This window comes from Garra rufa, chromosome 14, assembly GCF_049309525.1.
Source record: "Garra rufa chromosome 14, GarRuf1.0, whole genome shotgun sequence".
NCBI classification, from domain to species: Eukaryota; Metazoa; Chordata; class Actinopteri; order Cypriniformes; family Cyprinidae; genus Garra; species Garra rufa.
In genome coordinates this window covers 17,931,243-18,003,331 of record NC_133374.1, presented here as the reverse complement: position 1 = coordinate 18,003,331, position 72,089 = coordinate 17,931,243, and the positions used below count along the sequence as shown (strand labels likewise).

The following is a 72,089-nucleotide window of genomic DNA, read 5'->3' as shown; positions in this document are numbered from 1 at the left end:
ATATTGTGGAATATAAATCACAACTAAGACATATAAATGTGCATTTATGAGAAACAAGCTCACAATTATCTTTGTTTATGTATTTATTTTATTTATTTATTGCTTTTTTCATTTTCAGTTGTTGTGGTAGCCTGTTTCTGCTTCATAGTAAAAATATAAATAAAAACCAAATTGTGGAGCAAAAATAAGAAATAAACTCACATTGCAAGATATAAAATTATGTTGTGGAATAAAAATTATATTATATTATATTATTTTAACTCTGAGGCAGAAAGTTTTTTTTTTTCAGTTAAATCTGTGTTTTATGTGACATTTACTGGTTCCTGGATCAAGGCAAGCATGTTTCAATGGTCTGGTGCAGAGCTGATTTTTCTAGTAATTTTTACCTCTATTTTTGGGGTGCAGTGGGATTTCAGAAGCTGTTTTTGGTCATTTCTTTACCACAAATTTGGAAGCATATTTGACATTAGTGTCATTTCTCTGTTCCTCTGAAGAACATTCTCTGAGCAGCCGTTGGCAGTCTCTATACAGGCTTCTCCTTCCTGAATGTAATTAGTTTGCTCAAGTCGCAAAGTGAAAGTTTACTCAATGACTGCGTCTCATCTTGTCTCATTTTTGCTGAATTCCCAGCCGTGCTCGGTTCTCTTGGCTCCCGCAGCATCCTCAGCACAGCCGCTGCTTGGGCTGTTCTCAAATCAGATTAACCCGTCTCCCGTCCATTTTCCACCCGGCACAAACACTCGTGTGCAAAAGTCTCGCTTCTGCACTCAGTCAACCCCTCAAAAAAATCAATGAGCTCTTTCATTTATTATTCTCCTCCATCTGGAACTATTTTATCATTGATAGGTACATTGTATGCTTTTGTGAATACACAGTTCTTCCAAAAACAATATTTGTTTATTTGTTTATGCACCTTTTTTGATGAAGAGCCTGCCAGAAGTGGTGATAAATGGAGTATGGGAGTACCGGGGCGTCACAGACTTTTCATGTCATGTATTTGAAGTTTCACATATTAGTGCCAATAGATAAGATTGAACAGAAACTTTCATCTGAACTGATCTCACCATTGTTTGTTAAATTAAGCATCAGCCTGCAGGTGTTTTTGGATAATGGGTGTGTTTGACCATAGGTGGGATGGTGTGACACTATGTTGGGGGGATCGGTGGGCTATAAGGGTCACTGAAAGAGACTGACCCGGCTCTGCAGACTCCTGTCCTCCCGTGTTTGGCTTGGCCCGGTCCAGGGCAGATCGATGATCTGTAAAGTGGATTTGTTATTGCCTTGTTTGCTTTGGCAGGTCTTGAAAGCGTCCGGCTGATTACAGTCCCAGATGTCATTGCGCACATTACCGCTCAGCGTTGCTCCTTCTAAAGGCCGTTTCTTTTTTCTTCTTCTGAGGCTGCCTTGCTTCCGACGTTTTATTTGCATTCATACATGTCTGTGCACACTTGGCTGCTTTCAGAATTTAACCATTCAGGTTTTGTTTAAAAATCTAATTTTAAGTTGCTTAGCATCGATTCCATTGCTAGTCCTTGACCCTTCGTAGCTCAGGGTGAGTTTCTCTATTGTTTGAGTATTTTTAGATTCAGATGCATCATTTTAGATGACGTGCTTTCTTTTCATTTAGTAATGGACTCGTATAATAATATATTTCTGTCTTACATCTTTATGTCTTGTTCTGTAGTAAAAAGACTCACAGGTTCAGCGGACTAAATACAATGCCAACTGTGTCATTTCTAGATGTTTATTTTTTTCAGTCGAAAAGAAATTGAGGTTTTTGTGGAAAACATTCCAGGATTTTTCGCCATATAGTGAACTTCAAAGGGAACCAATAGGTTCAAGTTCCAAATTGCAGTTTCAGTGCAGCTTTGAAGGGCTCTACGTCTTATCTAGTGACATAATCAGCCATTTTCTAAAAAAAAAAAAAAAAGTACCAACCAAGCGAATGTGCAAAGAAAGTCAAACGCCCTTTACAAAAAAAGGTAAAACAACAATGTCAGACAATTTTGAAGTTAGACGAGCTACACAAGAGTGAGTGACCCTTCCAATGTGATTACTTAATGCGTGAAGTCAGAGCTAGTGCAAGATGAGCATTTGTGGTTAAAAAGTATATAAAAATTATTATTATTATTTTTTTTTTAGAAGATGACTGATCGTTTTGCTAGATTAGACACTTATTCCTCAGCTGGCAATGGGTAGAGCCTTTTGAAGCTGCATTGAAACTGCAATTTGGATCTTCAACCCGTTGATCCGTCGAAGTCCACTTTTGAAATACACTATTTTTTCCAGTGGAAAAGATTTAAGGCTTTTGAGGAAAACATTCCAGGATTTTCTCCATATAGCAAACTTCAGTGGGAACCAACAAGTTGAAGGTCCAAGTTGCAGTTTTAGTGCAGCATTCGAGGGCTCTACATGATCCCAGCCATGAAAAAAGGGTCTTATCTAGTGAAGCGATCGGCCATTTTCTTAAAAAAAAAAAAAGTATATACTTTTTAACCACAAATGGTCATCTTGCACTAGCTCGACTTCCTGCATTACGTAGTGACATTGGAAGTACCGACCAAGAGAATGTGCTAGGAAAGTCAAACACCCTTTGCAAAAAAAGGTAAAAAAACGATGTCGAATAATTTTAAAAGTTGAAGGAGCTACACAGACAAAGAATGTGTGACCTTTCCAATGTGATTACTTAATGCATGAAGTCAGAGCTAAAAAAATTTTTCTTTTTTTTTCTTTTTTTATAGATGATGACTGGTCGTTAGATTAGACCCTTATTCCTTGGGTGGGATCGTGTACAGCCCTTTGAAACTACATTGATCTTTAACCCGTTGATCCCACTATTGAAATCCACTATTTTTTCCAGTCTAAAAGATTTAAGAATTTTAAGAAAAACATTCCAGGATTTTCTCCATATAGCGAACTTCAGTGGGAACCAACAGGTTGAAGATCCAAATTACAGATTTAATGCAGCTTCAAGGGCTCTACCTGATCCTGGCCAAAGAAAAAGAGTCTTATGTAGTGAAGCAATCAGGAATTTTCAAAAAAAAAAAAAAAATGTATAGACTTTTTAACCTAGCTCGACTTCCTGCATCACGTAGTGATGTTGGCGAAAGTACCATCCAAGCGAATGTGCAAAGAAAGTCAAACGGTAAAACAACGATCTCGGACAATTTTGAAGTTGAAGGAGCTACACAGATGAAGAATGTGTGACCTTTTTACTTAATGCGTAAAGTCAGAGCTAGTGCAAGATGAGCATTTGCGGTTAAAAAATATATGAAATGTTTTTTTTTATAAGATGACTGGTTGTTTTGCTAGATAAGACTTATCTTTTGCTGGGATTGTGTACAGCCCTTTGAAGCAGCATTGAAACTGCAATTTGGATCTTCAACCCATTAATCACCATTGAAATCCACTATTTTTTCCAGTTGAAAAGAAATGAAGGTTTTTTAAGAAAACATTTTAGGATTTTTCACCATATAGTGGACTTCAATGGGAACCAACAGGTTTAAGGTCCAAATTGCAGTTTCAGTGCAGTATGAAGGGCTCTACACGATCCCAGCCAAAGAACAAGGCTCTTATCTACCAAAATGATGTCATTTTCAAAAAAAAAAAAAAAATGTATATACTTTTTAACCATAAATGCTCATCTTGCACTAGTTTGACTTTCTGCATTATGTAGTGACGTTGGTGGAAGTACCGAAGCGAATGTACAAAGAAGTCAAACGCCCTTTACAAAAAAAAGGTTTTCCCCTATCCTGCCTTTTTGAACTGGAGTACATAGATGAATTGAACTAACCATGTGCGACCTTTCCAATGTGATTACTTAAAGCGTAAAGTCAGAGCTAGTGCAAGACAAGCATTTGTGGTTAACTAGTATACAGATTTTCATTATTTTTTAAGATGACCAATTGTTTCGCCAGATAAGACCGTTGTTCCTTGGCTGTAATCATGTAGAGACCTTTAAAGCTGCATTGAAATTGCAGTTTGGACCTTCAACCCATTGCTTCTCATGGAAGTTCACTATATGAAGAAAAATCCTAAAATGTTTTCCATAAAAACCTTAATTTCTTTTCGACTGAAGAAAGCAATACATGAACATCTTGGATAACGTGGGGGTGAGTGGATTATCAGGACATTTTTATTCTGGAAGTCACTAAAGTCCTTCTTAGTGTTAGGTATTCTAAATAATAGTTGATTTTTCAGATTACTGGTTCAAACTTCCAAATGAAGAGATTTGGGACAAGTTGGTGAAGGTCTATTCGTCCGGTTGGAACAGCGTGATGTAGCCGGGATAAGCAGCTTTTAAAGCTGGAAGGAGAGAATGAGTGAAGTCCCAGGTGGACGGCTGGATTTGGCCACAATCATCATATCAGATGCTCCTCAGTTGTCCGCACCACACCGACTAAACTCACTCACTGATGAGACTTTACTTCTCTCCTCGGTCTCTCCGATAAGATTACTTCCACTTAAGAGGGTTTAGACTTGACGGTGGAGAGGACATATAACAGTGGCTGCATATTCTGCGTAATAGCAGATTAAAGACACATTAGGCGGTGATTTCTCATTATCAAATGGGATTGTGACAGATTGCACCATGTCCCAATGAAAATCCTCTCTGCCTGCTCTCTTTGATGCCAAAGTGGGCCGTGACCTCTCCCTGGACCCTGGGGACGCAGGCTGGCTGCCGGGTCGATTGTTTGGCAGTATGGGTGGTGCTTGTCCTGCATGGCCCTGGAGTCTGGAGATCAGGGCTGTTATTACTGCGAGGAGGCTCTGCTTCACGCTGCCACATCAGAACACGGCGGTCCGGCGCTCGGCTCCGCGAAACCTATAATTGAACTTTCTGCACGGTGCAGGAAGTGTTTGTAAGTGATTATAAGCAATATGTTTCTCTAAATTAGGCCTTTAATTTGCTCCACAGCTTGTTTTTCTGCTTCATTTGCAACAGCTTTTTTTGCAACAAATCTGCAGTTTTTGTTAAAAAATAGTAAGGGTGAAGTTTTGGCCCTTTCTTTGAATAACAATGATAAGAGGGTTCGTATCGTACAGACGTCAAATGAGAGGAAAGTGAGATCACTTTATTCACAACCACTGTTCTAAAAGAAAGATGGAAGTTCAATGAGAAAGAGAATAAGATTGGATTTGATTTATTATATAATTTATCAGGGAATTGGTTGGATTGTGAAAAGTGGTGTTACATGTCAAACCAAGTTCATATTTGCTGAAACAGTTTTTGGCATTTTGAAATATTGTCATGTTTTTGAATAAAATCAAATAAAATATAACAAAATTTGAATTAAATTAAATTCAGAAATATAAATATAAATACAATATTAATAATTATTATTCATTTATATTTTTGTATTTTTTAGATTTAGTCAGATACAACAATTATTATGATTATTATTTTATTAATATATTTTCTGAATAAAATTTATTAAAAATTTTGTATATATTATTTTATAATCAATATATTTTTGAATGAAAAAGATTAAATCTGACTAAATTTGATTGAAATTAAATTCAGAAATATAAATAAATACAAATATAATAATAATATTATTATTCATTTATATTTCTGAATTTATTTATTTTTGTTTAAATTTAGTCAAAAATAAGATTTTTTTATTATTAACTTATTATTATTATTATTATTATAAAATGTATTTTAAATTTAGTAAAAAGATGATTGTTGTTGTTGTTGTTAATTTATAATAAATTTCTTAATACAATTTATTAGTAAAAAAAAAAGATTATTATTATTACTATTATTACTAATAATTTATATAATATTTCTGAATAAAATGTATTTTAAATTTAGTACAAACGATTATTATTAATTTAATATTTCTGAATAAAATGTATTTTATTTTAGTAAAAGAAGATTACTATAATAATCTAAATTATTATTATTATTAATTTAGATTGTTGTTATATTATTACTGTTTATAATACATTTCTGAATACAATTTATTTTACATTTAGTAAATGAAAGATGACGATGATGATGATGATGATGATTAATATTATTAATGTATATTATATTTTTATTCAAATTTAGTACAACTTATTATTATTATTAATTTATATTATATTTTTAACTAAAATTTATTTTAATTTGAGTAAAAATTAGCTTTTGATTATTTTTTTTTATTATTATTTTTTTTTTAACTGTAGGTAGAGTTTAACTTAATTGTAGGTTGTTTACTGTTCTACATTAATGTACATGTGATCATTTCATCATGGCTTATCCAATCAGATTTAAGAGCTAGAGCTACAGTATCTGTTTTTCTGTCTACAGTTCTTCCTAAACATGATCTGATTTAACCTAGTAGTCCACTGCTGGTCTGTCATTGAAGAGGAGAATCCAGGGTCCTCAGACCTGGTGGCCAATCAAGTCATTGTTCCAGTCAGGTGTAACAGTGGTTCCAATCAATCAGATCACTTTCTCCCATAGTGCGGCCTCTGTGGTGCACATCACCCGTCTGATAGATAATGCCATCTGACAAGGCCAGGGCCCTGTGGACGTGTCTGTGCGAGGGGGGAACTCTACGGCGCTAACCTCCCATCTCACAGCCAGCTGAGACCTCTGTCCTCTGCACGTCTTCACTCTCTCTCTCTCACTTTCTCTCGTTTTCTCTCCTCCTCCTCCTCCTCGCCCAGTGGTGGACATGAGACAAATTGTTGTCCGTGCGATCCTAACTTAGTTAGCCGGACAAACGCAGGAATCACCGTCGCCATGTCTGTCTGAGCGTCCCTCCTCATTACAAATGAGATCACAAAGCCCCCTGAGTGCCCTGAGCATGACTTTCCATTTCTGCTCGCATGAGAATATCTAAATAACGTGCTGCTATTTAGTCATCGTGCGTTAAGGCAACAGTAAACAGAATGCAGCGCGAGTTTATGTTTGTGCTGGGTCATTTCCTGGCTGAAAGTGTGAACTATCAAGACCCTCGGAAATGCAAACACTGTAAATAAATGCTGAAGGAGACACACAGAGAGCGATGTGTCTTCAGTTTGGACTTGTTGCATGAATGGGAATGCTTGGCAGTACAACGTATTTGAATGAAGTCAGGTTTATGCCACTTGCATAGCATAAACTGTACTTAAAATGCTAAGCCAGTAATTAATTATTTTCAGTTTATGGCCTATAAGTATGGAAGCCTGTTTCCACCACCGAATAAAAAATTAAAAAAGTAATTGCGACTTTTTATCTCACAATTCAGATTTTTCCTCACAATTGCAAGTTTATTTCTCGCAATTCTGACTTTTTTCTCAATACTGAGGGGAAAATATGACTGATATGTTTTCCGAATTTCCAGTGTATATCTCAAAATTCTGACTTAGTAACTCGCAACTGTGAGATAAAAACTTGCAATTCTGAGGAAAAAAGTCAGAATTGTAAGTTTATATCTCCCAATTTTGACTTAATAACTTTTAAAATTCTAACTTTAATAAATTATTTTTTTCTTTTTTTCACAAATGCAAGTTTATATCGCAATTCTGAAAAAAAAAAAAAAGTCAGAAGAAAACAATTACTTTAAAGTCCTTTTTTCCAGAAAAATGTCAGAACTGTGAGTTTATATCTCACAATTCTAATATTTTTTTCGCAATTGCAAATTTCTGCCGCAATTCTGAGAAAAAAAAAATCAGGACTGTGAGTTTAAATCTCACAATTCTGACTTTTTTCACAAACTCAAGTTTATATCGCAGTTGCAAATTTATGTCGCAATTCTGAGAAAAAAATGCCAGAACAAAACAATTGCAAATATCTCAAAATTCTATTTTTTTTTCGCAATTGGAAATTTCTGTCGCATTTCTGAGAAAAATAAGTCAGAACAAAACAATTGCATTAAAGTCCTTTTTTCCTCAGAATTGCGAGCCAGAAAAAAGTCAGAACTGTGAGTTTATATCTCACAATTCTAATATTTTTTTCGCAACTGCAAATTTCTGTCGCAATTCTGAGAAAAAAATCAGGACTGTGAGTTTAAATCTCACAATTCTGACTTTTTTCACAAATGCAATTTTTTTACCGCAAATTTATGTCGCAACTCTGAGACTTCTTATTAGAATTGTGAGCCAGAAAAAAGTCAGAACTGTGAGTTTATATCTCAGTTCTGACTTAATAACTTGGAATTCTGACTTAATTTCTCAGATTTGCAACTTTTGTTCTCCGAAAAGTTAGTTTAAATCTCCCAATTCTCCCAGAATTAATTTTTTCTCAGAATTGTGAGTCAGTAAATGTCAGAACTGTGAGTTTAAATCTCACAATTCAGATTTTTTTCTTGCAATTGCGAGTTTATATCACACAATTCTGAGAAAAATGTCAGAACTGTGAGTTTACATCTCTCAAATCTGACAATTGAGAGAAAAAAAAGTCAAAATGTGTGATTAAAAAGTCACAATTACATTTATTTTTTTTATTTAGTGGTGGAAATGGGCTTCTATATATAGGCCATGAATGACCAATATTGCAAATTCTGTACTATTTTGTCTAAATAAATTTCAAATAAAAAAAACTAAATAAATCCTTCTGTATGCCACAAGTCAATTTGGGCATTAAAAACTTGAATGCATTCTTGTTTTATGTAGACTATTAATTTTTTTTATGAGCACAAAGTCCTTTGTATTTATATCATGAACATATTTCTGTAGTCAGACCAGATGTAACAAGAATGTTGCTTTTCAGATTTATTGCATGAACCTAATGCATACTGTATTTTGTCCCTGTGTGCATCTTCATTGCTCTGAGGTATTAGAAGTATGTGTGTTTGAGACTGACGGAGAGAGTGAGTACAGGTGTGTGTTTGTGTTATGTGGGGATTAAGGCCATGTCCATCCGTCAACTGCGGGCTGGCAGTCTCAGGCGGTGCGTGGGCTCGGGTTTCCGCCGGCAACAGCGGTCTGATGGATGGGGTCTGCTGGGATGGGCGGTATTGTGATTAATGTGGATACTCACCCCTAGCGCCAGATTTTACGCATCTCTCATAGATCTGAGAAACACGTTCACGTCCACACACACGGTATGCTTTGACGACACTATGTCTGTCTGTCTGTCTATCTGTCAGTCTGTCTGTCAATATATCTATCTATCTGTCTGTCTGTCTGGTTGTCTGTCTTTCTCTATGTCTGTCTATCGTTTGATCATTTGGTAGTTTATTAATTGGTTCTTTTGATAGTTTGTTTAATAGTTTGTTAATGTTGTTTGATATTTTGTTCATTTGATGGTTCGTTCATTTGTTGTTTACTAGTTAGTTTGTTAATTTGTTCATTTTTTGATGTTTCATTTCTTTGATCTATACATCTTTAAACAAAGAGGCTTTTAAAACTGTTTTCTATATTTGTAAACAAAACTGTCAAACCTTTGTCTTTAAGTAGTTTATTCAATTGTCGTTTGATAGTTTGTTTGTTTGTTTTATAGTTTGTTCATTTGTTGTTCAATAGTTCATTGTTCAATAAATAGCTTGTTAATTTCTTTGATATTTTGTTCATTTGATAGTTTGTTTATTTGTTGTTCACTAGTTAGTTTGTTTTGTTTGTTCGATCTGTAAATCTCCCCAAAAAAAACAGCCCTTTGAAACTTGTCTAAATTTTTAAACAAGACTGTCAAATCCTTGTCTTTACAAGTAGTTTATTTATTCATCTTTTAATAGTTAGTTAGTTTGTTTAGTAATTTGTTTGATAGTTTGTTTTTGTTTGTTCAATTGTTTAGTAGGTTGTTAATTTGTGGTTCAATAGTTTGTTCATTGGATATTTTTTTTTTTCATTTGTTGTTCGACAGTTTGTTTGCTTGATAAATCACTTGTTCATTTTTTTGTTCGATAGTTTGTTTATTTGATATTTTGTTCATTTGTTGTTCACTATTTAATTTGTTCATTGGTTTGTTTCATTTGTTCAATCTGTAAATGTTCAAACAAAGAGCCTTATAAAACTAAATTGTCAATTTTTAAACAAGTCTGTCAAACGTTTGATTTTACTAGTAGTTTATTAATTCGTTTGATAGTTTGTTTGTTTGATTTTTTTCATTTGTTGTTTGATAGTTTGTTTGTTCGATAAATAGCTTGCTAATTTGTTGTTCAATATTTTGTTCATTTGTTGTTGACTAGTTAGCTTTGTTCATTGGTTCGTTTGATGTTTCGTTTGTTTGATCTGTAAATGTTCAAACAAAGAGGCCTTTAAAACAAGACTGTCAAACCCTTGACTTCACTAGTAGTTTATTAATTTGTGGTTTGTTCGTTTGGTTTGATAGTTTGTTTATTTATTATTTTGCTTTTTTTCATTTGATGTTTAATAGTTAATATTATTTTTTTTCATTTGTTGTATAATAGTAAAATGTTTTTTGATGAATAGCTTGTTAATTTGTTGTTCAGTATTTTGTTTAATTGATCGTTTGTTCTTTATTTACTAGTTTCTTCATTGGTTTGTTTGCTGTTTTGTTTGATCTATAAATCTTCAAACAAAGAGACTTTTACAACTTTTTTCTACATTTTTAAACAACACTGTCAATCCTTTGTCTTCACAACTTTTTCCAGTATAGTTAGAAATTTGTTATATGATTTAATTTATTTACATTTAAACTATATTTAGTAACATTTATAAACATTCTCAGTTCTATTCTCAATAGTGCACAAAGAAAATGTTGTTTTTATTATCAGCTGAGTTGGAACGATTCGTTCTGCAAGTCTGAACACAGTCTGAGTGACTGATTCTCGGAAATAATCTACAAATATCACAATTTGCCAACCGCGATTACCTGTGAACTTTTGCCATGCTTAGGTTATTGACAAGAGCAGCTTAAATATAAGTAACTGTGTCTGTTGTTGTTTTGAATAAGATTTGATAGTATTTCGAGTGCTGATTGCTGAGTCAAGCCCTGGCGTCATGTTTTGTTCGTGGATCGGTGCGGCCCCGTAGGGTTTGGCTCCGGCGAGCACGGGAGGGGCTCGATACGTTCCAGCCTGTCAGAGAAATGAATGCACTCAAGTAGCTGTGAAACACATTAACTTCTCAGCATAAACAAGACGTCTGCCTCATTAAGTTACAGCGTAATACAATACTCTTCCATATCAATTAGGCGTCCCTGCCACTTTGGCTGGTGGAAAACGGCTTCTCGCTCATTCGCTCTCCATCATTAGGCCATGTTCTGTTTACACGGACTCCATCAGTTTCATTTATTAGAAAATCCTCGGGACACACCTAATATGCGATCGCTGTTTAACCGAGAAGCATATATTACGCTAATGTGCCGAACTCCGGCGTGAGTGGTGAAAGACTCGACCGATCAACGCTCGGATGTGTGTATTGCGTGCGTACATGTGTGAACCCCGTCGAACAGGGCCATGGGAGTGCGCTCTCTCGCCCGAGCTGTCAGAGAGCGGGGCAGTTTGTCAGCAAACACACCCTGCAGGGTCTGCTCTGCGTCAAGCGTATCATTCTCCTTTAATCATAGCGGCGCTCTTTATTATTAGCGCGGTCCCATGGCCCCCAATTCGAAGCGAAGGAACGGGAAAGGAGAAACACACAGTGGTGTTGTCCCAAGCGAGGTTCTGCCCTCGTTTATTTCCCGGACGTCGAGCGAGAAACGCAGAGGCTGCGGCAGCCACGCTGTTTGCTAATGCTGATGTTTGATGTTGAGTTATGGGGTTCTGAGGGCTTCTGAGAGCAACTAATGAGAAGAGTGGCTTGAACTTGGAAATGGAGGTGGACGGGACGAGTTCAGCAGCCCAGCTCCTGCCTGGAATCACTCTTAGGGAGGGTAAAGGGACAAGTGGACCATATATAAACCAGTTTGATACTGATGATGCCCTCACCAATCACAACATCACCCCTATTGCTTTAATCATCAATGCAATGGGTTCTTCTGACGTTAACAAGATACACATAGCACCTGTGCACAGATGTGGGCTTGTGAAAGCTCCTGTATGTTTTTGCAGTCTGATATTCATTTAAAATGAATTGAACATGAACAAACTTCATGATTTTGATTTATTTTAGTGCTTCATGATAGTGCTTTATTTTAGGCCTCCTTTACATCTTTTACTTTTATGTAACTGTATGGTGATTTGCCACCAAATTTAGTAGTTTAGTGGTTTGTTTGGTTTGGTTTGGTTTTAGTCTGAATGTCTATTTTTAAATGAAGTAAGTCACGTCGAAAACATATTTTCCCTGGTAAAGTATGAACACAAGCTCCGGTTGTTTTCATCTCTATGAGCAGCTCCGCTTTTCAAATGTTCAGATGTTTTAATCATCCACGTGAGATGCGCAGAGTAAAGATCTCGGCTACTTTTCATTTATGGCAGAAGACACGCTGAGAGGAATAAGCCAGAATTTACCTCAGAAGAAGAACACAACGCGATGTGCAGCTTTGCAGGTCCTATGGCTGAGAGAGAGCCTACTCGGATAACGCTGTTATTCCCATCACTGCCGAAATCTAATAACAAAAACATTGATATCTTTAGTGAATGTGGTCAAAAACTACTTCAATCCATCTTAAAAGAGTTAGTTCAACCAAAAAGGAAAATTCTGTCATTAATTACTTACCCTCATGTCGTTCCAAACCTGTAAGAATTTTGTTCATCTTCGGAACACAAATTAAGATATTTTAGATGAAATCCAAGAGCTTTCTGACCGTCCATAGACAGCAAGGGTCTTTCCATGTTCAAGGCCTAGCAAGGTACCAAGAACATCGACAAAATAGTCCATGTGACATCAGTGGTTCAATCGTAATTTTATGAAGCTACGAGAATACTTTATTGCGGAAAAAAATTTAATAATTTTATTCAACAATGTTCTACGTCAGCAGCATGTGTTGTTTATATGCGAGGAAAGCACATGCATCATGATATTCTCCAAAATGGCGCTAGGCTGACGCATAGAAAAAGAATTGTTGAATAAAGTTGTTATTTTGGGTTTTTTAGGGTTTTTTTCAGAGAGCTCTTGGATTTCATCAAAAATATCTTAATTTGTGTTCCAAAGACAAACAAAGGTCTTACAGGTTTGGAACGACATGAGGGTGAGTAATTAATGACAGAGTTTAGATTTTGGGGTGAACTCTCCCTTTAATATGTGTTTTCAGTGATGCACTTTACAATCCTATCACCTAAAATGCATATTAAAGCCAGATGTAATGAATGACTTTTTGGCTTTGCTTCTTCTCCATCCCATCTCTCAGCAGTGTTTTGAAACTATATATAATTAAAGAAGGAGAATACAAAGGGCAGAGCATGTGAATACATAAAGACATAGGCTTCTCTTAATCTATTAAAGGTGTTTGGGAGCCCAGGCAGGGCTTTCTAATCCACAAGGGCTCAACGGGTGCATTAGGATCCAGCGCTATGATCATTTCACAACCCTTTGTGTAGACAGCGGGTCATCATAACTCTTAGCGGCATTATCACGGATTTAACCCTGATTTTTGATCCTCCTTCTGCAGGAAGAGCCGTTTCACACCCATGAGGTGCATAAAGGTGTTTTTATGAATAGGAGACACAATGTCTCTGAATACACTTTCACACTGACAATTTGAGGAAGCGCTGCCAATGCCACACACGAAGCGTTGCTCTCTTCGCTATTAAAGGTTTAAGGCTAATTGTCAGACGGCACTCTGTTTTTCTAAGTTTGCCGAACTGGCTTTTGAGCGGGGCGGAGAGAGTGCCGTGGCTGAGTGAGCCGGAATCCATTGTGTGAAAGAGAGCGTAAAAGCCCGGTGAGGGTATTGATGGGATTACTCACACTCTCGCAGCTAAAGAGCGAGAGTGAAAAGAGAGAGCGAGGGAGTAAATGATTTAAAAGGCAGTGTAATGTAATGAGGATGGGGGGCCTTGGAGGTGGGGGGGAAAGACTTCCTTATGGCCATCTATCTGACTGCTAATCCTCAGAGCTTACATCTACATTAACACTCACACATCGGCGCTAAACACTTCTGGCAGCTTTTGGGTCCGTATCGCTCTAGCCGTGGCGCGCTCGTCTGCAGTGCTGTCAGTCTGGCTTTTAGGAGCCGTTGATGCTGTGTGTGTCTGTATACCGGCGGCACTTTAAAGTGGTCTCTGATTAAGAGCCAGTGAAAGCAGGGTACGCACCGAGGAGCTGGAGGGCACGGAAATAAAGCCGGCCTGAGTGCCCAGTGTCGCTCTTATCTGGAGAGTTGGATGGCTTGATCTCTTCAAAGAGGACACTCACTCGAACAAGGCCATAATCAACTGATAATAAAGTTTACTTGACTCGCTACAGGCCTCGACTGTATTCTGGCCGCTCTGCTTTCCCACTATAGTTGCCACCAAAATTGTATTTTATTCAGCTTTTCCTTTTATGTAATTTTGGTGATTTGTATTTTTGTTCAACTTTTAAGTAGCTTTGGTTATTTGCCACCAAATTTAGTAGTTAGTTTTGTTTTTTGCGCTTTTTTTTTTGTTTTGTCTTAGTCAGCTTTTATGTAGGTTTGGCCACCATATTTTATTTTATTATTTTTTATTATTTTTTTTATTTTTTATTTTTTTAATTTAGTAGTTTGTTTTGTTTTGTTTTTTGCTCCTTTTTTTGTTTGTTTTTTGTTTTAGTCAGCTTTAGTCACCTAATCTTATTTTATTAATATTTTATTGTTTTTTATTTTATTTTATTTTTTAGTTTAGTTTAGTTTAGCTTAGTTTAATTGTTTTTTTGTTTTGTTTTTTTATTCAGCTTTTATTATTATAAATTTTTTTGTTTGTTTATTTCATTTTATTTTATTCAGCTTTTACTTTTATTCAGATTTTTCTTTGTGTTTTGATTTTGCTTTGGTGATTTGCCACCAAATTTAGTAGTTAGTTTTGTTTTTTGCGCTTTTTTTTTGTTTTGTCTTAGTCAGCTTTTATGTAGGTTTGGCCACCATATTTTATTTTATTATTTTTTATTTTTTTATTTTTTTATTTTTTTTTATTTTTTTTTTATTTAGTAGTTTGTTTTGTTTTGTTTTTTGCGCTTTTTTTTTTTGTTTGTTTGTTTTGTTTTGTTTTAGTCAGCTTTAGTCACCTAATCTTATTTTATTAATATTTTATTATTTTTTATTTTATTTTATTTTATTTTTTAGTTTAGTTTAGTTTAGTTTAATTGTTTTTTTGTTTTGTTTTTTATTCAGCTTTTATTAATATTAATTTTTTGTTGTTATTTAATTTTATTTTATTCAGCTTTTACTTTTATTCAGATTTTTCTTTGTAGTAGCTTTGGTGATTTGTCACCAAATTTAGTAGTTATTATTTTATTTTATTTTATTCAGCTTTTACTTTTATTAATATTTATTGAGTTTTATTTTAATAGTAGCGTTGGTGATTTGTCACCAAATTTAGTAGTTTATTTAGTAGTTTATTTTATTTTATTCAGCTTTTACTTTTAAACAGCTTTGGTCATTTTTTTAAACTATGTCTTTTGTGATTTGCCACCAGATTAAGTAGTTAGTTTTGTTACTATTTTTTGTAAATATTGGGGGTTTTTATTAGTGAGTGTGTAGATCATGTGGGCACTTCCCATTCCCGATCCACCTCTCTCTCCCTATCACTTTCTGTCCTCCACCTACCCTCTTCTAAATAGAGGTGGCAAAAGGCCAGAAAAAGGTGGAGGTGTTCTCGGCAGGGGCAGTTCAAGCAGATGCCTTCTTGGACAAATGACAGCCTGTGATTTACACACTGTCCATTTTCCACCAGAAGCCTGTTTGTTTTTAGACACAAGTGAGCAACATTACACAAGTCTAACACACTTTCCTTGGGATAATTGCTTGTTAGCTCAATTTCACTTATGGCCCCTTAATAAAACCTAATTGAATTAGCCCCACCTTTGCTGTTCTTTTAGGTGTTTATGCTTCTCCGGTGCCCCTTGTAGCCCAGAAACAGGATAATGCGTGTCCCCCGCATGCCTCAGTAAACCTGCCGTAACCCGAGGCTGTCAAGGTGAATGTTCTCTGAACTAAATAAAGAAAATCTCGAAAAAGAGATAAGTAACTCTGCGTTTGCCAACATCTAGGAGACGACTATCCCACATGGGTTTTATGATGATAAAAAAAGCTTTTTTATCCTCGCTGTTAAATGTTAACATCACATCCTCATACCACAGTGGTTCAGACAGGATTTCCAAGTGAAGAATCAAAAGCGTGAGGAGCACACGACGATCCACGTGTGTCCGCTCAGGCCTTTTGTCTCACCCAGAACCTGCGGCAGGCGTTTTATTATTGAATTGGTGAGGCTGAGCTTTGACTGGTGTGAATAATGCGGAATGTGGGCTGTGGCGGCTGTCAGCCAGTCTGATGAAGAGATCTTCCCTATTGGTGGGGATGAACTTCTGACCCCACATCCTCTATCCCGTTCCTCTTCAGCTGTTGGGCTGCTTTAAAATAACGCTTACTGAGGTACGCGCTCCGACCTCCTAAACTTGTCTAAAACTTTCAAAGATGTGATGACCCTGACTGTGAAAGAACGCACTTTGCTCTGGTCAGGTGTTTATTCTTTCCTTTAAACAGGTTGCTGACCAGTAAGCTAAGCAAGAAAATTAATTTTAATCTCTTATGCTCATAAAAGTTTCATTTATTTGATCAAAAATATGGAAACATTATTTCAATTTAATATAACAGTTTTCTATTTTAATATACTTTACAGTATAATTTATTTCTGTGATGCAATGCTGAATTTTCATCAGCCATTACTCCAGTCTTCTCATTTTAATATGCTGATTTATTATCAGTGTTGGAAACAGTTGCTTCATATTTTTTGGAACCTGGGATACTGTTTTTAGGGTCTTTGGTGAATAAAAAATATAAAAGAACAGCATTTAATCAAAATAGAAATTCGTTGTAACAGTGTACGTCTTTGCTATCACTTTTTTTAATCAATTTAACACATCCTTGCTGAATAAAAGTGTTCATTTCTTTCAAAGAAAGAAAGAAAGAAAAAAATACTGACCCCAAACTTTGAACGCTAGTGTATATTGTTGCAAAAAGATTTCTATTTTTCAAAAAATCCTGTTCTTTTTAAACATTTTATTCAGTAAAGAATCCTGAAAAAAGTATCACAGGTTACAAAAAAATATATAAAAATGTTAAAATATAAAAAAATTCCAACATTTATAATAAATCAGCATATTCGAATAATTTCTGAAGGATCATGTGACACTGAAGACTGCAGTAATGATACTGAAAATTCAGATTTGCATCACAGGAATAAATTCTATTTTAAAGTATATTAAAACAGAAAAAAAACTATTTTAAACAGCAATAATATTTCACACTATTTCAGTTTTCTTAATCAAATAAACACACCCTTGATGAGCAGAAAAGACTTCTTTCAAAAATATTAAAAATCTAATGGATCCTAAACTTTTGAACAGCAGTTTACATTGTTACAACAGATTTCTGTTTTAAATAAATGCTGTTCTTTTTTAAACATTTTATTCATCAAAAATCTTGAAAAACGTATCACAAGTTACAAAAAAAACAAATATTAAGCAGCACAACTGTTTCCAACATTGATAATAAATCAGCATGTTAGAATGATTTGTGAAGGATCATGTGTCACTGAAGACTGAAGTAACAATGCTGAAAATTCAGCATGTATATTAAAATGGAAAACCGCTATTTTAAATAATAATAATATTTCACAGTATTAGTTTTTCTCTGTATTTCTAATAAAATAAACAGCCTTGATGAGCAGAAAAGACGTCTTTAAATACATCAAAAATCTTACTGATCCCAGACTTTTAAACTGCAGTTTTTATTTACTTATTATATGTTGAGCACGAGTGAATAAAATAGATTTTAGGAGAGACATACAGAGCTGTTGTTTGTGGGCGGCAGGTATGGTTGCCACTTCCTCTCATCCTGCAGGAAGTTGCTTTGATGGCCATCATGTTGACTCTGGCGATTTGGGTGCTTTGAGGAGTCAATGGCAGACACAGAACAAACAGCTTTTTATGAAGTGGTATGAAGTTATCTGCTGTCTGTGAGTCTGGCCGGGCTGGTGTTTTACAGCAGATAACGGCAGGCCTCTTGCCTCCCTATCAGCGCTGCGCCACCGGCCGCCCGCGCTCCTCTCTCGCCCGCGCATTAGCGCCTGTCAGAGGCCTCGAGTGTGGCTGAGGGTTTGCAGGGGAGGCCAGACAAGGCCAGATAGCCGTTGGCCTGCAGATCAAAGGGTCTCCCTACAGGCCGTTCAGATAAAGCAGCTGTATTTCATGCGGCAGGTATCTATAATAGAAAGACGCCACTGTCTGAAACGCGGCATCACGGGAGACAGACAAACTGCGCTTCCTTGACACCCCCCTCCTTATGCAATATCTCTTTTATTGGCCTAGGCGCTTATTGCTGGAAAAAATGAGCCCAGTGTTTTTGTTTGAAGTCATATTGGCCCACAGTGGTGTTTTTCAGGGGTCAGTCATTTCCTCTTTGCTATCCCTGTCAGAGGAAGGCAGGGGGGGTCGGCTAGGGCTTGAGCTTCTATGTGTGCCAGATGAAACACAGATAGCTGTTTATGACCTCTGAGTTACACCAGCATAGCCATAGACACTTTTCAGGCTCATTATGTATTATGACTTCTACGAGACGTATAGAATTGCAATGTTTTCAAGATGGTACGGTGTGATTTTTGTGTGTGTGTGTGTGTGTGTGTGTGTGTGTGTGTGTGTGTGTGTGTGATTCAGCTATCATCATCATTAAATTTGATAAGTAGCAGTTTGCAGTGATAAAACTGATGTGTAATGAGCTTTTATGAAGTGTGTATCAAAATCGAGGTTTGAACTGTTGTTCTTCTCTCTTGTTTTTTTCTCTGGCAGGCATGTTTGACCGCAGCGTCACCCTGCTGGAGGTGTGTGGCAGCTGGCCTGAGAGTTTCGGACTGCGTCACATGTCCTCTGTGGAAGCCACGGAAGAGGGCCTGAAGGAGAGGCTGGCAGACGCAATGTCAGAGTCGCCCAGCAGAGACATTGTGGGCTCTGGGACAGGTGAGCGCTAACACTCTCACTTAATGGTGTTATGCACAACACATAGGCGATGGATGTCAGATAACACACCATTAAAAGCAACAGTTAATGCCACAAATTTAAAAGGATGGTTCTCTCAGAAAATTGTGTTTTCACTCTTATGCTGTTCCAAATTTGTATGAATTCCTTTCTACAGTGAAACAAAAAAGTAATGTTTTAAATATTTTGGTCAACAGTGGACCAGAGCTACATTGGACCTCACTGTATACAGTTGTGGTCAAAAGTTTACATCCCCCTTTTAAAATCATTAAAAATGCAATTATTTTTCTAAAACGAGAGGGATCATACAAAACGCATGTTATTGTTTATTTAGTACTGACCTGAATAATATATTTCACATAAAAGATGTTTACATATAGTCCACAAGAGAAAATAATAGTTTTTTATAAAAACGACCCGGTTCAAAAGTTTACATCCTGATTCTTAATACTCTGTTGTTACCTTAATGATTCTTTGGTTTTTCAGCATTTTTGTGTATTTGAACCTTTTCCAACAATGACTTTATGATTTTGAGATCCATCTTGTCACACTGAGGACAACTGAGGGACTCATGTGCAACTATTACAGAAGGTTTAAATGCTCACTGATGCTCCAGAAGAAGAAAAAACATGCATTAGGAGCAAGGGGCCGTAAACTTTTGGTGCCCTTTGGAGACTACAGAACAGACTTGCATGTTTCCCAGATGACAAAATAAGTCAAATTTACCCTGATCTTTAAATTCAAAAAGTTTTCACCCCCTGGCTCTTAATGCATTGTGTTTCCCAGGGTTCCCGCGGGGTCTTAAAAAGTCTAAAATTTAAAAATCAAAATTTTAGGCCTTAAAAAGTCTTAAATTCGCTGTTCTAGGTCTTAAATAATTTTACACAGGTCTTATTTTCCCGATGTCCATGTAACACTACCTCTAATGCTCATTTAAATTCTGTTTTTGTTGTTTCTGTGGTGTTGTAGTTCTTTATTTCACTATTCCAAATATAATTTGCTGTATTTAAACTAGAAATGAGACCAGCATGCAATAGCCAATCAGCTTTCTGTTATTGGCGCGAGTCTCTCTCGGATTGTACCGCAGAAGTAAAATGGATTTAACTTTTTAGCTATGGGGAAGTGCAAGTTTAGCGATACTTGGCTTGAAAAAACTGAATAAAGGGCTTGGCTAAGGCCAGTTGCTAACAACTGTAGATTTTTTTCTCCCTCTGTGGAAGTTACTGCGTCTTCAGACAGAATCGCGGTATTTATATAACATTTCTAATTTATATATTTATAAATCAATAAATGTATTTAAAACATTAATCTCACTTTTAATTTTGCAGTGTAAATTATGTAATCTCACTGCTAACAGCCATTTAGAATTTATTGATAAATTCCTAAAATAAATTTCAAAGGTAATGCATACATTTCAAAAGTAAAAAAAAAAGGCCTTTATAAAGGTAAATCAAATAGCGCAGATTTAAGATGTAAAAGCTAATAGAGCACTGATGAAAATATTGCTTCAGAATTTTTTTTTTACATCAGATATTTCTAGTGGTACTTTTATTTTGTGTGAAATAGTATCTGCTGATATGAAAAGTTCACTGTATAATTTAATTTATGACAGCCATGAAATTTTGTTTACTTTTTACATTAAACACATTAAATATTACATATATGCATGTAATATAATATCTATTTCCATTACAGGTTTAGGTCTTAAATTTCATATAAGGTGGTATTAAAAAGGTCTAAAAAGTCTTAAATTTCACTTGTTCATATCTGCAGGAACCCTGGTTTCCTTCTGAGTCCCTAAATGAGTAATCGATGAATGTTCGGCTAGCAACATGTAGTCTGACACAACACGACAAAATTGTAGCATAATCTGACACAGTGACTGTCATAACTGACAAAAACAATTGTTTAGTTTGAACTGGGTTTAAACCTACTTTCCGTGAGCCTACTCTGCTCTGATTGGTCAGATGGCCAATCTGTGACCTGTCATCACCAATACGCCCATTGTCATAGTTTTGTATTTTGAATGCTCAGTAGAAAATATAAACATGTATTATTTATCATACATACAGGTTGTGATTTAGTAGAGCTAGTTGGTCTAAACAAACTGGGTACTGAACCAACTTTTAAGAGTGTTTTGTAAATCCTGCATTGAATTCCCTGAGATTAGAGATGTAGTCTCATGTTTACATTTACATGTTTGTTAGAGGGGTCAAGTTGTTCGCAGCCGGCCAACATAGAACATAGGAAGTGGGATTCAAATTACTAATGACTTGTTTAGGCTGTACAGTGTCAGTTCTTTATTTTGGGAGACAATAACTTTATTTATCGTGCCACATTCGGCTTTACAACTTTGCAGATCATTTACATTAGGTAATATGTACCAGTAAATAAGGTACAAAGATGTATCTTTTAGCTTTCGTACCTTAGGGTACAACCAAAGAGACAGCTTTGTACCTTTTTTCAGAGTGTATACAAAAAAAGAAAAACACAGATGTTATTTTTTCTTTTTTGTTAAAGACCTGCCAACAGAACTTCAGCCAAGTTTGTTCTTCTCATTAGTTGCTCGTTAAGCTCCAAAGCAAACGAACTCCCTCAGAAGTTAATATGGTAAACCTTATTTTGTTCGATTTGTTCTTGCTAATTCCTCCAGTGACTAGGGGAATCAGTTATGTCTCCTCAATCCTGTTTGAATTACACGGAGATAAGAATACGTCCTGGCGTATTTACGTGATTTCTCATACAGATCTTGGAAAAGACACATTTCAGAGGTTTTACAATAACAAATTAGGTCATTCGCATCGAGGCGGCCGAGCGCAGCGAAATGAGGGGGGAAATTGCCACTCTTGACAATCCAAATGTTTAACTCATTTAGGAAGCTGCTGCTCTCCGGCCCTCCCCCTCGTCTGAACAAGACTTTCTTTGATATCTGGAGAAGATGGAGGTTGGATCCTGGACGCCGCTGCTTGGAGCAGCGAGGTCACAAGGGCCTAATGCATTTAGCATCGACTGGCCCTCTCTCGTAGCGCGTCTATTAGGCACTAATTTGATTTGTACCTATTCATTTGCAGTCCCTGCAGCAGCACCGAGTTGGCCCTCTCCATAATTGGTTCTGTCTCTATTTTTGCATCATTAGATTAAGCCCGACTCCCGGACACTTGTAGTCTGCGCTTGTCCGTCCATTTATACAGCCTAATGTAACACAAAATTCATTACTGATCACATTACTCTCAACTTTTGGCCCCACGGGCTGGCGGATGAATGTAACGTTAAGCATCTCCTGAAGCAGGAAACCCAGAGTACGGACGAAAAATGGATTGCGGCGAGAGGCTCTAAATAAACAACACGGTGGCTGGGGACAGGGTGCTGGAGCCTCTGATGAGCGCTAGCCATCCGTTATGTCAGTCTGTGTCTTTTTCACCCAGACGTTCGACTGCAGTTAAGAACTGGTGCCAGACTTTAAGAGTTCAGGCCATTCCCATTTGGATCTTTGTCGAAGGTACCGACTAATGTGGCAGTAAGTGCTGAGAGTAACGGCCGAATATTGGTAATTACCCTATAGTCATCCAAAGTACCCTCTTCATTTGTCGACATGGGTCGTGTCTGGGTTGTGTCTAGACGGTATCTGCTGTTCTGTGAACCCCTGTTGTTGGTGGAACCCGTGATTCTAAATTTTAGGATTAAAACTTTTCATTTAGGATTTAATGCATCCTAGCTAAATAAAATTCAATTCTTAAAAATAAAAAAATGTATAATAAAAATCGTACTAACCCCAAACCTTTGAACAATAATGTATGGAAGCCCGTTTCCACCACTGAATAAAATGTTTTCAAAGGTAATTGCTACTTTTTATCTCGTAGTTCTGACTTTTTTTTTCTCAGGATTGCGTGATACAAACTCGCGATTCTAACTTTGACTCAAAATTGCTAGATATAAACTCACAATTCTGACCTTTTTTCTCAGAATCGAGCGATATTAACTCACAATTCTGACTTTTTCTTAAAATTGCTAGATATAAACTCGCAATTCTGACTTTTTCTCAGAATCGAGTGATATAAACTTGAAATTCAGACTTTTTTTCTCATCATTGTGAGATGAGCAATTGCGAAAAAAAGTCAGAATTTTGCAATTGCAAATTTATATCTCACAATTTTTACTTTTTTCTTCCGATTTTGATTTTATATCCCGCAATTCTGACTTTATAACTCAAGATTGTGAGTTTCTAGCAGTCTGACTTCATAACTTGCAATTGCGAGTTTATATCTCACAATTCTGAGAAAAAAGTCAGAATTGTAAGATAAAAACTCGCAATTGCAAGAAAAAAGTCAGAATTTTGAGTTTATATCCTGCAATTTGGACATTATAACTCGCAGTTGCGAGTTTATATCATGCAATTCTGAGAAAAAAAATTAAGAATTGTGGATTTATGTCTCACAATTTTGACTTAATTTCTCAGAATTATAATTGTCTCTTAAGTCTGACTTTATAACTCACAACTGTGAGTTTATATCACAATTCTGAGAAAAAAGTTACAGTTGCGAGAGGTAAACTTGCGATTGCAAAAAAATTTATTCAGTGGCAGAAACAGTCTTCTGTCGTAATGTGTATTTATAACAGATAATACTGTGTGAATTAGGTAAATTATTTATCTTCCCACAATAACACCTTTGATCTCTACACTCCATGGACCCCAATTTCAGCCCCTTTTCCAGTGTGTAAGTGCCATCATTTTATTCTTAGACTTTTCACAGATCAAGTTTTGCCATCTAGACACGACTTTACGACTGTCGTGGGATTTATCTGATCGGTTGTAAAGCAGCGTGGGATTGTGTCGTTGAGCTGTGGGTGAGCCAGTGCATCTGCTTATGTAATACCTGGCCAGCTTTCTTTGTAGCTGTGGGACGCCCCGTTTAATAAGGCAGGTTCAGTCGGGAGCTTCTTTGAAGGGTCCAAAGCAGATGGTTCGACACTTAGCATCTCCTCACGCACAGGCGCTTCTTCAGAAGAGGATTGTAGTGTCAGGGGACATCTCAGACTCTTCTTCTTCTACATTATCAGTCGCTAACTACTTCTCCATGTTTCTTTCCATCTATCTCCTTTCTCCAGTCCTCAGGTTTTGTTTTCTTGCTTAGTTTAACATCAATGAAATTGAGACCTGGGAAGCAGGTGATGGGGAGCGACTGCAAGACTCCCAATTTGCCGTAACGCAAGGAATGTAAAAGAAAACTCTTGAAATGCAGTCATCTTAAAATTAGATTTCGGCCAGCGGCATAATGTTGCAAATTGGATTTTTGTCATTGGTGCTAACCCAAAGTAAATTCCATTTAAGCAGGGGGAAGAGGACAGGGCTCAACCCTGTCAAGCGCCGTGTCCCTCCCCACACCACCGCTGCCAGTGTTTACTGAGGTTACACACAGGGATTATGTCTCTGTCATTCCTCATTACTGCAGCCGCCCCAAAAAACACATTTATATCTATTTCCCCATTAAGCCTATGGTACTGAGAGCACACTCTCAAATCCCCACCCCCTTCAGCCTTACAGAGCTCTCAGAAAGTAGAAGTGATGTAGACATGACTCTTAAAAATTTGATAATGCTAATACACTGTCTGCCTTTAAACAAAATGCTGCAGTGATATGATTTTTCTCACGTTTGATTTATTTTATTGAATCAGTTCATTTGGTTCAGTTCAAACTGATTAAGAAAATCAGATAATGTTAGTAGTGATGTAGTCATAACTGCATTAATATAGCGATTTGAATTCATGCTTGTATGTTTTTTATAGTTGATAAGCACAGTACTCTGATTATGGAAAGGTTTTATAGTAATCGTGTATGGCGGTGTGAAAGTTGAAAGGACTCTCCTTTGTTGTCTACTGAACCAAATATATGTGTTCTTTTAAAATTATCAAGGCCGATGGGTTTTTGTGCACTTGAAGAAGAGCCTACACTGTCAGAGCCGGACATGCTACAATAGCTTCATTGTGAAGAGGATGTTAGTGACAGCTCTCAAGCACCCTCTCTTTCTTTCTTCCTCTCCTTCCTCTTCATCCTTGAGCATTCAGTTCGACCCTTGGGGCAGAGCTTTACTGTGACAGCAACACATGTACATACACACATACACAAGTCAATGTCGTTATTTGAACTACTTTAATTTATGAATATCTAGTTGCTTGTTAAACTACAGTTTCAAAACACTGAAGCTTCATTACAGAAACATTCACATGGCTGGCCCTTAAACAGTCATGCATGAAAGCTAGTAAAAGAAAGAACACATGTATGTGAGCATAGTTTTCCCGTCATAAGTGCACACTCGCATGCTGTGACCACCGCTGAGCTGACTGAACTGTGACCGGCTGAACTTATGATGATTAGAGCTTTTGTCACGAAACTAGGAACAATGCACTTACATCCGCCAGTAACACTCGTCTGTACATACTTCTCCGATGGCTAGACACTCCAGGGCGCCAAAAATCTGTCTTCCTCTCGATTGGCTGTTAGCACTCATGAAAGAAGCAGGATGTTTGTTTTCCACCCTCTCCAAAGCCATCAAAACATTCATCACTCGATATTTTAGCCTTTGCACACTAGTTGTCACAGTTTTAGTTCATAAAATTGTCAGGTCCTGTTTGAACAGTTTTTTTAATTATTTAATTTGGGAGTTAATTGTCTGACCAGGGATTGGTTATTAGTCGGCTCTCATGGAATCTGCGTCGAGAACTCCACAAAAAGTTCCTCTGGTTTTCCTAGAATTAAAATGACGTTATTCTGAAGGTTCCACAAGTTAAGTGTTTGTTTGTTTGTTTATTTAATATTTTGGTTAATTTGATTATCCTTTAGCTATTAATAACAATGGTAGAATAAAAAACTCCTGATAATTTACTCACCCCCATGTCATCCAAGATGTTCATTGAATTTTCTTTAGTCAGAAAGAAAATAAGGAAAAAAATAATTTTTCTCCATATAGCCAACAGGCTCTACACAATCTCAGCCAAGGAATAAGTGTCTTATCTAGTGAAACGATTGTTCGTTTTCTAAAAAACAATACAAATGTATATACTTTTTTCCCACAAATGCTCATCTTGCTCAATTCCACACTGGTGGCTGTTGCATCCCAAAGCACACTAAACTCAAAGTAATTGCAATGAACAACTTTACTGCATTCATTCACTGTGAATGAAGACATTCTGAGGCATGGAAAACACTGGATTCGACAAATTTGTGTGTTTCAATTGGAAACCTTACAGTGAAAACAGACTTGATGAAGGGATTAAGCCATATTGTGTTTTCGGTTTTAGTTTGTTTGAAAGATACTGTGCCAAATCATAAAGGCCCAAAACACAATTTGAAAGACCGTTTATGTTAAAATAAGAAGTTTAAATATGTTTTAAAAACTACACTTTTTGCCCTGAAGACCTATCGTTTCATATCGTCATGTGACCGCAATAATATCAATACAGTTTTGCCATCGCCATATTGATGATAATATTACAACTCTAGTAATGCGTGAAGTCACAGACATACATTGCAAAGCTAGTGTAAGATGAGCATTTGTGGTTAAAAAGTATATAGATTTTTTTGTTTTGTTTTTAAGAAAACAACCAATTGTTTTCCTAGATAAGACCCTTGTTCCTTAGCTGGGATCGTGTAGATCCCTTTGAAGCGGCATTGAAAATTGCAGTTTTGGATTCAACCCGTTGAAGTCCACTATATGGAGAAAAATCTTGGAATGTTTTCCTCCAAAACCTTCATTTCTTTTCACCTGATGAAAGAAAGACATGAGGTTGAGTGAATTATCAGGAAATTTGTTTTCTGGAAGTGAACTAATGTTGATTTCATGTATGCTAACAAATAAATGAGGCTTGATTGAAAATTAGGCATGAAAATGAATCAAACAGGCCTTGAGTTGGTAACTATTCCAGGTATCACTGGCGTAGCCGATTATCCCAGCGTGCAACAGGGTAGATCCTGTTCTGGGCATACTGAAAACCCTTCATTGTTTGCTTACCTGGTTAATGACAGTAATATTCCCTGTTTGAATTGGACCAACTCGCAAGTATTCTTTCGCCAAATCGCAAGCTATTATCAAAAAGAGTGTTCCATGTCTTAATGTCACGGCTCATTTTAATGTGGTGCGATAGCCATCGCTAAAGCAACAAGACATAGCTGAAAGCACAGCAGCCCAGTTACTCGCCGTGCAAAGGCCGTTAGCTCATGCTAATCAATCATCCGCCACCTATACGCAACACACGGACGATGGATTGCATAAACAAACCCAGCTCTAATCTGGGTCTGCTCAATCTCCTGCCAAACCCAAGTTCCTCAGTGGAAGTGTGCTGGACCATGAAGTTGCGCTGCAAGTCTGAAGCATTGGTAAACGTGTTTAGCTGCTATGAGTTTGGTAAGTGTAAATACATCCATATGCCATTTAAATCTTCCTCTGTAAGCCAAATCTCTTCCAGCACATAGTGACCCTGCATTTGTAGGCAACAGGACAGGCGTGCTCATAGGGATATTAGGTCCATTTCTGCATGCCGTGTTGATCTGACCTCCGTGGAGCTGTTGCTGAGGAGATGGCCTGCAGCTCTCAGTGAGTTTACTGTGCCATTGACCCTGATGTTGAGCTCAGCTATAGCTGACATCATTACTTAAACTCTTAAAAATAAAGGTTCCAAATGGGTGTTTTTGCAGTGATGCCATAGAAGAACCATTTTTGGTTCCAGAAAGAACCTTTTAGTGAACAGTAAGACTATAAAGAACCTTTTCTGCATTTAAAAGATTCTATGGATGTTCAAGGTTCAACCCAAACCATCATCTTTATGTTTAGGAGTGTACATTGTCTGAGACCAGGAAATACAAAAACAAAGCTCTGTGGTTGTTCTGATTGTGAGATAGGTTATTATTTCTTCCCCTCAGCACTCAACCATTCATCCCATGATCAGTCTCTTTAGTACAGCCAAAGCTTTGAGAGTAATGTGCAATGACAAGGTGAGACGATGAAGAAGAATTCTTGCATCGTCAGTGATACATTAATCCTGGATATCATTTAAGCATTTGTCCCCTGCTTGTTTTCCTCGTTTCCTATTTGAAGATGTTCCATGATAATAAGAATGTTTCTTGAGCAGCCAATAGGCATATTAGAATAATTTCTGAAGTATCATGTCACATTGAATTTTGGCGTAATGGCCAGTTTAATTTTCTTTTTTTATATTTGATTGAAAAAAATGCAGCTTTGGTGAACATGAGAGGGGAAAAAAATTATTGGCCCCCGAACATTGAATGGTATGGAATCTCATTTCTGCCACTGAATAAAAAAATAAAAAAGTAATTGTGACTTTTTATCTCACAATTCTGACATCTTTCCTGCAATTTTAATATTACATCTTGCAATTCAGACTTTTTTTTCTCAGAATTACGTGATACAAACTCACAACTTTTTTCTAAAAATTGTGAGATATACCCTTGCAATTTCAAGTTAACAAGTCAGAATTGCAAAATATTCTCAATTCTGAGATATCAAGTCAGAATTGTGAGATATAAACTTGCTTTTCTGACTTTTTCTCAAGATCGCGAGATACAAACTCACAATTCAGATTTTCCTCAGAATTGCAAGTTTGTATCTTGCAATTGTGACATTTTCTAGGAATTGCATGATACAAACTTGCGATTCTGACTTTTTTCTTAGAACTGTGATATATAAACTCGCAATTTTGAGTTATGAAGTCAGAATTGCAAGATATCAAATTCTGAGAAATCAAGTCAGAAGAAGAATTCTTGCATCATAAGTGATGCATTGGTCCTGAATATCATTTTAGTATTTATCCCCTGCTTTTTTTCCCCCTCGTTGTTCTTCTAGCCTACAAACTGGTTGCTAAAACAGTCAAGAAAAGGACGGAAGCTGGGATTGAGGCTAGAAACCGAAGCTTGCAGTAAATGGGCTTTTTGTGGGATTTTTTGAGACTGCACTTAACAGCTCGCTCAAGGGAGCGACAGTCAGAAAATAGCGGCTCGGAGAGAAAGAAGGGAGAAAGAAAGTGAGACAGCTGAGGGGGTGGAAGGAGCACTTTTAAAAGATGTTCCAGGATGTCTAGACATGGTGTTGGTGAAACATGACGAAAGCGCCAGGCATTTGAGAGCGCCACAAATGGAAGCAAGAGGCAGGTGTCGGTGAGACATGCTACGTGTCAAGCCGTGATTCCACAACTGATCCAGACGCGTAGGGCATTTACTGTGTTTAGCCTCTCGAGAGTATAAAGAAGAGTTCATTATTCAATACCACACTTACCTTGCTCTTTCCTACTTCTCCAAACTCTTCCTCCCTCTCCTTTCACATCTACACATGTGCTGTATATATATCAGTAAAAGAGGTTGCATGAATTAGTGATAGAGGACATAATGGAGGGTTTCTTGAAGGCGCATCTGAAAGGCGTTACAGCGCTAACGGTCCGCACCGATATGAGATCACTGACCTGACTGCAGCACTTTCCAGGAAAGTGAAAAGAGGAGAGAAGACGTGAATACTGTGTGACTGTCGCTGCCTTCGCCGCTGCCTCTCTTTCGGTTCTCTAATGGCCTCACACTTAGGAAAGCACTCACGCACGCCTCTCTCTGCGTTGTGAATAAACATTTCTCTCTTTCTTCCTCTAGAGGCGTTCCGGCACTTTCAGGTGATCGTGTGCTCAAAGAGGACAGCATCATTTAGTGCTATTATTTAATTGCTAAGTGATGATCTGACTAATGCAAAGCAAAATGGCAATTATGCAAAGCAGAACACACATTGCTGTTTATTTTCTAATGTGGCTTGTAGATGAAAGCTCAGTTTGAACGCGATGTTGTCCGGTTTGGTGTTGGCGAACAAGTGCGAGCTTGAGCTCCAGGGCGAGTGAGTGAGCAATGGTGCTTTTCAGTGAAAGACCAGCTGAGTGCAGGATTCCTCCTTGGGCTACGGGGCTTTAATGAACCTCACTCCATCAGAACGACTTTTGTGTGTGTGTGTGTGTGTGTGTGTGTGTGTGTGTGTGTGTGTGTGTGTGTGTGTGTGTGTGTGTGTGTGTGCGCGCATCTCGGGATGCTTGGCATGGCGTACGGCTCGGCGGCCGTCACATTGACCGTGGCCATCAATCAAAGAGACATAAAGCAATATGGACAGCAATTAAATCAACTAATTGAATCAAAACTCAAATTAAGCCACCAGGCTGAGTGGTTTGTAATTGTAAATGGCATGAGCCTTCCATCCCACCGGCTTAAATTTGAGACCTGCGCCTTGAGCAACTATTTAACCAATTACTCTGCTCGCAGTAATAGACCTTCTTAATGCTGGCAGAATCTGAGTGATTTTGTTTGACTTGGGTTTTTATTCAGAGGCTGTGGTCTAGTTGTAGCCTGTGCGATAAATACGAAATCAGTCTTGTTTGTTTATCTTAATGGATTTGGCAACGTTTAGTCCATTTAGCACATTTGGAAAGTTTGCTATCACTGTATACTATTCAGAAACAGTTTAAATAAACCAATTGAATTACAAAAAGAAATCATTTGAGAGCCATTAGTGGTGTTGCTAAGGCAAGCATTGCTATAAAGTGTAATGGTGCCCGCCGCAAGGATGTATTAATTTGATCAAAAGTTAATATGTTTATGTTGTTACAAAATATTTCTGTTTCGAACAATTGCTGTTCTTTAAAATAAAAAAAAAGAAAGACAGTATCACAGTTTCCACAAAAGAAATTTTAAGCTGCACAGCTTTTTTTAATGATAACAATAAGAATATTTCTTGAGCAGCAAATCGGTATATAAGAATGATTTCTGATTTATCATGTCACATTGAATTTTGGCATAATGGCCAGTTTAATTTTTTTTTTTATATTTGAAATTTTTTAAAAATGCAGCCTTGGTGAGCATAATTTTCAACCCCAAACATTAATTGGTATGGAAGCCTGTTTCGGCCACTGAATAAAAAATATAAAAAGTATTTTTTTTATCTTACAATTCAGACTTTTTTCTTGGAATTGGGTGGTATAAACTCGCAATTTTGAGTCAAAAAGAGATATAACTCATAAATCTGACTTTTCTCAGAATTGAGAAATTTTAAATCTTACATTTTATATCTCACAATTCAGACTTTTTTTCTGGGAATTGTGAGATATAAACTCACAATTTCGAGTTATAAAGTCAGAATTTGCAAGATATGAAGTCAAAATTCTAGTCAACTAGAATTGCTAGATGTAAGCTTGTAGTTCTGACTCGTTTTTTTCTCAGAATTGTGAGTTTATATCTCACAATTTGTCTTGCAATTTTGACTTTTTTTATTGGAATTGCATGATACAAATTTTCAATTCTGACTTTTTTTTCTTAGAATTGCATGGTACAAACGTGCAATTCTGACTTTTCTCAGAATTGTGAGTTAGGTTTGTGAGATATAAACTCAGTTTTGACTTTTTTCTCAGAATTGCAAGAAACAAACTAACAATTCTGACTTTTCTCAGAATTGTAAGTTTATATCTCCTTTTTTTGGAGTTTTGGAATTTTTTCTCAGAATTGCATGATACAAACGTGCAATTCTGACTTTTTTTCTCAGAATTGTGAGATATAAACTTGCATTTTCGAGTTTAAAGTCAGTATTGGGAGATATAAACTTGCAGTTTTACTTTTTTCTCAAACTTGTGAGAAACAAACTAACAACTGAGTTTTTCTGTTTTTTTTTTTTTCAGACTTGTGAGTTTATATCTCCTTTTCTTGGAAATTAGATTTTTTTTCTCAGAAATGCATGATACAAACGTGCAATTCTGACTTCTCAGAATTGTGAAATATAAACTTGCATTTTCGAGTTATAAAGTCAGTATTGCGAGATATAAACTTGCAGTTTTTACTTTTTTCTCAAAATTGTGAGAAACAAACTAACAACTGAGTTTTTTTACTTTTTTCTGACAGTTCTGAGAATATATCAGTCTTTTTTTCCCCTTAGAATTGGACTTCATAACTTTATAGCAACTGCGAGTTTATATCTGAAAATTCTGAGAAAAAAAAAAATTGCAAGATACAAACTAGCATTTGCGATATTAAAGGCTAAATTGCGAATGTATAACTCAGTAACAACAATTTAGAAAAAAAAGTCAGAAATGCGAGGAAAAAAAGTCAGAAATGCGAGATACAAACTAGCATTTGTGAGATAAAAAGTCAGAATTGTGAATTTATGATTCAAAATTCTGAGGAAAAAAGTCAGAATTGCGAGATACAAACTAGTATTTGCGAGAAAAAGTCAGATTTGTTAATTTATATCTTACAATTCTGAGAAAAATACTCAGAAATGTGAGAAAACAAGTCAAAATTGCAAAAAAAAGGTTGAATTGTGAGAAAAGTTACAATTGCTGAATACAAACTAGAATTTGTAAGAAGTTTATACTGCAATTCTGACTTTTCTCACAATTGCAAGTTTATATTCTGACTTTATAACTCATTTTAAATCGAGATTGATTGCAAAATTGATTTAATGTTATATAATATTTTAAAAGCTGAAAGCTGTAAAATATTCAGATATATACAGATAATTAAGTAGTCAACATGATTTGTAAAAAAGTGTAAATAATACAGACTGATGGCTTTAATAGAAGTATATACTGTTGATTTTCAACCCTAAAGCTCAGTTTAGATCTGTATTTAAAAATTTAAATTATCACCCAAAAAATCACAATACAAATAAAATACAATAAAAACAGTCCAATCACTTTAGCAACTACATAGCAATGCCCTGCCATCCACCCAGAACACTCCAGCAAGGGCTGTTTTCTCTAGCAAATGTAAAAATCTAGTTCATATTCTGCTTTTGTAGAACAGCACGAGCTGCTCATGTATCGGATACGGCGGACATTCGCATCATGTTTCCTCTCACATTTCCTAGAAAGTTTTTTCTTGCTCTTCCGACTCATTCATCACCTTGGTGTTATTTCAGTGAAAGTAAGGAAAAGAAAAAGTCTAAAAGAAAATTAATCATTTAAGCCCATAAGCATATGTGTGGAAAGTCATTCACACCTCTGTGGTAATGCTACACTAGAGCCTCGTTGAGTTCGGACGCTACATGCAGGAACATGAATATGCTTTCATTTCGACACGCACTCAACTCACTGTGCTCTAGTTAGAAACACGGCAGCAACATGAAACGTGGTCTTCGTAAGTGCGATTCATTTTTTAGCAGTGTAAGTTTTAGCATTCAGAACTCAATCCTACTTTTTAGCACTTACTAAAGAAAGCTGTTTGCTTCCTGGTTGCTAAGCAGTTGCTAGCATGGTCAATAGTAATGAAAAGCACTTTCTGTGAAATGATCATGATGTGAAAGACTCTGTTTGGTCTGTCTTATGTTTGTACCCTCCAGGCCGTCTGCATGCAGTGAGAGGATGTCTGGTCCCTCACACGCATCACCGTGGCCTCCACCAATAGCGTGGCTCTGTTTCTAATGAGTAAATGAGAAATGTGCCCTTGCTGGAGGATGGTATGTGCCAGGGCAGCAAAGGTTACAGTAGGTTTTCATTATGTGTAATTGAAAGCACAATGAAGGCTGGCCACCTTTACCTGCACTGCTCTTGAAAGCTCATTCTGTAATGACCATGAAATATGGACTAACACATGTGGGCAGGGCTTATTGAATGTAGTTTTTGCCTTCCGTCCTTTCTGATTGGTTCTTGTCAGTCTGGCAGTGACTTTGCTTCTTAACTGGAAAAGGGTCTCTCTCTTTCTCTCACATACACACACAACTATTAATAGCCCAGACAGAATGAGTAAACTGGATACAGGATGAGGCCCTGTCACAATAATAGTGACCCATACACATTCACAATGCCCCTCAGCTGGGGTGTTGCTAATGCCCACTTTTTAAGTGGATGATTCCTTTAATGCCAGCTTTTCATTTGAGGGATAATCTCAGAGGGGCTGGATAACTATCTACAGTGCATGGGAGATTGTGTGTGAACCAGAATGTGTCTGTATGCGTGTAGTGTTTTTGTTAAGAGCACAATTAAGTCTGTTTCCGCTTGTTCTCAGTGAGGAATCCTAGAAATGCGGGAGTACAAACATTTCCAGTATGTTGACTAGAGATTAGAATTAGTAGTTGTAGTACTAGTTGTTTTAATTATAACAAAATTTTTGATTATTATTATTATTATTATAGTAATTCAGATCATTATTATTATTTTTATTATTATTATTTTATTAGTAGTATTATTCATTTTATTTTATTGTTTATTATTATTATTATAGTAATTTAGATCATTATTATTATTTTTATTGTTGTTGTTAATATTATTCATTTAATTGTATTGTTTATTGTTATTATTATTAGTAGTAGTAGTAGTATTTTATTATTACTTTTATTATTATTATTATTAAACAGTATACCTCACAATTTTTTTTCAGCTTGTGCTCAATGAGGAATCCTAAAAATGTCAGAGTGGGATAGTAGTAGTAGTAGTAGTAATTATAATTATTCAGATTATTATTATATTATTATTATTTTAATAATAGTAATTCAGATCATTATTATTAATTGTATTATTTTTTTATTGTTGTTGTTTGATTTGATTTTGTTGATAATTTATATTATTAATATTATTATTATTAAACGGTGTACCACACAATCCCCCCCCCCCCCCCCACACCTATGCTTAATGAGGAATCCTAAAATGGAGTGGAATAATAATAATAATAATAATAATAATTCAGATGAGGATGATGATTATTATGTTAATAATAGTAATTCAGATCATTAATAATAATAATAATAATTATTATTATTATTATTATTATTATTATTATTAGTAGTAGTAGTAGTAGTAGTAGTATTTTTATTGTTAATATTATTCATTTGATTTTGTTTATTTTTATTATTATTATTATTAAACACAGTGTGCCTCGAAGATTTTTTCCCCTGCTTGTGCTCAATAAGGAATCCAAAAAATGTCGGAGTAGGATGATATATAATAATAATAATAATAATAATAATTCTGATTATTATTATGTTAATAATAGTAATTTGGATAATTAATAATAATAATAATAATTCAGATTTTCAGATTTTTCCCTCCCGCTAGTGCTCAATAAAGAAATCCTAAAAATGTAGTAGGATAATAATAATAATAATAATAATAATAATAATAATAATAATAATAATAAATCTGATTATTATTATTATTATTATTATTATTATTATTATTATTTTAATAATAGTTATTTAGATTATTAATAATAATAATCATAATAATAATTTAGATTATTATTTTTTATTATTTTAATAATAGTAATTCAGATCATTATTATAAATTCTATTGTTTTTTTATTGTTGTTGTTAATATTATTCATTTAATTGTATTGTTTATTATTATTATTAGTAGTAGTAGTAGTAGTATTTTATTATTACTTTTATTATTATTATTATTAAACAGTATACCTCACAATTTTTTTTCAGCTTGTGCTCAATGAAGAATCCTAAAAATGTCAGAGTGGGATAGTAGTAGTAGTAGTAGTAATTATAATTATTCAGATTATTATTATATTATTATTATTTTAATAATAGTAATTCAGATCATTATTATTAATTGTATTATTTTTTTATTGTTGTTGTTTGATTTGATTTTGTTGATAATTTATATTATTAATATTATTATTATTAAACGGTGTACCACACAATTCCCCCCCCCCCCCCCCCCCACACCTATGCTCAATGAGGAATCCTAAAATGGAGTGGAATAATAATAATAATAATAATAATAATTCAGATGAGGATGATGATTATTATGTTAATAATAGTAATTCAGATCATTAATAATAATAATAATAATTATTATTATTATTATTAGTAGTAGTAGTAGTAGTAGTAGTAGTAGTAGTAGTATTTTTATTGTTAATATTATTCATTTGATTTTGTTTATTTTTATTATTATTATTATTAAACACAGTGTGCCTCGAAGATTTTTTCCCCTGCTTGTGCTCAATAGACCTTTTTCACAGAAACCGGAAATACGCAATCGCAGGGTATGCGGACTTCCTGTGTAATGTCAACACAGCAGAAAGCCGGGTAATTTAAAATTAAAATGGAGAGCGTCTACACAACTTCCCTCGCTGGTTTGCCAAAGATAACTTTTGCCGACCTCATAAGAGTCGTGTAAGAAAACTCCGTCACAAAGAGGAACAAATTGGATAAAGGATATACATTTTTCCACTAAGAGTTTATCCGCGTTTATACACGCTTAACGTGGCTTAACGTACGTAAAAAACGACCAGGAAACCCCAAATTTCTGTCATACCTTACTTGGAACAAACACTAACTACTGTCAAAAGAACGAGCCCTTATTCCACAGATAAAGTGCATAATATCACGTTTTTCTCCCCCATAGAAGCCCATTATAAGGAAACGGCTTGGTTTAACTTACCTTAACAGCGACCAAGGAAGAGCAAACTTCTGTTAAATTTCACTTATAATAAACACTTTCTGTTCTCAAAAGAATGAGCTCTCATTCAGCATATAAAGTGACCCCCCCCCCCCCATAGAAGTCCATTATACAAAAAAAAAGCTTAACGTGGCTTAAAATTTTACTTATAATAAACACTTTCTTCTGTCAAAAGAATGAGCTCTTATTGAGCATATAAAGTGAATAATATCACGCTTTTCTCCCTATAGAACTCCATTAAGGAAAAAGCTTAACATGGTTTGTTATAATGGACTTTTATGGGGCGATCACTTTATATGCTGAATTAGAGCTCGTTCTTTTGACAGCAGCAAGTATTCATTATAAGTGAAATTTAACATAAGTTTGGTTTTCCCTGGTCGCTGTTAATGTACGTAAACCACGTTAAGCTGTTTCCTTATAATGGGCTTCAATGGGGGAGAAAACGCTTAACGTGATATTATTCACTTTATCTGTGGAATAAGGGCTTGTTCTTTTGATAGTAGTTAATGTTTGTTCCACGTAAGGTTTGACAGAAACTTGGGGTTTCCTGATCGTTTTTTACATACATTAAGCCACGTTAAGCGTTTTTCACGTTGTTTAACTGGTTACCGGCATACCGGGGCGGAAATAGGTTTACACGGCAATTACGTATTTCCGGCGCAAAATACGGAAGTTGTGAGAAAGGTCTATAAGGAATCCAAAAAATGTCGGAGTAGGATGATATATAATAATAATAATAATAATAATAATTCTGATTATTATTATGTTAATAATAGTAATTCGGATAATTAATAATAATAATAATAATTCAGATTTTCAGATTTTTCCCTCCCGCTAGTGCTCAATAAAGAAATCCTAAAAATGTAGTAGGATAATAATAATAATAATAATAATAATAATTAATCTGATTATTATTATTATTATTATTATTATTATTATTATTATTATTTTAATAATAGTTATTTAGATTATTAATAATAATAATCATAATAATAATTTAGATTATTATTTTTTATTATTTTAATAATAGTAATTCAGATCATTATTATAAATTCTATTGTTTTTTTATTGTTGTTGTTAATATTATTCATTTGATTTTATTGTTTATTTGTATTATTGTTTTTATTTTTATTTTTTATTAAACTCTGTGTACCTCACAGATTTTTTTCCCACTTGTTCTCAATGAGGAATCCTAAAAATGACAGAGTGGGATAATAATAATATTAATAATAATAATAATTTAATAATAATAATAAAATTCAGATCATTGTTATTTTTTATTGTTTTTGTTAATATTATTCATCTGATTTTGTTGTTTACTTTTTAATATTTTTAATTTAATAATTAAAAATATTATATATATTATATAATTATTATTAATTTTATTATTATTATTTTATTATTTTTATTGTTGTTGTTAATATTCATTTAATTTTATTTCTTCTTATTATTATTATTATTAAACACAGAGTACCTCACCAATTTTTTTTTCTCTAGCCAAATCGTTTACAATGTTTTATACATTAGCATTTCAACTTGATATATTTTTGTTTGATATATATTTTTGCACCTGGATACATTTTCTTTGACACAAAATGTATTTTATGTGGATCTCTCAGTCATTTACAATGTCTGTAGTATATTTAAATGAACAATGGGTATTCTTTAACTGTGCGTCCATATATCTTTGTCAATTTATCAGTAAAAGTCCCACTGGATTATGCAAAACAGTTCATTATCCACTACTTTTTTTAAAGATTTATTTTTGCCATGTTTGCCTTTACTATGCCAGGACAGTAGCTAGACAGGAAGCCAAGTTGGGGAGAGAGAGAGAAGGGGACGGGGTTGTAAAAGGTCCATGAGCCAGGACTCGAACTTGGGACGCCCAAATCGAAAAAGTTATCAAACTTTGACAGCTCAAGATCATGTTAAAACTACAGATAATACAGAGCCAAAATGAAAAGTGCGTTATGGTTGTTGAAGTTTTTGCCAAAAGCAAACGGCACACGCTTTTCTCAAGTCACGTCGCATGGATTTCAAACTTTTTTTGTTTGTTTCTACTGCATAGACAGCCAAGTTTTATTAAAAGCCCATCTTGTCAGGCAGAGACACATGACCTGGAGAGAAGAATGACGAGAGAGTGCTAATCAGCTCCAGCTGCATCCATGCTACGATTAAAGCGCAAACAAGAAACTCAACTCTTAAAGAGTGTATATCAGAGTAAGTTACGCCCTCTGTCCCGTTTACCCCCCTCTCTCCCCCATAATGAGGGCACAAATTGGGTCCACTCTCTCATTGGCATTTACACTGGTACAGCAGTCTGATGAAGGGCTCTTTATGTGCTTTGATCCTGTTTGGTTTCCTTCTAATGATGAGTTGACTCCCCCTCGGTGGCCGCATGTTCTGTCACTCCGTCGTGTTCTTCAGCGAGTGAGTCTAATGTGTAAGCACGCACTGGTTACCCACAGCAAACAGCGTTCTAGGATCTAGAAATGTCTGTGCCACGCTGGACTGGTGTTTACTGCCGAAAACCAGCCTGTTTGATAATTTTCTGTTGGAGCCTGCTTTCTGGGGACCAGGCACTCGCGGTGCAGCCGCAGGGGCCCCACAACAATCAGACGAGCCTGCAGTGATGCAGAGAGAGCGAACAGAAACAGAAATCAATTCACTGTGTGTGTAATGTGTGTATAGTCAAGAAAAAAGCTTTAGAAAGAGATTTTATGTAGCTTGTAAGTTTAATTTAAAGGAGATGGCTGCTGGTAGAGAAAATTAATTGTATGTTTATATTTTGCAATTCATCTAATAATATTTGTAGTGTATGGAAGCCTGTTTCCTCCACAGAATATATATGTATACAGTGTATATATATTGCGACTTTTCGTCTAAAAATTCTGAGAACTGTGAGATTTAAACTCAGAAAAGCCTTTTATGACTTTTTTTCTCAGAATTGCATGATTTTATCTTGCTTTCCTGAGTTTAAATCTTACAGTTCTCAGAACTTGTGAGGTATAAACCCAGAATTATGAGGAAAAAAGTCTGAATTTTAGGTCACAATCAACTTGTTTGTTTCTTATTCTGTGGCGGAAACAAGCTTCCATTGTAATGTTTGCATGTATGAAGCCTATTTTTTTCTACTGCTTATATTTAATAATTACAGGTTATAATCTAAATCTAGACAAATATTCTTATACTTTGGTTAGCATCCATCAATAAAATCCAAATCAATTCTAAATATGAAAGAAAATAATTGTTTTTATTAATTCATGAATTTTATATGCTATCATTCATGAATTCTATATTTTTTTGTAACTTAAATACTTTATAAATGTTTTGTAATTCATATAATTACATGAGCGTTTTTTCTATATATGAAATATTTTATAAATAACTGGTAGTTCCTATACTTAAATTATTTAATTTATTGGATTTTACTGTAAGTAAAATAAATAAATAAATTATATTATTAGCTACAATTCATTATGGATTTTATGAATTAAACACTTTAAAAATTAGTGGTAGTTTATATAATTATATGGTTAAATTAAATGATAAATATAATACAGATAGTATTACATAATAATTGTAATTATGTATAATATGTATATTTTTGAAGTGTTTGCCTTATTGTATTTTACTATATATTAAATATTTGACGAATAAATGGTAATTCATATAATTGAAATATATATATATATATATATATATATATATATATATATATATGTATTTTACTGTAAATTAAATTATTAATTCATTCATTTTATAAGCTTTATTCATTTTAATGAGATACCATTCAATAATTAGATTTTATTCTAAATTAAATACTTAAAAAAATAATGGTAATATGGTAATTCAAATAGTTATATATTTAAGTTAATTGATTACATTTTACTGTAAATACAATACAAATATATAGTATTATATAATAATTATTACTATATAAGTATATTATTAAAGTGTTTACCTTATTGGATTTTACAATAGATTAAATATTCTACAAATAGATAATAGTTCATATAATTAAAGAATTTAATTTATTGGATTTTACTGTAAATAATTAGATTTTACTATATATTGCATATTTTACAAGTAAATGCTATAGTTCACAGAATTAAAGAATTAATTTTATTAGATTTTACTTTAGTAATGAATTAATATTTACGAGTTTTATGAGGTTAAATTAATTGATAACATTTTACTCGAAATACAAATGTACAAGTATAGTATTATATAGTAATAATAATAATTACGTATATGATATATGATTATGTATATGATTGTACTTTGAAATTAGACTTAAAATAATTGTTTATTTTATTACTATTATTTTTCATTTTTTTTATTAAGATATGTTATCATACTTCATTCAGCCTGTATACATATAAACATTTTGTTCACTTTGTATTTATTTATTTATATTTAATGATAAATGGGGTGGAAAAATTGTATACAATAAGTTTATTATTGAAGTGTTTATCTTATTGGATTCTACTACATGAATGGTAGTTCCTATAATAAACGGATTTATTTGATTGGATTTTACTGAAAATAAATACTTTACAAATTAATTGCACTTCATATAATTATATTATATTAAAAAGCAAATTTGTGATGTAAAATTGCTTGTACTGTAATATAAAATTCTGCTCACACTGTCCACCCCTCGAGTGTGACATCATTATTTACTCTGCGCCTCGGGCCAAGAGCACAGTTTCCAGCGGAAACACATCACTGCTGGCGCTCTCCCTTCCACGCAGATTCACAAACAAACACACGCCACCTGCGCTCCACAACAGTGCATTTCTTTAGTCCAGGTGTGGGCCCTGGCCATCTGCGCCCTGCCTTTAATTACAACACCACTGCATGGCATCATTTAACGCTGTTTATTTGCGGATGCCCACGTGCGAGTGGCTTTTGGCTCTGCCACACTGTGTGCCTGTGCTATCTGCTGGGCGCACGAGGAAAAGCAGAGTCACCGTCTCTTCCCTGGCACGCTTCTGTCGCTTTGAGCCAGCAGAACAGGATCTACGAGCACCTGTCACAGGGGTATGTGCGGCAAAGCAAACAAACAGCTCCTCTCGTCCCCCAACAGCGCAAATCATCAGGGGGAATGTGGCCACCCAGTCCCTGCTATCATTTTAGCACCGGACGGTGTGTGAGTTTGAGATCTTCTGTATACACACCACATAATAACTGAAAAATTATGGATATGACCATTCTGCATCTGATGTATGTTTAAAACACTGCATATATCTCAGCGCTTATGAGTCCCTGCTGTCCGTGACTGTGTATACAGTAGACAAAGTTTAACAACATGTAACATCCACAACATATACAATACAAATCATGCTGAGAATAACACACTCTGCAAGGTGCCAAAACACAAACTTTGGCCATTATGTCCGCACATACTTTATGTACTTGGGGAAAAACTATTTTACATATTTTTCCTTCTCATTTTTTGGCTCTATTTTCCACTGGATCCTTCACTTTAGTCATCTAATAAAAGAGGGGTTTTTGACAAGAAAGCATAACACATGGTTTTATTTCTCCCTAAATTGATAGCATTGTGTCTGTCCGTTTTAAAACAGATTGTTTTAAACAGCGTGTAACTTTTAGGGAGGTTGACATTTCAACAGGAATTTTTTAGGCCACACAGTTATCTAAACTTCAAATCGTATTAAAGATATTTTAAACAACATGGAAACATTTTTGAGGTGTATTCGTAATATGTAACTCCAATAATGATCCAACAATTGCTTCAGCCAAAGACAATTTATGTTTGTGAATATTCATTGACCGCTTTTTCTTATGTTTTTAAAAGAGGTATCTTATTCTCACCAAGCCTTTTTTTTTTTTTTACTGAATTTGCAGAATTACTCCAGTCTTAAAGGAATAGTTCACCCAAAAATGTACATTTTGTCATGATTTACTCACCCTCATGTCGTTCCAAACCCGTATGAGTTTCTTTCTTATGTTGAATGTAAGGAATATATTTTGAAGAATGTTGGTAGTCAAGCAGTTGATGGTCCCAATTGACTTCCATAGTATTTCTTTCCCTACTATGGAAGTCAAATAAGAAAAGTTGAAATAGTTCACCCAAAAATGTACATTTTGTCTTAATTTACTCACCCTCATGTCGTTCCAAACCTGTATGAGTTTCTTTCTTATGTTGAACATAAAAGAAGACATTTTGAAAAATCCTGGTAATCAAATAGTTGATGGCCTATGATAGTATTGCTTTCCCTACTATGGAAGTCAATAGTGACCAACAACTGTTTGATTCTTTACAATTCTTTAAAATATCTTCTTTTGTGTTCATCATGAAAATAGAAACCTACAGGTTTGGAACGACATCAAGGTGAGAAAAACATGACAAAATTTGGGTGAATACCTTTAAGTGTCCTATGTTTCTTCAGAAATCATTGTAATATGTTGATTTTTGTTGCTCAAAAACATTATTATCAATGTTGAAAAGAGTTTGTAGTGCTTACTATTTTTGTGCAAATTTTTTTGTGACACCTAAAGGTAGAGTTCACCCAAAAATGAGCATTGTCATCATTTACTCACCCTCATATCATTCCACATCTGTATGTTTCTTTCTTATGTTGAAAAAAAAAGAAGATATTTTAAGAATTCTGAAAATCAAACAGTTGTTGGTCACTATTGACTTCCATAATGGGGAAAGAAATACTATTGAAGTCCATCAACTGTTTGATTACTAGGATTTTTCCAAATATCTTCTTTTATGTTCAACGTAAGAAAGAAACTCATACAGGTTTGGAACAACGTGAGGGAGAGTAAATGATGATTAATTTTTACATTTTTGGGTGAACTATTTCTTTAAGTGTCACACATCCTTCAGAAATCATTCTAATATGCTGATTTGGTGCTCAGAACCATTTCTTATTATTGTCAATGTTGAAAACAGTTGCGCTGCTTACTATTTTTGTGGAAACTGCTACATTTTTCGTGGCTCTTGAACAGAAATGATGAATAGAAAGTTCAAAAGAATGACAATTATTTTTCAAACCAATCTTTTACAATATAAAAAATGTCTTTACTGTCACCTTTGATCTATTTAATACATCTTAATCAAAATTATACACACACTGCCATTGGAAAGTTTGGGATCAGTAAAGGTTTTAATGTTTTCTAAAGTCTTATATGCTCATCAAAGCTGCATTTATTTGATCAAAATTGCAGAAAAAAAACTGTAGGATGCATTCCTATGATGCAAAGCTGAATTTCCAGCATCAGTCTTCAGTGTCACATGATCCTTTAGAAATCATTCTAATATGCTGATTATTATCAATGTTGGAAACAAGCACAGCTGTTTCCAACATTGATAATAATCATCATATTAGAATGATTTCTGAATGTTTTTTTGTTGTTGTTTTGCAACCTGTGATATTTTTTCAGGATTCTTTAATGAATAAAAAGTTAAAGAATGGCATTAAAAATATATATAAAAAAATTAACAATATAAGTCTTTACTATCACTTTATCAGTTTAACACATCCTTGCTGAATAAAGGTATTTTTTAACAAAAAATGATTGACCTACTGATTTAACAAAATACTAACCTCAAATTTTTTTAATGGTTGTGTATATTATTACAAAGGATTTCTATTTTGAATAAATGTTCTTAATGACTTTTTATTTGTCGAAAAAAGTACCCTGAAAAAAGTATTGCAGGTTCCAAAAGAATTTTAAGCAGCTGATGTTTTCAACATTGATAATAAATCAGCATATTAGAATGATTTCTGAAGGATCATGTGACACTGAAGACTGGAGTAATGATGCCGAAAATTCAGCTTTGATCACAGCAATAAATTATATTTTAAAGTGTATTAAAATAGAACACCTTTATTTTTAAATTGTAATAATATTTCACAATATTACATTTTTTCTGTATTTTTGATCAAATAAATGGAGCCTTAATAAGCATAAAAGAAAAAAATCTTACTGATCCCAAACTTTGCAAAACCTTTTCAAAAAAATACTCTTGCTGACATCAAACTATCATATGTCTTTCTATTTTATAATTTACTTTACATTTCCATCTTATTATTCACTTCACTTCACTTATTATTCAAGTCCCATTATTTTGCTAAAGCATTGTTTGGAAATTCAGACAATTATGAATCATCTTAAATTGCAAACACTTGTTTCAGAATTAAAAGAATTAAACTACAAATAACGTGTGTGATCTTGAGATTAAGACGTTTTACGGTAATAGTGAATCATTTAAAATCTCTCCTGACTTCAAACGCTGCAGTGATCTTGAACAGCGCCAGTCTTGTTTAATATTGTTTTTTGCTTCATCTCTCTCTCTGTCTGTGTGTTTTGAATGCAGCAGAGCTCCAGAGGGAGGGAAGCATCGAGACGCTCAGCAATAGTTCTGGCTCCACCAGCGGCAGCATTCCCCGAAACTTCGAAGGCTACCGGTCCCCTCTCCCCACAAATGAGAGCCAGCCCCTCAGCCTCTACCCCACCGCATTCCCCTAAAACAACCATCCCGTCCACATCTCAGACCCCAAGGAAACCTCTCTGTCGCCTTCGGACAATCTTGACAATGCAACCACAACGCATCAACACAACTTCATCCTGCTGCGCTTTATTTTTTCTCTGTTCTTTAAAATGTGGATTTTCTTTAATCAGACCTGGCATGCAGGAAAACCCTGTTCAATCAGGCCCAGCCGTTAACATCCTTTGTCATTTACTTCCCTTATAGATTAATAGAAAGTGAGAGAGAGTGCATGTATATTAAGCTTGACGGGTCGGATGTACAGTAAAAGGGGTCCGTTGGAGTTGCCACTTTTTTCAAAGACGTGTCATATTACCAATATCATTATCAATCGAACTTCCAGTGCGTATCTTTATTGAACGCGTATGCGTGTGAGAGTGAGAGTGTGTGTTCATCAAATACATGTCCTGATTACCTCTCAGTAGTTTAGGTTTGAGCTTATGATTTTTTTTTCGATCAACACATCAGTAGACAAACAGTGTTTGATATATTTGAGTAGACATGTACTGTAGTTCACATTTTCATTGATTTGACTTTTATAGGTAATCAAACATCATGCTTATGTTTACAATTTAATCTTGTTACGTTGTAGTGTTTATTATTCCGCACATTTTTATTTCTGTATATTTGATTTGATGTTTTGATTGTTTTTAACAAGAGTCCGTTTCTTGGAGTTAGTTTTATTTGGTTTATAAATTCAGTGGGTTCAAGTGATTTAAATTCCTTTCGATTTATGGGTAAATATGAAATGTATTGATTCTTTCAAAAGGGAGTTTTGTGTTTAATGTTTCCAATGCTTTATAGGATGCGTGTGAGACTGATATTTACCAAATTTCATTCAGCTCGAACGATTTAGATGATTTAGACACTACCAGAATGTTAAAAAAGTAGTTCCATTATGATCAGCATTATCGTCAATATATCATTTTGTATTAGCTTGTTTATTTAACTCTTTAAAATAGCTTTGAGGAATGTCTTTTAACTTGTTTTACTGGATTTAACGTTTCACACATACACACAAAGAGTTATTGATAAAAACCAATTAGACAAGAAATATGAATGCACAGTCCTTGTCAAAAACCTTAAAAATTCCAACATCTGTGCATGTTGAAAGCCTTAGAAGCTGGAGAGGAAACATGAAGTTTGTTCACATTTATATTAACGGCATTCAAGTTGGCATGACTTTACGTCTGAATGCAGTGCACATGCTTTGTATGGACTATATTTTTTCTAATAATACTTACGCAATGTCATCTTGAAATAGGAATTTCTGCAAGTGAGTTTAATGAGTCTTCTATACATCGGCGTGTTTGCTTAATACAGCATATGCATTCAGAGTCTGACTTAGTTTGTTGTTTTCCCTTGTTAACTTACCTTGCTCTCTCCTGAATATATTTGTTATACAAAAAAAAATAATAAATGCGACTAGATAAACATCTGAGCCTGTGGCTGCAAATCTCAATCACTGTCTTTGTTTAGGCAACTGTTTTTTATCATTGTGAATCTTCCACAGGCTTCAGGACAGGCTGAGATTTCTTCCGTCGCTGCTTTAATTATGTGCGTGTAAGCTTTGTTTCATATTATAATGAAAGGTTTATTTATGATTATAAAGGAGCAGCTGAATTTTCCAGCACTAGCTGTCTGTTGTAAAACATGTTGAGTAATTATATCTGATAGGAAACGATATTGTGTATATCAAGTCATTTTCTTAGTAAAACATTATTATGCAACTTGCAAACTTTATGCAGTAGATGGAGAAAAACACTAAAGCAAGCCATTGTTGTGTCAACAGTGATTTTTATTGTGCTGAGTCTAACAAGCTAAAATGTGTTGCATGCATAGAAACAAAAAGCATCTACACACACAATCAGTCAAACAGTGTCTCGAAGGCGACGTGAAGCAGTCATCTGGCCGGTGTGGAAGACAGTGGCAGAGCTCGCACTCTCCGTCTGAAAAGGTTAGGCCTCGTTTCTCTCTGTCTCCCTCCAGACCGCCAGTGCCACCTTATCACTGGAGCGACAGCCTATAAATACCAACAGAAGATAGCAGGCATTTCAGTGAGGAGTGTCAGAGGTTTCCTCCTATTTACGGGGTCAGAGGGCTGCTGTGCAAATTTGTACATTTAGTTAAAGAAGCATTAATCTATAAACAGTCTGCCGTTTAGTCACGGTGGCACTGATACACAATCTAGCATGAGTCAATCTGTCAAGGCTTGTTGGCAATCCGTGTAAGATTTTGTGGCTGTTTGTTCCAAAACACTCCTCGAATCCTCCACACTCCATGTATCCCAATGGGAATGGGCTCCATTCAGTAACAGGCTGTTTTCTGGCACGGCTGCTGGTCTCTCCCCCCCCCTTTCGGAGGTCATGCATCCCTTAACTACTAACTGAACTAATGGCTACTCCTCTTGAACCATGAAGAGAAAACATTAGATGAAAAGGAAACGTAGAATAAACCACCTTAAATTAAAGTATTTTAGAGTATGTTTCACTGTTTTGTTGTTGATATTTGTCTAAATACGTTAAATAAAAATTCAGAAACTTGTTTTTCGATCTGCAAGAGATGTCTTTTGGCTCCATGTAGCCCCATTTTCTAGATGTGGAAATAAAAACCTGTTTAGATTTCATTCACAATATGCATGTTTTTAAAGTTTAGTGGACAATATAAGGATATCAACCTTAAACATTAATATACATCATTCAGGTAAGTGTCTCCTCTTTTGATCACTATATGTGACCCTGGACCGCAAGTAGCATGGGTATATTTGTAGCAATAGCCACGTTGTATGGGTCAAAATTATAGATATTTCTTTTATGCCAAAAATCATTAGGATATTAAGTAAAGATTGTGTTTCGTTAAGATGATTTGTAAATTTCCTACCGTAAATATATAAAAACTTAATTTTTGATTAATAGTATGCATTGCTATGAACTTAGGCAATTTTCTCAAATTTTTAGAAAGTAAATTAAAAAGATTTACCCTTATGATTGGTTTTGTGGTCCAAGACCACATATTTTGTTAGGATTTTTAGTAAGTCAGCTCTGTTATATGATTTTGTACAAAAACAAAACCGTTTATGAGTTAATTGATCTTAAACATATTGTAGTGTCATGCACTTAAACACAAGGCTTGTAATATTAAATTAAATCGTAAAACTGTCAACCCTGTTACCTTTTTTTGAAAAGGCTATATCTATATCCCAACATGTTATTGTTATTTACACTAGTCAACATTTGAAGTGGATCAAAACCTTTTATCAAAGTTGTCCTAAAACCAAAACAATAGTTCTTGTCTTAGGACAACTTTGATTAACTTTTTGATCCACTTTAAACGACTACTGTACATTGCACAATTCCACTCATTATATTTTAAAGACATTTTTCGTCTAAAATACGTTTAAGAAATTTACTTTCCAAACGCTTTTGTGAAAATGAAAAAAGCGCCATTTTGTGTAATAACCAAATTATTCGCGCGGTTCGAGTGAGGTAGGCTAAAGTGTTCTCCACATAACTGATTTGCTGTATTCTACATAGGCCTATTTACGACATATTATTTACATACAAGAAACAGAAACACGAATGTTTTTGTGAACATGAAATGGCGCCATTTTGTGTAAGCTTAGCCAAATTATTCGCGCGGATCGAGTGAGGTTTCTCTACATAATTTATTTGCTGTATTCTACATAGGCCTTTTTACGACATATTATTTATATTACCAGAAACATAAAAACACACAACTGAAAAAGAGCAATTTTGTGTAAGGTAATAACCAAATTATTGGCGCGGTTCGAGTGAGGTTGTTCTCCACATAATTTATTTGCTGTATTCCACATAAGCCTATTTACGACATACTTACATGAAAAACATGTTTACAACATGGTTGATTGGAGGTTAGCTGGTGCCTTTCAATAAACCGTAGATAGCACGACTAATCGCTTCGTGTTGTAATATGTTAGGCTACTTGTCAATCAGACAAGGCGTGTAAAGCACTCATCTCCACTACTGTTTGAGAGACAGAGGAACTGAATAATATCTGACAGCTCCTGGGGGATTAAAGGGGTCAGTGTTGACATGAATGTGTGACACACACTATTTTTCAATTAGCTGCTGAATAGCCTCGATTAGATCAACTTATCTTCAGGATCCCCACACCTGGACGCGCATCTCATCAGCGTCCTGATCGAAACGATGGGCGTCTGTTTGCTACTCACAGACTCATCGCTAACAGATACAGTGAGAACAATCTTCCTTTATCTTGAAGTCATTCTCACTGAATAGCGCTGGATTGATTGTGAAAGAGTGGTTGTTTTATATTACTAATGTTGCTACGTAGAGTTTTTCCCCTCATCCCTTATTTCTTACTCTATTACAAAGTCAACTCTATTTGAAACGTTCAGGTGCAACCTGTGAAAAAGCATTATTCAGTAAGTATATCTAAAGTCATTAATTATTAAGTCGGAAACACATTGGGTGCATGCAAATCATGTGTAATATAGAAAATGTCATGAACACTACACGACAAATTTCTGATTGAAAGTGATATAATTACTTAAATACATTATGTATTTTACAAATGTTCGTTGAAAAATAATTACCTAGATGTGCAGAGTAATAAAATCTACAGCTTTCGTATTGCTGTTTTAAAACAACAAGATAAATGCACATGTGCCACGAAAAGAAAGAGGTGAAAAGAATAGAAAAAGCTATTTAACGAATGATACATCTAATTGTATTCCTTTTGCGCTATTATTATTTAAAAAAAAAACATATAGCCTATTATTAAAACTCCTTAGCCTACTGTGTATGGAACTGTATACTACTCAAAGTAAAAATTTTGCACAATACATTAGAAAACTGAAGTTCAATTGCTATTTTTTTTTTTTTTTAAATTGTAGTGAATTACTTCATTGCACTTTTTCGACCATTTTGAAATATATTACTGATTTTACTAATCCGGTAAAAAGACGTTGAAACAAGTTAAATTAATGGAAACAAGGATGTGTTAGCATAATGACCTAAAACATTAGATCTGAAGATAATATACAGTTTTTATCAACCACAAATAACTTTAAAATTTACAAAGGAATAAAGCACTTGTTGCATAGCCTATAAACGGAGCATGAGGCTTAATCGCTGAAGGGGAAATGATGGGCTCAGTCAGCATCACACATCACAAAAGCTCAGGGGACCGAGAAAGTCCGGTGTGTGTGTGTGTGTGTGTGTGTGTGTGTGTGTGTGTGTGTGTGTGTGTGTGTGTGTGTGTGTGTGTGTGTGTGTGTGTGTGTGTGTGTGTGTGTGTCATCATAAAGGAAACAAATAAATCACTTATTACTAATACAGTGTGATATTATAACCTTGCTCTTCACACCTTTACATATCAGCTTCATGGCTAATATATGTTCAATGTGTTAGTTCTTGTTTTTATAACAGGTACACAGCTATATGGCTGTATCAACAGGTTATTGCTATACGACTAACGCATGAAACAAAGCTTGTTATTTTCATATCAGTTCGTACGGATGTATTGTTTGCAAAACACTTGTGTAATACTTAGCATTATTCAGTATAAAATAACCGAGCTAAGCGTTCAATGTGTTAAACTCATTCTTTAAAAGAATTATATTAAATTAAAATAAAAGACCAGGGTTTCCATACTAGACCACATTTATGGTTTGCTTTAGTCTCTGATAATGCACTGACCGGGCTGCAGAAGCAGGTAAACGTATTCCCTGAGGTCATTAGAGCGCCCCCACCTGTTACCTGAAAAAGGTGTAGCTTCTAATAATCATCATAAAGCCGTGCTTCGCCCAAATCAATTTAAGCGTCTTTTAAATGGCTTCTAAAAGTTTAGAATTATTAAAGCATTATGCGGAAAATACTGAAGGATTTAAAGGATACTGAATATTTACTAAAACACTGCATCAATGACTTACCATTCCCACCAAGAAAACTAAAAATAAGATATAATATCTAAATTGTTTTCAGCGGTGTTTAAGCCGGTGCATAATGAACTTGAATCTTCCTTTTTCCCCTAAATGCCTAAAACCAGGGAAGGTGTCAGGATCTCTACACTTTATTATATTCTTATAATATATAACTAACCTTATAAAGATAACATTTCGAGTCTCGCTTTAGGCCATCTGTCTTGTAAAAATACTACAACATAATTATATAAATATGTTTTTCAAACTTTTTGCAGTATTAGACTGAATTTGACTGTTTCAAAAAATTCAAACCAAATTATGATCCGTAATATCTAGTATGATGGTTTGGGCCATATTTTATTGAAAATATTCTTAGAAATAGTAGGTTAAAATTTAAAACCTACATTCTCATTCACAGAATTCATGTTTTGTTATAAATCTATTGAAATCAACAGGTTTGTATGAGCATTAGGGTGGAGTTAGCAATAGCATCACCTCGGACTATTGTGTCGCTAATATAGTGAAAGTGTTTTATAGTTTCAAGGCATGGGCTTTTAGATTTGTGGAGTATACTATTGCCAATATACTTTTGGGCAAAATGAGAGTGGGAGAGAAGAAGCAGAGCACCATAGCTGTCTATAAAATAGTTGTTTCGCATCCATCAGGTACAGTATGTCCAGAGGAGGTTTTGCTGACTCGGTTGGGTGATACAAAATGGGCTATGCGAAAAGCAAATTGTACGATTTGGCAAAATAAGCACAAGCAGATCAAATACACTGTCCTAATGAAAAAGAGGAGACATGGGGAAATTTATACAGGGTGTATGTGGATGGGTAGTAAGAATGGAGGAGAGAGAGCTGGACGGAAAGGAGGAGGAGAGAGGGGGCTGCTAGCCGGTGGAGGCGCTGGGTATACATGTGACAAGGGGAAATATGAGGGACTTTGACAGGTCTTAAACGGTCTGGCGCCAAGGCCTCAGTCTACTGGCTAAATATAGCAGGAGAGATGATGCAGAGAGATGATGAAAAGATGAAAAGAAGGAGCAACAATGTAAAAGCAGAAAAAAGAGCGTCGGTCATTTAATGATCAGCCCTAGAGGATCATCTGGTTTCATATATGTGAAAGGTATTGCAAAGGTTTGCGTTATCTTTTTGCAGGAACATATTAATTTCCTTAGAACCTGGAAACACAATTAGACACATTGTCTTACAGCGGACACCGTCTCAAGGACACAAAAGCTGACAGAAGCAGATCATGCATAAAAGTTTGGCACCGGGCTATTTTTAACTAATGAAAACGTCCTCTGGTCGAAGCTGATGCACGAAGACACTTCTCTACACCTTTTGACAAACCTTTACCCACGATTTTTCATCATTACAATCATTCGGAATACAAGTGGTCATTGGTTTTTCGACGCCTCGTTGTTTTGGCAGTAAACAGTGGCAGTGCAGTGAAAAGTTTTCCAGCATGAACGCTTTTTAAATCATGTGTGATAAGAGCTCAGCGCATGATTACATTCTTGTCGGTTTAGATGTGTACAGCAGGAAAAATAAATCTGGCGTAATTGCAGAGACTCTGTTGATGTGATTACTTCCTTAAGTATATACATAGAAAACCATTACCATTCCCATGTGTGGTTAATCTCTTCCCAATCCAAATCACTCTCTGTCGAAGTTTAAGACCAGAGATTAAACAAAAACTATTGATTAGTCCTTTTTTAGCTGGCTGCAGGTAACACTTCACATACAAAGAATAGTTTTTTTTTTTTTTTAATAAATAATCTTTAATATTTACATCCAATGCACTAGATAGGCCTATTGAAGTGCAAACGGTATTTTAAGAAGAAGAAAAAAAGTTTAATCACTAAACCAGGAAGTACATTGATTATAAATCGGCAGTTTCTCCTCTAGAATGTGATTTTATGTTAATATATTACAGGCTTTTTTGATTTGTCAAAATGACATACGTATAATTAATTAGATTGTATTTCAATTTAACATTTAATATTCTAAATGACTTTAAAACTCAACATAGGGTTTATTTTACACTCATCATTTGAAATAATGTATTTTAACACGGCTCTTAATTTTAGCCTTAAATAATGTAGATTTTATATCAGGAGACACTACTTAGTTTCTCGTTTGACATTTCGTTTTGCTATATTTACACATTCTTCATCATTCAAGCAGAAAACGCTTTATTTCAAAATCTACATGTATTTAGCTATATTGTCGTACCAAAAATTGTGAACAGGTTTCGGTCCTAATATTGATTTATTATCATTCTGTGTTATGTTTATTTGGTTTATTTTCACGACTTTTAAAAGAAAATCGTATCCTACTTAAACAATGAACATACCTGTCTGATAAAGGCGTTCATATTCCATATTTTAGTGTCAGTCTTAATAAATCCCGCTTTAGATCTGTGTCTGTTCACTCCTGGCTTCGGCAACAAGTGTCTGCCTACTTTGTGTTTTCTCTGTTTACGATGCAGCTTTAGCTATTCTTATGTGTTTTTATGGTGTGAATGTGTTATTTAACTTCAAAATAGACTGTCATGAATTTGCTAAACATGTTATCCTTGATTAATATTTAATGTTCAATTAGAAAACGCGCAATAAAATATGTTTTACAAAGATCGTTTAGCAATTTTAATGACATTAAGACGTGAGCGACAATCCGTAATGCTGTGTAATGAAACCTATGATCTTTAAACCATTTTATGTCCAATTCAGTAAATATCACATATCGTGCAACTAAATACAAAAAGGCTATATTAAACGTCGTCGCCTCCGTTTTAAAGAACAGCTGCAAACGAATCAAGTTTCTGGCTGACAAAAAAAATACACTCTGATTTTACTTAGTAACTTTTCAGTATTTCATAAGCAATATTTAATCACTATAGCAGGTCCTCTCTGGCATAGTAAGGGTTAAACATACAGCCTGTCATCATGTTCTGCTGATTTGTATCGAAGTGTAAAAGTGACAACATTCCGCAACCGGTTGAATCCGTCCGCACAAAAACGTAGATTGGACATTGATGCGTTTTGGAAATATTGGAACTATTCAGTGCGACATCTGATCGAAACGTATACGTGGAAATGCTAACTTATAAAGACCACAAGTCATTTGGAGACAAAGAAAGCAAGCGCAAGCCAAAACTTTGGCGTAAATGCTAAAGGGATTGGAGTGCACTGTTAGAGGATTTTGGAGTAAATATGAACTGACAAGAGACTGTTCTTACTGCGGTACGTCAGCCGACTGGCGCCAAGCGGCTATCTAACAAACCCAATCCAAGTAAATCTAGAGTCCACGAGTGGATTTCTTAAAGGTATAGACTACACTTATGGCTCGTCCCACTACTAAAACTACAGGTCGAAAGTAGATGGTGAACATTTATAGTGGCCTGGCACTTAAACCTAAAAGCATCGAGATGTATGTTCTTTTCGAGAATATAGAGGAGCGTATGCTTTTATCCGCTCACCTGCATATTCAGCGTTAGGATCAATAAAATACATGTAAATGCATAAATGTAATACCTTTACATTTCATAAACTGTTGTCTATGTATATTACGTCATATATGGAGTATACTAAAAGTAATATTAAAATTTACAACCGCAGATGCCTGTTAAGAGTTAAGAGTAATGCAGCACTCACCAAAATTATCTTTATATTGGTCTTTAGATTCCATCAACTCTCTTCCTCTTTCTTCAGTATAGCGCGTGGCTGTGCGCTTTGAATGACCCGGGGCAGAATTTAAAGTACCAATGTCCGATTATAGGCTGCTGTTCCTCACATGAAGTCAGACGCGACACAAGCACGAAGCACGGAAATAGTTATTCACACATTGAAACGTTGAATTCAATACATACGCACAACAAGGTCCTTTGGCTATGAGTGTGCAGTGCTATATTATGAACACAACACTCGTACGCGTCACTTTGAGAAGATAAACGCAATTTGGTGTGTTCCTGATATGTTTATTGACTATTGCGAATAGTTATCCTCAATTTATAGCGTAATGTTTTAAAATGTGCTACCAATGAAAAGCATATAATATTTTGCGCTAGTTAATCATAACAATTTGCACCTTTTGTCTATTTATACGTCAGCTATCTTAATTCCTAGTTTTCAGTGTATCGGAGAGTATGTTTGTTCCTCGAACAAGGAGGCATCGTAATTGTAAAGCGCAAGCCGACCGAGGTGCAGTCACCACCGGCTAAGCACTGAGGGCTGACCCGGTGCTTGGCTTGGAGACGGGGGTGGGATTTCCCGATCTTTTCTGTCATTGGTTAATATTTTATTCTGTTGACATGTTTTCTTACTGCTAATGCTTCCGACACCTTCTTGTCCACCCCCTCTCCTTGAGCCTGGCCGGAGCTGTCAAAACCACGCCTATGGAGGCCCACAATTGGTCCAGAAAGCGTAAAATCAGCAATCAAGGGGGCTTGGTTCATTAGTGCTGGGATCAGAGCAGGAAGGACATGTGAGATAGTTACAGTTGTACAGTGGACAGGGCAAGATCTAACCATTTCAACTCCGTGTCTGCGTAGAATGACTGCGCTTGAATGGACATCCGCATCGAAAGAATAATCTTTTTATGAGAGCAACTGCTGGAGAACAGGAATCCCCAATTCTGCCTTCAAAGCGTCGTTGCGCTCACTTTGACTGATATTATTACGGGGACTTCGTGGAAACTAGCAGCTACGGGAGTTAAAGTGGAAGATCCTTCCCACTGTCTTTGCTCGCCTTTTCGCCTTCACCCGATTCACTTGCCAAAATTGCCTTGCTGCGCTTTTCCTTCTCGTAGTGAGACAATCTATCGTCTGGATACGCGCTGCTTTTGCCAGAGAACACCACTGAATATATTTTTTCACTACGATTGTTGGATGCACCGATGAGAGATCCAGTTTTTACAGGGACTGCGATGGCTTACCACCCTTTCCACGCTCACCGGCCGACCGACTTTCCCATGTCAGCTTTTCTCGCGGCCGCGCAACCCTCCTTCTTCCCGGCGCTGACCTTGCCTCCCGGGGCTCTCACAAAGCCGATCCCGGACCATACCCTCGCCGGAGCCGCGGAGGCTGGGCTCCATCCGGCTCTGAGTCACCATCATCAGGCAGCTCATCTTCGCAGTCTTAAGAGCCTGGAGCCAGAGGAAGAGGTTGAAGACGATCCAAAAGTCACACTGGAAGCGAAGGATCTATGGGACCAGTTCCACAAATTAGGAACAGAAATGGTTATTACGAAATCTGGCAGGTGAGTTGCTCACAGTTGCTCTATTTTTAGTCTTTTGTCTCAGTGTTTATACGAGGGAATGTTATGATGCACTCAGCGTTTCACATGATATGTTCCACAATATATTTGCCGTCTGCTGCACGGATTAAAAAGGCTGTTTTGTCGATGTAGTTTACCAGGCCCAGTAAATTCATTACTAAATATCTGTCTTTTGCACATCGCTGTCGTAAGTCATTTCCCCTTTATTTCCCTATTAATGTCTTGCGCCCTGAACTGCCTGACCTAATTATTATGTCAAAGGGACTGTAGAAATGATTGTCTTACTGTCAGAACATGTGTCTGAACGATTCGTCTGCTCATTTGACTTAGGAAAACGAAATGGGGAAAGTACAAGCGATGCGTATTTTGTGGCTAGCAAAAGGAAAGTAGCTGAGGCTTTCTGTTGCTTATATCAATATCAACAAATATTGACTTTCAAGGCACGGTGTGGCACAGTTAAACCGTGCTTTCGTAAAGAGAAATGCTTCTCTTGGTCTGCGTATGTACTGAGGTGACAATAAACTATTTTATGTAAATAGCCTGCCACTTTCATGGAAGATTTAAGTCTTGCGGAGAGCTAAATTATCTGCAGCCAAGTGAAATGTTAATATTTGTTGTACATGTTTTTTTTAAAGCGGTTGTTTTATTTAATAAATCTAGATAAGGTAAACATAGCGCTGAAAACGTTTATTTGGTTTTATATTGGTATTATTTGGTTGTGTTGTTAAAACGTTAAGCTTGCATCTGCCCACATTTGCAAAGAAAAAAAGCTTTTCATTTATAGACATATTTCCTTTTTCTACAGGAGAATGTTTCCACCTTTTAAAGTCCGCATCAATGGACTTGATAAAAAAGCCAAGTATATTCTATTAATGGATATTGTGGCTGCCGACGACTGCCGCTACAAGTTCCACAACTCTCGCTGGATGGTAGCGGGGAAGGCCGACCCGGAGATGCCAAAGCGAATGTATATACATCCGGATAGCCCAGCTACTGGGGAACAATGGATGGCTAAGCCTGTTGCTTTTCATAAACTGAAGTTAACCAACAACATTTCGGACAAACATGGATTTGTAAGTAACCCATTCTTATTTAAATAACCCGTTTTTGTGTCGCATGTAGGCCTGTAGTAGTAATTGTGTATTGCTGTGTAATATATAAATATAAATTTACTGCCATCTGTGGGCTGTAATGCTGACGCTCGCTATGATTGGACATGCTTACAATTTCGCTGTTTATTCCTGGGCGAAAATAATTATAGATGTTCTAAAATATATATTTTAACTTGATTTCGTCGGTCCATGTACAATTCTTTATTGTCGCTACATTCATTTCTTTCTTTGTTTCGGCAAGCTTATAAAACAGATATGGGGAATTAAGTGAATAATGATGACATTGACAGCTTGGTTATGTAAATACTTCATCCTGAGTTTTTTTTCTTGGCCACTATTACTTCTATTGTTTATGATAGGCGCAGAGCGCTATAACTTTTATGAGGGGGTGGAAGTGACAAAAATGAGGTCAAAGGATCCGGAGAGATCTTGAATCACGCTACAGTAAATGAATTTACAAATAGGAATAGTGAAAGTGTAATTTGGGCTGTTTTGAGAAGCGCAGCAACAAAATGCATAGGTAGAGCGACCTGTGCAGTCTATGATAGTTCACTGAACAATGTTGAGACGGATACAGCGATGCTGACCAATACTCTATGTGAGCATGCAGTCAAATATAGTGTGTGACCTGCTCCCTTACGCGACTTGCAAACAAATCGACTGGAAACAAATGAAACATTTACATGCATGGCACAACCATTTGATATTTGTACAGTCAAATAGAAAAAAAAAAATACATATATATTTGTGTTCATCACATTTTGTTAATTTACTGTACAATTAAGAAACTTTTGTTTTTTATTTATTTCAGATTTATTTGTGTTATAATCATAACGACACAAAATAACACAAAATGTTGCATGTCCGCTTGACTGTTTTCTGTTTGCCTGCCACTGGCACAGGCCTGTTGTTTTGTGGTTTAACTCAAGAACAATAATTCCACTATTTCTATATATTTTATGCGGTATTTATTGTCTAAAACAATTTTAAAGACCAGTGACTTAAATGGATAATTATTTTGACAAGCCCTAATGTTTTCCATTCCTCTTCCTCTCCTTCTCATTAGACCATCCTGAATTCAATGCATAAATACCAGCCCAGGTTCCATATTGTGAGAGCCAACGATATTCTGAAGCTTCCGTACAGCACTTTCAGGACATATGTTTTTCCTGAGACCGATTTTATTGCTGTCACAGCTTATCAAAACGACAAGGTATGTACCCATATTTTGATCTGTGCTATAGTGAAATGTGCACGATATAATGTAGAACTATACTACACGTTCGCATTTTTGCTTTTGTTCTGCGATGCGTTTTGCACGTTCTGCATTTGATTGGATTTATAGCTTATGCTCACTTAACAAGATGAGTAGTATTTATAGAAGTACTATTTTGAATATGTGGATGCAAAAGTATATATCTAAAACATTTAAAATTCCTCGTGTCCAGTGCCACTTCCAGCTACTGCTCATGTTAATTGTAGTCTGTGTCCGAGGGGCCTAGTGAGCTTGTCGGTATCGTAAAGTTTATGACATAGAGTCACAATCGATTAGCAGGCACTTAAGCTCGTCGGTTTGTCCGGGAGCTACACACTCTGAGGCTCAGCAATCAAAGCGTGTCAGTTGCTAAACGCAAAAAGCAGAGAGGCCATCTAGCTTAGCAATCTATGAACTTTAAGGCCTTGGTTTCTTCTGAATTTATAGCCTACAGCGTCCAAATCACTTGGGCACAACGAAAATCGTTCTGTTACATCGCTCTGTATTTTCATGGAACTTGTAAAAACTGGCAATGATTCAAACCACACTATTAATTATTGATAGCAGGTCGGCGTCACTCATCTTGTTCGCCTCTCTTGTTCTCTCCGTTGTGCTGTAGAGAATACCAATTTGACAAATGGAAAATGTTTACTCGTGGAATTTTCTCAGGGGGGTCGTGATTTGATCTTTTTCATTAAACATTTTTAATAATTAAATTATCACTCTAAAGTAATCTGTGTAGCGTGGTTAACGGTGTTGGGATAATAACTGGTGATCACACTACATGTACAGGCTTTGCTTTTTTATGCATTTAAAAGTATTTTACTTGTAGATTGTGAATTTCTGCAGCACAATACTAATAACAACAATACCACGATTAATAATATTTTAATACTAATACACTGCTGCTGTGTAATTGTATTAATAGTGTTACAAACCAACAAATATATGAATAATATACGCATCCATTTTTGTTTTGCATTCAGATAACACAGCTGAAGATTGACAATAACCCCTTTGCCAAAGGCTTCAGAGACACAGGGAATGGAAGAAGGGAAAAAAGGTAGGTTTTAAAACCTTGATAGTTTACAACAATGTAAAATGGCCGAGGAACCGGATTTAAAGCCTAGCAATTGTTTATATTTCAAGGGTTTTATTGATATATTTTTGAATATTTATATATATTGCAGTTTAGTGTGGGTCAACTTAGGTCATATTTATTTTTCTCACTATTTAAATTTATGTTAAAGGAAACAGTTGACCCTTCCATCATTACGCATGTATGAGGATCAATGTAAAGTGGACCGTGATGGCGCGGACTCTGATGCTTCCTCAAGCGAACCTACAACCGGCAGAGATGCTGGTCATTCACCTGGACCGGTTTCCAGCCCACTTAGATTTAACCGGAGCAGCAGAGGTAGGTCTAAATCTATGAATAAATTATATTGCTATGCTTCACGATCACTGAGAGGAAACATGCCTAAGTGTCATATCATTTACAAGCCGGTGTATTATGCCTTTAGCGTTTTCAAGACTACTTTAATAATTGACAAAGTCATTTTAATAAGGCATTTATCATGGAACAAATGTGCTGATAAAATTATAGCCCATTTCGTTAGATTCACATTACGCCTGAATGTAGAGAACTAAACTTTACATTCAAAACTAGTCCGTTTTTTAAATAAGATAATTGTCTATATTTCATCGCATTTAGTCTCATAGTTAGCCTACTACATATTATTTTAGCAAGTATTATAAAGTGTACAAGAATATCATTAGTCTGTCAAGCGGTATGAAATTTACGACTGGAATTAGGCGAATCTAAAACGTTTTTTTTTTTAATTATATATATATATATAAATAAAAGTAGGCTATTTTTTTATTTAGTTTTGAACGTGGATAAAAAAGTATATATTTTTTTCCATTACAGACGAGAAAACATGCACTGACAGTGAGCACGAATTGGACCACCAAGATGAGCGGTGTGGTGGCTCCAGCAGTCCTGGACCAGAGCCTCCATCTCCATACAGGTCGAGATGTGAGGAACGTGGGCGGGAGAGGCCTGCTCTGGAGAAGAAAGACGATTACCCGGACTCTCGAAAATCAAGCGATTCTATATTAAGCATAAGAAACTTGGAGAAAGACAAACAAGAGAACAGGCCGAGGAAAGACACAGACTTGTCAAAGAAGGACACAGAAAACGGTGGTCTTAGCGCCAGTAAAGACAGCTTCTCTCCTCTAATGGTACAGACAGAGAGTCCTTCACATTTTGGGGCAGGGCACCTTCAGAGCTTGGCGCTTTCCGGCCTACACAGTCAACAGTTCTTTAACCCACTAAACACCGGACAACCTCTATTATTCCACCCCGGACAATTTGCAATGGCACCTGGAGCGTTTTCAGCCATGGGTATGGGACATCTATTGGCTTCAGTATCAGGAGCTGGTGGCCTGGAGAACGGAAGCCTGTCGGTCCAGGGAACTGGGAGCACACCGAGTCCTTTTCCCTTTCATCTGTCTCAACACATGCTTGCCTCTCAGGTAAGGGAACTCTCGCCATTAAAAATTAAATAGCCTATGTCATCATACTGGTTACGGAAGCATTTGAATGAAAACAGTTTTTGCGACATTTTGCTGTGATGCTTTTGATTTTGCTTGCATGTGGTTGTTAATTTTTTTTTTTTTTTTTTTGCGTTATGTACAGAGAAATATACAAACCGAATACACAAATTCAGCCACTGAATACGTCAGATACAGATTTTTTAAATATCTCAAAATGTTCTAGCAAATGCGTAGGCTATTGTTTCTTCAAAAATGATTCGTGACGTAGATTTATTAGCACTTATTTTCGTTACATCTTTGTGATTTTCAGTTGCCTAAAATGTCACAATAAGCAATAATTTCTTGTTAAGTTTATTTCTATGCGCCATAAAAGTCAATAAATACGTCTGCCATTGAAATCAGATGGACTGCGAACAGGTGGCACTAGTTAATCTGTGCAAATACTGGTTCACTGAAAATTCACCATGTAGCAGATCCTAACCTTTCAAACTGTTGCATGTTCGGTGTGCTAAAAGACGCTAACGAATGTCTCTTATTCCAGGGCATTCCGATGCCAACCTTTGGTGGACTTTTCCCGTACCCCTACACCTACATGGCCGCAGCAGCTGCAGCGGCCTCCGCCCTTCCCGCGAACAGCAACACGGCCTCCTCGCTCTCCAGGAACCCGTTCTTGAGCAGCTCCACTCGCCCTCGACTGCGATTCAACCCCTACCAGCTCCCCGTGTCGATCCCTCAAAGCACAAACCTGCTCACCACCGGATTGCCAAGCGGCCTAAACCCCTCATCCGAATCGTCTAAATGCGGTAGCAGGGAATCGAGTCCTGTGCCTGATCACAAATCGGGGGCGAGTCAGAGAAACGGCTCACCTAAAACAACAATGAAGGAATCCATCAACGAACTTCAGAACATTCAGAGACTAGTGAGCGGCCTAGAAAGTCAGCGGGAGACTTCCTCACCTAGGGATTCGCCCAAGTGATCAAGCATCCCCAAACCTATCCAGGGCATGACTTGAATTGCCAGAGGATTTTATTAAGTGGTTCTCTGCGAGAAATTTCATTACGTACTGTTTTTGCGCATGGATGTCTGGAGTGGAAAAAAGCAAACAGCAGTCAACAAGTACAAAATTAATACAAGAAAAACGTTGGACTTGGTGCTCTTGGTGGTGGAGATCTGCGTAGGAAGTGCTGCGAAGACAATCTATGGTGTAGCCTAATTGACTCTTTATAGAACATGCTGACAAGACCACACCAATCTATTAAAAAAAGAAAGAAAAAAGGAATTTACAAATAAAGTACATTTACTTTTGCGTAACGTCATAGGATCACTGCTGGTTGCAATATCTGATTGGTGATTCACATAAAACCTGTAGAATGAAAACATCCAAGCTACATCCAAAAAGGAAAAGAAGAAAAAAGAAAATTAAAAGGATATTTCAAAAGGGATTGAAATGACAGTTGGACCGTTAGTTAAATCCGACAGACAGTTATACCTGAACTATTTAATGTAATTATTAATAAAAGAAACCTAATTCTGTAAATAAGCTACAAGGACCTAAGAATATGCAAATTGGTATTAATTTATTCAAACCTGTACATTTGCGTGTACATAATATTTAGAGTTTAACTCGTTGCATTTTTTTTTTTTTCCTTTTTTTTTTTCATTTTTCACTATGGTTGTTGTAAATGAAAGCTATAGCGTTTGTTGTTTGGAGACAGAAGGTGTTCCTATCTGTGATGCGTTGCTGTTTAATCTGCCTGTGACACGTAATGAAAGCGTGTGCCATCATTGCATTGTAGCAGTCGCTGTAAAAAACACTTATCACGCTGCGGGACTCACAAGGTATGAGAAGCCTCAGGTTAATGTACTCCAACAGAAGAGACCAACATTCCTCTTCTTGAGCTGAGTTTATATAAAGAAATATATGAACGTGTCCCGTTGTGCTGGCTGTCCGGATTTTTCTGTTGTTGTTGTTGTTGTAGGATTCTTTCACAATTTCAATAAAAAAAATCAACGTGTTTAAATATTTTCACATTTATGAACTACGTTACCTCAATGATAAGCTGCACTCTTAATAAATGTATTAGGTAGGCCTAACAGGTCACTGAATTTTTTTGGGAACAACGAAAACATAAAAATACAATAAAATAAAATTTCTACGAAAAAACCCCCCAATGTATTTGGATAACTGCAACATACAAGCAGAAAAAAGTGTTAGCCAGATTGTTTTAAATTGCGACAATATAGGGTTAGCCACACCCTCACTATTTGTGATTACTGCTCACATGTAATAATAATAAACGTCATGCTTTGTAAGAAATAATATGTAGAAAATAATACATAGAAATAACCATTTCATCAAGCCTAGCCAAAGCAAACGCTACTGCGCCCTCTGTCGTAGACTCATGTTCAGGATTATTTTACCCCTCATCAACATCAGTGTGATTTTAAGATACTGACCGCTACAACCGTAATTGTTTTATTAGGGCTTTATAGGCATCTGCAAACAATTTTGGTTTAGGTTTTTGTTTATTGTTATTATTATTATTATTACAATTAATTGTTTTTAACGTGAAAAAGAGTATTGTATAACAATACACATACAGACCTAAAATAAAACAATATTAACATCAATCGCAACCTAATGCTCTATATTGTAGGCTATAATAATAATAAACTAAAAGTACATTTTAAGACCAAATGTTTCTAAACCAAAGCTTAACGAGAGCCGCACAATTTTTGTTGACAAAACGCAAACGCAATTCTTCGTAACTTATTAATGCTCATAACAAAACAAAAATATAACAGTGTTAGCGTTTGTTTTCTGTTAGATGATGACCCATAAAAAGTGTTGAAGCGGCTTACTGGTTACCTCCTGAACGAATGCGACTTTTTTTTTTTTTTTTTTTTTTTTTTTTTACCGCCATAACTTAATACGTATAATTTAGTTTATATAGGATACTCTAACTAATCATAATAGCTAATACTAATAAATATAATAAATATACTACATCATGGTACAAAGACCAGAGGTCTAAATTTGAATCCTTTATCGTTTCCAGTGTTTCCTGTGGAGTACAATGTAGCATTTTGTGTTGTTTTAAGCCTATTTATAGTCGTAGAACTCCAATGTACGAGTATTTATAGACGAAGCTTGACTCGGAAGCAGAACTACCCTCGACTCTCCCCACCTCCTTTCCTTCATTCTCTTTCAACGACCCAGATATGTTGAGCGCTATTTGGCACCGACCATTAATGATTTGAACGCGCCAAGAACGTCGTTTAGGCTGTCCAGCCGTAATGAGTTGATAAGCGGCACAGCAGAGTAGAAATATTGGGGGAAACTACTCTCATGTTATAGTGAAAGGGTTAAGTGCTGCGGATAGGAGGTTAGGGAGGATGAGAGTTTGGACGCCCAGCCACTTTGGCAGCAGACAGCCCTTTGTCCAGCAACCGGCGCCTGTCGCCTGCCTGCCGGCCATGCAGCTTCCCTACACCCGCGTACAAAGGGACAGATCCCGAGAGTTACAGCTCCTAATTAGAGATCCCCCCTTGTTTCTCTTCTTTTCTTTCTCGCGCTATAACTACAAGCCCTCGTTTTCATTAAGGGGCCATTGTTAAACGCTGTTATATTCAATTAACAGACCGAACAACGCAAGCTAACTCTTTGTCCAAACTAATCAGTCAATGACCAATCAATAGACTGCGATGACAAGCAATTACGGTTCTGGTACACGACAAAAACCGGCCAAGTGTTTACATATTTAGCTTTAAGTCAACCAAATCGGAAAGTGAGAAGGACCGAATCTTAAGCACACAGGCAGAAAGTGACATTAAGCGTAGAAGCCAATTACTAGTTGTTTCTTTTATTTTAACGGAAAAACAGACAAAAGGACCATTGACAACGTCGGGTTTCTCACAGTCGTCTGGGTGAGTTTTTATCTGATCTCCAGAAGCTGAAACTGAACACTGAGAAGCTTGAAAATCTATGAAGGCACTGAGGGGTTGAGATGACTTGTTGCTGATATCATTCAATTCTATGAGCCCCCGAAATACCATGTAAAGAAGAGCAAGAGAGACCCTTCAGGCCTATTGCTATTTAAAAGAATAACTACTCAATTTTTTTGCTAGCATGCACTTGATCAATCTCTGCTGGTTTATGTTATTTTTTGAAGAACATACAGTCTGTCACATGTGCACAGGTATACGTTAGTTCATTTACTAATATTTCACGTTTGAAACACCTTTCTTCACTTAAAATTACTCTCAAATTAATCATATAATTCAAGTAATAAAGGTAAGCAAACACCATCACCTAAAATGTTCCTATAAATTAAAATATATTTTGTACATTTTAAAAAAGTAACCAAGTGAACACAATAAAACTACACTGATAGGTTCAGACAATGGTCAACTATATAACGAATGTGGATTCTATGGATTTTAACTTAAAAAAAAAGTATTTTCATAAATTCATAATTCAAGTAATAAAGGTAAGCAAACACCATCACCTAAAATGTTCCTATAAATTAAAATATATTTTGTACATTTTAAAAAAGTAACCAAGTGAACACAATAAAACTACACTGATAGATTCAGACAATGGTCAACTATATAATGAATGTGGATTCTATGGATTTAAAAAAAAAAAAAAGTATTTTCTTAAATGTCAGGCCAGGGTTAATTGTCACACATATTTTAAATGTTTACATTTGTACAGTTTATTAAGTATAACATTTGCTAGCCAAAACAATGGTTAAATTTTTATTTTACATTTGTTGCTGAATTGTTTTATGCTTTGTAATTGTTTCAATGTTTCAGTTTTGCTAAAAAGCCTATAATACGCTGTTTAATGGCAACAACACTATCTGTTTGTTCAATGAACTGTACCTTTTTGTTTTCTTGGCAATAACAATGAAAACCTAAACAAGCATTACTGTAACAAAGATGAGAAAAACGTGACTTTCAAAAAATAAAATGTACCCTGATAAAAAAAAAAAATTGTAGTAAAAATGTGACAACTAGCCCTGGTTTTAAAAAAACTATAAAGTTTAGTACTCCATCTGAATATGCGTGGTGAGGAGACGTTGCTTTCATGATGTATCAGGTAAGACAAAATGATCTGGTGGATTTTACAATCAAATATTACAGTATTCAAGACAAACATATAATTCTCATCACACCTCCTTGTTGAAGCTTTCAAGCTTGAGTGAAGCTGTCAGAATCTGTGGAGATCCTGTGGAGGAGCTTCGTTCTCACACAAGTTGTGCATTTAGAAAGGCTGATGTTGAGTTTTCTGTTGTCATGTATTCTTTTAGTGTATTTCAAAGGCACTCTGTTATACAAACACACAAATCACTTTTTGATCAATCAGAATAAATAAAATCTGAACAAGGGATCCATCGCCACCTTCTGGACATATTAATAAATATATAAGCAAATGGTAATATTATGTCTACATTTATGTTCTTGGTGCATGCTTTCTTACAAAGCGAGTGATAATAAAAGTGTAGAAAATATCACAAATTTAGTAGCAATTTCCAGGACAGGTTGAGAACACATGCACTAAAATAAATAAATAAACAAACAAGTACTATTCAAAATAAAAATAAGATTTTTGAATTAAAAAGCAAATAATCAATAGAAAGAAATTACTAAGTCTTTAACGTTTTAGATGAAAAAAACTTTTATTGAGGGAGAGTAGGCAAGTTCCAATTATTGTATTATGTATGAAAATGTACTATATTATAAAACCCAACAGCGATTTCTCATATTAGCATTAATATAATTTTAACCCTCAGTAAAATGATTCAGTTCAGTCTTAAGGTTTTTTTTTTTTGGCCGTGAACAATTTATTCATGCAAAGTTGCTTGTCATCCAATGAATACAAACCACAAAAGGCTTCCTCTGTATTCAGTGGACTGTCACCAAGTAGAAAAAAAAAACAGCTCACCATTTCTGCAGTATATAAAACAACCACTAGGTGTCGCAACAACCTTCTAACTTTTCCTTCATTTTTGTGCAAATCTAACAATTCTGCCTCATAATTTTCTTCACTAACCCTTACCCTAAACGATTTTAAATACTTACGGAAGGACTCAAAATACATTACTATAATGGTATAAAATCCAAGTGTATGATTGTTTAAAAGAAATGCAATCAGATAGAAGCATTCAAACATCAAAAGAAAGATGTAAGAAGCAATACATCAAATTTAGCTTCTTTTTTAAATACAGACTACTTGTTGCGATCACATTGTAAATATACTTTCATTTTCTGTTGAATCTCTCAGTGCTGTTCTGGGTAACAGAAAGAGATAAATGAATATCACCTTCAAGTCACCAGAGCGGCTCAGGCAACAGGCGTCTCCAGAATCCCACCACAATAGATGAAGTTAAAGAGGGATTTGTATGTCTGACCCACACTCGTCTACTTGCCAGCTCAGGTCCTGCCACAGAGATGAACACGAGAGATTACTTAAGACTAACAGTTGATCATGATGAACGAAGCGTCAGGCCAGGGAGGGTCTGGGACTAAACTAGTCAACCCTTCTCAAAACATACAATTCTCTCACACTTAAGAGGGTACAGTTAGTGTATGCATACACAACTTCAAGCGCCTGAGTAGTTTCTGGGGTGTTTATTACCTGGCTAATTTTTAAGTTGTGAACTGATTAAAAAATTGCCACACACATTTCAACATTTTGCTTTTGCTTTGGGTCAGAGATGATAATGCCTTTGACGTCTGCATAGAGAGGACATGTTTTGAGAGAATCAGCCAATTCATTAGTGCTGGACCAAATCTGGGAGGTCAATGTCAAGGGTCATTTTAAGGGTCTCTGGGTTTTTTAGGATTATATCCTGTGATATGACTGTTTGTAAACTATATTATGAACCCTAAGGGTAAGGTAGAGTGTGCTTAAGCCAGCGTGCCCTGACAGGATTCATTCGGAGAACAATTCCAGAGCAGAAATGGCAATATTATAATTAGTAATCTCATTCAAGGTGTCTAAAGAAATTATTTAAGGCTAACAATCATTATTACTACTAACCTGACTCAAATGACTCTTCGCAAAGACCAGCCCCACTTAGTAACTGTTGCTACGTCTGACAAGCCATAGCGCTCTATCGCCACACGTCATGTTTTCACACAGTGAAAAATACATCACGGAGAAAAGAGGAAACTTAACAACATGCCGACAGACGAGGCAGAGCAGGTAACTTCTGGTATGAAACAAAGTTTCAGCTTTTAAAATTTAGTAATTTTGTAAGAAATTCAAACAAATACCGTTTTGTGGCTCTTTAATGAGTCGCGACAAATTTGTTGTAGCGCCACCTGAACCGATCATCATCTAATAATATTTACTAGTTAGAGCACGAATAAACATGAATAAACATAAGAAGGTATCTTGTTTCAACTGCGGAAAGACGTCAATACACACCATTATGAAGTTTAAATCCACCGACTTTAATCTACTGTCTGGTTTGTTTGTTGGACAAAATGGCAGATTCGGCGTTATGATTGGTCAAATCGCCTGTCAATCAAACTCCCTTCGAATGGTCAATTAAATTGCTCAAATATGAACATAGTATTTTTAACAGTAGATTACAGGCTGTCAAAAAATATGTGACCCTGGACCACAAAACCAGTCATAAGCGTAATTTTTTGGAAATTGAGATTTATACATCAAACATAAGTCATCTATACAACATTTATGCATCATCTGAAAGCTGACTAAATGAGCTTTGATGTATGGTTTGTTAGGATAGGACAATATTTGGTCAGATACAACTATTTGAAAATCTGGAACCTGAGGGTGAAAAAAAATCAAAATACTGTGAAAATCGCTTTTAAAGCTGTCCAATTAAAGTTCTTAGCAATGCATATTACTAAGTTTTCATATATTTACAGTAGGAAATTTACAAAAAATATCTTAACGGAACATGATCTTTACTAAATATTCTAATGATTTTTGGCATAAAAGAAAAATTGATAATTTTTTTGGCTACTGCTACAAATATACCCTGGTTTTTTGGTCCAGGGTCACATATATCGAACAGTGACACAGATGTTGTATTGTGAATTTTATGATACAATAATTAGTTTTCCTTTTTATCTCTATGATACTTTATTTTTCAACAAAATAATGATGAGAATAACAATGTGCATTAATGGTAAAACAGTTTGCACTAAACCAGTGTGTTCATAATTAATATAATATATTAAAATAATATTGTAAGGCACACCAATTGTCAATATCAAGCAGCGAAACTAGCTGTTTTGTACAGCTAAAAATACATGGATGTTGATGTGACCGGAAGCCAGACCCATAAAAAGTACAAATGGCAGCACACACTCTTACTGGGAAAAATAAGGAGGATACATTAAAAATCGAAATAAAAATGACATAAGCAGGCTAGTTGTTCACAAGCTTTGCCTTTGCTTACGTAATTACATAAGGAACCATATTAAAACACATTTCTTTGAAATTATATCCTCCTGAGTCAGTCTTGTAAATCTCCTAGGACAGTGCCACTAGTGGTACTCAGAGGAATCACTAAATTAAATATAAATTAATGTTAAAACACAATATAATTTAATTAGTTTAGTTTTTATTTAACTTTTAGGTACAACACAATTTAATCATTATTTAAGTTGGTTTACCTGTTTGTAAGCACTGTGCAAAACTGTTCAAACTGTGTACAGTGTTAAAGTGGCTGACAACAATAAATATTCTTATTAAGAATAAAACTACCCTGTTTAGTGTGCAGAGCTGTAGTTGAATAGTTAGGTCTACTATGCTACTGTATTTTAATGCTATTTTAATGCTGTATTTTTAATGTATTAGTCATTATGGTGGTACTTGGAGATCCAAATATTTTTTTGGTGGAGGTGGTACTTGGTATAAAAAGTTTGAGAACCACTGTTCTAGGATGTTTGGGACACTGAAAACACAATGTAAGGACCACAGCTATTAGCTACTGCAGTTGAAGTAACGTTAAACTTAGTCCTGTGCCCTGTGTCACATGGTCAGAGGTCAGAGAGCAGCAGTGATGCCGGTGATTAGCATGAAGCATGACTGCCCATGAGCCACGTGATGTCTAATAGCCTAAGTGATAAAGACACTAAATGACTAATCAACCGATTTGCAATGACAAGCATAATAAACAGCAGAAATCAGACCTCTGGCTAACTGAAACACAACAACTGCTAAAGGCCACACTTTTGAACTGAAAAGTTATATTTATTTATTTCTGCAATCATTAAAAGTCATTAGAAAACAACATATTTGTTTTATAAAGCTGCTGCTACTGCAGTTTGTCATATTGTGATGCTAACAGACAATTCAAATATTCATTTCCATTGAAACTACAGCAAACATGATAATGATGCCCTTCCCAACTTTCCCTATTCATCATTTCCACTTTGCAAATCAATACTGCAGCAATACACAAATGTTTGTTGTTTGAAAGCAACGGTGCTTATGGGCCATGTGCAGGCTTTTCCTTGAGGCTGTATTCAAATACTGAGGCAGAAGATAAATTACTCTGTCTGTAGCTGACAGGTGCTGAAACATTTGAGAACGACACCTGTGCAAGTCACACGAGGACTGTAAGGACTGTAAGCAGAAATGAGTGGGGAGTTGAAGGGAGAATGGAAAGTATATTTTATAGATTAATCTATTGTTGTGCGGTAACATGCTTGCATTCGGACAGCAGCTACACGAAAACACTCAACAGAATGAATGGTTTTAAAATATTTAAAGTGCTATAATTGACTTATAGACTTGTGCAACGCTAATGCAAAAAAGTGGCCACAAAATGCAAGTTCATCCATTTGGTTTCCCTAAACCTCAAAGTTGTACTGCGTTTTTCCCCGTAACCATCTGTGCTACATCATATTGCAAACATAAGATCATGGTACTGTAAGATCTATCAGTGTACAGATAGGTAGTGCTGCGACCATTGAGTTTGACATGGGTGTGAGGCTAAATAAACCATTCAGTTTTTACAAAGATTTGTACTACAGCACCTTCACTCAGTGACAGCTTTGGGTCAATGTTTTGCCAGCTTTCAACTAAACCAAATCCTGTGTATAAACGGTCCGTTTTTGATGATGAAATGCCGCCATGTGACTCATGAGCACAGTACAGTACATTGCCTAAAGTGGTCGTTTCCCACCTATTTTCTTTTACTTCTAAGGTCACAAATGACACTACTTGTGTAAGAGCACAAAATGTTTTGTTCAGTAAGTGTACTTTTGGGGCAAAATTGGTACATTTAGGGTTTATTAGTTTAGAATGCTAAAGTTAGCTACAAAACATATGTCGTAAATTAATCTTGACCATTTAGGCTGTAAGATTTTCCCTCTTCTTGCATTATAACTTTTAATAGCTTAATAAGATAAAAAAGAAATGCGACCTGACCATTTTCAAATGTTTTCAATTACATAAAATACCACAACCAACCAAAATAAGTGTTTAGAAATGCAAGACTCGATCCAACCACACTGTGTTTTGAACGCTGTTTCTCCAGCTTAATCAGACACAGTCTCTTTCCCTTAATTGGAAATTCAGTATTCTTGGTGTGCTGAAAAAAGACCTGTTCAAGAAATGTTCAGGACTATATAAATATATTTGTAGGCTATACTTTTATGTCAAAGGCAAGGCAAAACCATCTGTGGTTAGACGGTTATCCCACTGATCAGTGTTGCATTAGTCCAACGACAGAGAGGCAATTTATCTAGTCATCTGTAGAGCAATAGAGCACGCATAGGACATTTCCATTTTAAATATTTAATGACAGTTGATGTCGTGAATATTAATGAGCTGTATACATAAAATACACTGAATATAACTATCTTAATTACATAATCCTAACGTTTATGTTAAATTGAGTAAAAATCAGAAATTAAAAAAAGGGGAACATTTTCAAGACTCAACACCACAAAACTACACTGAAGTACTGTATATATTTACATACCAAAGGCCTATAACACCGAGTAATTCTACTAGTCAGTGATATATCAAAGTTCAGATG

At 35.6% G+C, this 72,089-nt stretch overlaps 2 protein-coding genes across 2 annotated transcripts; both read left to right on the top strand.

Moving 5' to 3' along the window:
* Positions 1-16,236: 16,236 nt before the first annotated feature.
* On the top strand, positions 16,237-46,367 carry LOC141284319 (BCAS3 microtubule associated cell migration factor-like). The gene is made up of 3 exons (XM_073817325.1): positions 16,237-16,288; positions 18,784-18,951; positions 44,756-46,367. Exons 1-3 carry the CDS (start codon positions 16,237-16,239, stop codon positions 44,905-44,907), a joined length of 372 nt encoding a protein of 123 aa, XP_073673426.1. The 3' UTR covers positions 44,908-46,367.
* Positions 46,368-55,292: 8,925 nt separating this feature from the next.
* On the top strand, positions 55,293-63,074 carry tbx2b (T-box transcription factor 2b). Its single transcript, XM_073817594.1, has 7 exons — positions 55,293-56,109; positions 56,933-57,200; positions 58,306-58,452; positions 59,481-59,557; positions 59,745-59,911; positions 60,425-61,032; positions 61,595-63,074. The coding sequence occupies exons 1-7, from the start codon at positions 55,748-55,750 to the stop codon at positions 62,027-62,029; spliced, it is 2,064 nt and encodes a 687-aa protein (XP_073673695.1). The 5' UTR covers positions 55,293-55,747; the 3' UTR covers positions 62,030-63,074.
* The last annotated feature ends 9,015 nt before the right edge of the window (positions 63,075-72,089 follow it).

What these genes read in the sequence shown, in the direction of transcription:
- LOC141284319 (XM_073817325.1), top strand. Translation starts at nt 16,237, where the DNA reads ATGTGGGCTGTGGCGGCTGTCAGCCAGTCTGATGAAGAGATCTTCCCT. An exon ending in TGAAGAGATCTTCCCTATTG is followed by an intron (nt 16,289 to 18,783) that starts GTGGGGATGAAC and finishes TTTCTCTGGCAG; the next exon opens with GCATGTTTGACCGCAGCGTC. An exon ending in CATTGTGGGCTCTGGGACAG is followed by an intron (nt 18,952 to 44,755) that starts GTGAGCGCTAAC and finishes TTTTGAATGCAG; the next exon opens with CAGAGCTCCAGAGGGAGGGA.
- tbx2b (XM_073817594.1), top strand. Translation starts at nt 55,748, where the DNA reads ATGAGAGATCCAGTTTTTACAGGGACTGCGATGGCTTACCACCCTTTC. An exon ending in TTTCGGACAAACATGGATTT is followed by an intron (nt 57,201 to 58,305) that starts GTAAGTAACCCA and finishes CCTTCTCATTAG; the next exon opens with ACCATCCTGAATTCAATGCA. An exon ending in AACACATGCTTGCCTCTCAG is followed by an intron (nt 61,033 to 61,594) that starts GTAAGGGAACTC and finishes CTCTTATTCCAG; the next exon opens with GGCATTCCGATGCCAACCTT.